The sequence below is a fragment of the Rhinatrema bivittatum genome, chromosome 1 (genome assembly GCF_901001135.1).
Source record: "Rhinatrema bivittatum chromosome 1, aRhiBiv1.1, whole genome shotgun sequence".
NCBI lineage: Eukaryota > Metazoa > Chordata > Amphibia > Gymnophiona > Rhinatrematidae > Rhinatrema > Rhinatrema bivittatum.
The window spans coordinates 5,549,052-5,612,814 of record NC_042615.1 but is presented as its reverse complement, the minus strand read 5'-3'; the positions used below and the strand labels follow the sequence as shown (position 1 = coordinate 5,612,814).

Below are 63,763 nucleotides of genomic sequence, written 5' to 3'. Positions count from 1 at the left end.
TAGGCCACCAGTAAAACCACTGGAGTGTGAAGAGCTTTCTAGACTGCCCTGGCGTGAACCCAACACATAACCCTCTAGTGTAATTGATGGGGGACCACAGTCTTCCCAGGTGTCACCGGAAAAGTGGCCGAAAGAAGGACCTCGGCGAGGTCAATTATGTGCCATGGAGTATCGGAAACATCCTCAGGAACGAAGGATCTGTAGAGAGCATCGGCACGGCAATTTTTGTTTACTGGTCAGTAGCGCAGCAAGAAATTAAAATGGACCCAATGGGCCTGGCAATGGTTTAGCTAGCCAATGTTTATTCTGGCCCGCTTTTCATTCTTTGGGACTCTTTAATATAAAAATAGTAGTAATTCGTTTTTTTGGCAAATTATTTTATATCTTCTTGTGGTCTGCAGCTTTTCTTATCTGCTCCTGCACATGAAGCAGTTTAATGGGTCTTGGAAACCCCCCACATTACGGTGCCTCTGAAAGGTGCTGGCCTATCTGATTAGCAATGGACACGTAGCTACTCTATATTAGGGATGTGAATCATTTTTTGACGATTTAAAATATCGTCCGATATATTTTAAATCGTCAAAAATCGTTAGGGCCACGATACAATACCAATTCCCCCGATTTATCGTCAAAAAATTGTAAATCGGGGGAAGGGGGAGGGCAGGAAAACCGACACCCTAAAACCCCCCCCCAAATGCCTTAAATTACCTGGGGGTCCAGCGGCGGTCCGGAACGGCCTCCTGCAATTGAATCGTGTTGTCTTCAGCCGGCGCCATTCTGCGCCGCCATTTTGCAAAATGGCGGCGGCCATAGACCAACACGATTCGACTGCAGGAGGTCGTTCCGGACCCCCGCTGGACTTTTGGCAAGTCTTGTGGGGGTCAGGAGGCTCCCCAAGCTGGCTAAAAGTCCCTGGGGGTCCAGCGGGGGTCCGGGAGCGATTTCCTGCCGCGAATCGTTTTCCGTACGGAAAATGGCGCCGGCAGGAGATCGACTGCAGGAGGTCGTTCAGTGGGGGTTCCGGACCGCCGCTGGACCCCCAGGTAATTTAAGGCATTTGGGGGGGGTTCGGGAGGGTGGGGGATTTAATTTAAAGGGTCGGGGTGGGTTTTAGGGGGTTTTAGTTTGCCGGTTCACGATTTTAACGATTTTCACGATAATCTAAACACCCAAACGGCGACGATACGATTCCCTCCCCCTCCCAGCTGAAATCGATCGTTAAGACGATCGAGGACACGATTCACATCTCTACTCTATATCTTCTTTTACATACAGGCACCTGTTCCCTACAGACATAGTAGCATAGTAACGATGGCAGAAAAGGACAAAATGGTCCTTCCAGTCTGCACAGCAAATTTTATGGCAGTAACTGCTGCCCAATGCACATTCCCACCAAGCCTTATGCTCAGGTTAGTGAAGGAGTAGCCTCGTGGTTAGAGCAGCAGGAAAACCAGCGTTCAGCTCCAGCTCTCTCTCCTTGTAATGTGAGTCATGTTAACCTCCATTGCCTCAGGTACAAACTTAGGGCAGGATTCATCATTCCTGGGGTGGTATGAGCATCCATTTGTTGGAAGCATGTCCTAGCCAATGTCCTAAGAACATAAGAAGTTGCCATACTGGTCCATCAAGCCCAGCATCCTGTTTCCAACAGAGACCAAACCAGGCTTCAAGTACCTGGCAAACACCCAAACACTAAGTAGATCCCATGCCAATAATAGCAGTGGCTATTCCCTAAGTCAACTTGATGGATAGCAGGTAATAGACTTCTCCTCCAAGAACTTATCCAAACCTTTTTTAAACCCAGCTACACTAACTGCACTAACCACATCCTCTGGCAACAAATTCCAGAGCTTAATTGTGCATTGAGTGAAAGAATTTTCTCAGATTTGTTTTAATTGTGCTACTTGCTAACTTCATGAGTGCCCCCTAGTTCTTCTATTATCCGAAAATCTTCTTTTGCCTACCAGATACTGTTTCCTATGTCTTGGCATTCTCTTGATTAGTGGTGCTCCTGTTGCATTGCCTTTGAGCAAGTAGATCGCATGTTCTTGGCACACAGCAAAATCTTTATCCATGCTGGCAGCTTAGATGCATAGCTCTTAATTTTATGATTTTAGCTTTCTTTCCAATGAACAATTTATTTTTAGCTTTAGAGCCCTCTTAAATGCTCTTCTTAGCGACCAGATATATTCGGTGTTGATCCCATGCTGCTTGAGTTATATTACTGTTTTGTGTTTTCTCATTTTCACGGAGAGGCCATGGCATCTATCCAGGACTCAATAGAGAGGGCCACCATTGGCTTCCAGGGATTGATCCAGCAAACACTTCACTGCATGTCGTGTGGCTCAGAAGGAAGGCCATCCAGCAAAAGCTTCATCAGGTGTCTGCCCGCCCCACCCCCCCTCTTACGAATCAGGGGTCCATGGCCGGGGGGTATGGCAGGTAATATTGTTACTAAGATAAGCAGAATGCAGGATTGTAATATCCTCCTCCATCTGCTTGTTTTGGGATAGACAGGCATTTGCATTTGGCTTCCTTTGCTCTGTACCCCTGCATCACTTATGCTTGACTGTCTGAGTTGCTGGTTATGGGGGATCCTCCCTCTCCCTGATGCTTTCTTGAGCAGGTCATCTAGGCATCTGTCACCTGCTGTGATTCACTGCTGCCAGGGGCACAGAAATACGTCTTGGCCTTCATTCATACATTGGCCCAGGCTAGGGCAAGGGTAGGATGTGGGCAGTTAACTTTTGGTCTGAACGTGTGGCAGTTGGGTCTTCAGCCATTGCACTATTCTGGTTTGCAGTTCAAGTGAGTTGCCCAGCTACATTTCCTATCCTATCTGGAATAAGCTTAGTGCGTATTCTCATGATTCTATATTAGCTGGGTATTCCGCTGGATGAGGCAGGGAAGCGTTAGCTGGTCAGGTGGGTTTCTTGGGGGTTAGCATTCTACCAGCACACATAGCATATTTTGTGACAGCCCATAGCAATAGTAGCTCTTGCATGCTGGATTTCTTTTCTCTTCTAGGAGGAGTTGCCTCTGCAAAGACTGGTGTTGTCCAAGTAGGATATTTCATCTAGTGTTCACGAAGTGGCATTATAGCTTGCACAGCATTGGAAAGATCCTGGGTAAGTAACCCTGAAATATTATACACTAGTATCACCCAGTATTCGCTAATACATAAGTTTTTGTTAGAGAAGTTATTTTGTTTGATTTTCTGACTCTTGCAACCTCACAATATACAATAGTTATTACATTTCTTATGGCAAGGTATCCAGATCAAATGCTAGGCAATTTAGGGCTATTCATCTATGTTCTTGAAATGAGCTTAGTGAAACCCTGGCAGCTGAGGTGATTCAGGACTACCATATTCCTATTTGATTATTACTGCATACAGTGCGTCCCACGTAATAAACCCCATATGTTTCGGGATGGAGGTCTCGATAGGCACATGGTGATATTCAGCATATTCCAGAAAGGAGGCAATCACATAGGTTGGTGATATATTGCAGTATCCTCCTGAGGATTGTTAGAGGGATGAGGCTACATCTGGAGCAGTATGCATTCTGGGTAAGATATTAAACAAGAGCATCAGGAGTTGTTAAAGTTCTAGGCAGCCTCAGTGGTTGAAAGATATGGCTGCATCTGGGCTGGTGAGGTGCCCAAGGCAAGTAAGGAGTCACTCCCGTGGGCTTGTGGCAAGGGGTTGACCATGACCCAGAGTGCATGGAATGCAGAATTCCTGAAAGCTGACTGGGTAGAGAATACCAAGTAGCATGGCATTTCTGATCCTATGTTGCATTGGTGGGTGTCAGCGAGATGAGTTGACTGTCAGGTCTTTGGCTTTGATGGCTGGGATTGGCCTGCACCTAACCCAAAGTTGTGTTGGCATGCTTAATGAGTGACACCTACTTTTTTATGGAGCAGGACTGCACTGCTGAGAACTTCGTCTGTAATCAGGATTGAATACAGGGTAACCTGAGGGTCAAGGCTTCAATGGCCCTGTGTCCCCTAATGGCGCTACCTCAAGTCCTGATAGTCCACTCACCTTGGGCTGTTTGCCTGCTTGAGTATGATAAATGCAGGCATTTATGACACTGGCAATATACTGTACCTGTAAAGGCTGATAAGCCAACCTTTGTAGTTTTTGAGAGAATTGTGCTGGTTTGGTGTTTTGGGGTTTATATTTCATGTTAGTTGAGAAATATTTCCTAACAATGTTCCTAGGTTGATCCCTGTGGAGTCTCATATCAATACCACTAGCCCTACAGATTCGTTCGCGTTGGAAAAATGTTAGATTCTCGTGCATTATTAATACCTTTCAGATATTTGAAAGTTAGTACCATACTTCTTCTGCCTCTCCTCCACATATTTAGCTCCTCCTGCCTCATCTCATCGGTCTTCTAGTTAGACCCCTCACTATTTTGTTCGGCTTTCCCTGGATCACTTCCTTTTAGAGCTGAGGTCTCCAGAAGTGAACACAGTACTCCAGCTGAGGCCTCACCAAGGACCTGTACATGAGCATTATCACCTCCTTTTTCCTTCTGATTATGCAGCCCTCTGGCCTTCGCCACTTCCTTGTCATATTGCTTCACTACCTTCAGATCAAGTGTGTCCACTGTTTGAAGGTATGGCTTCCAGAATTAGACAGAATATTCTTGGTGAGATGTCGGCAGTCTGCAGAGAGGCATTATTTTCTGCTGGTTATGCCTCTCTCTCTGCATCCCAGCATCCCTCTAGCTCTGGTCACAGTAATATAGTGACGGACCCAAAAAACAAAGCGGTAGCCGATCCAGTGAGCTGTGTAACAGTGACGACAATAGGAATCGGATGATAACAAGCCCTTTATTAAAATGCCCGACTCTGGCCGAGTTTCGCTCCCTTGCACAGAGCTGCCTCAGGGGCAATTCATTTTACCAGGACTTGATTTGATCAATGCGGAAAATATTGTATTGATTGTGCCTTTGGTGCCGATGTATTCTCAATCAAATAGACTTTCTCTAATCAGCATAATGTTGCTACGTAATAGCTGCTTTGAAGTCAAAACGTTCTGTACATGACAAATTTAAAATGACGAGCCGTATCTTAGCTATTACGTAGCAACATTATGCTGATTAGAGAGAGTCTATTCGATTGAGAACACATCAGCACCAAAGGCACAATCAATACAATATTTTCCGCATTGATCAAATCAAGTCCTGGTAAAATGAATTGCCCCTGAGGCAGCTCTGTGCAAGGGAGCGAAACTCGGCCAGAGTCGGGCATTTTAATAAAGGGCTTGTTATCATCCGATTCCTATTGTCGTCACTGTTACACAGTAATATAGTGACATAATAAATGAGAGCAGGAAAAGACCATCCTGCCCATTCAGTCTGCTAAGGATACTTCCAATCTCAGACCCTGACCGCCTACAAGACTTCTCCTTATCCAAGGCAGCCTTTTTGCCTTTCTTCCATATATTCCACTATCTTTGGTAGGAAAGCAGATACTCAGGATTTCTGATTTTTGGGTAAATCTGAAAAACCCCAATAAAACACTCCCAACGTGGAAACAGGGATTTTTGGTTCTAACTGAAGAAATGAATATCCGCCTGCTTTGTAAATGCTTCAGTGATGCCATCCGGCACAGGAGTAGCGTCCAGGTGACGTCATGGGAGCAGGACCCGCAGGGAGCACAGGCTCTGCTGGCTGAAGGAAGAGTGAGCTGGAGCTAGGAGCAGAGAAAGAGGAATGGAAATGGAAGGGAAGTGAGGAAAGTAGGGGATGATGGAGTGAAAGGCAAGGGCAGGAGAAGTTCGTATTTCCTTCACTGGTGAATCTTTATTAAGTTGTTTGAAGACAGTAAACAGTTGTTTGCATCATAACGACATGGAGGTCCATATTCAGTCACTATTTCGGAAAGCAAGGCTTGCCAGACAAACTTTAATGGTACATTCAGTACTGCAGCTGCCCCATTGAATATGTTCAACTATGGAAAACTTTATCGGGCTAACTTTAGATCAGCTCTATGGCACAATCAGACTTGGCTGGAATATTGGGGCCAGCGGGACAAGTTATCAAGGTAACATAACGCCTGCCTGCAATGTCCCTGGAACACCCCTAATTTATCTGGCTGCATTTTAGCAGGATAAGGTCCTAAATATTTATTTAGCTGGACAGCCAGTGAATAATCTGGCTCAATGCCTGTGACTATGTACCTCAGCATGTTAAATCTTATTACAACGAAAGCAGTATGGATTGGCAAGACCCCACTTCCAGCTCACTTGACAGGTTAGAGCAATTGATGGAGTTCCACTCATCTTTTATGACAAGATAAAGGATCTGTTTTTGGTTTTGTTTTTTTAATAGACTCTGCGTTGTCCTTACAGCCTCAGATGAAAGTGATTATCAAGGCAGCCTTTTTTTCAAATTGAGACTGGTGCATTTGTTGAGATACTTATTGGCTGCTGAGGACTTTTGCACGGTGTTACAAACATTTCTCTTAACTGTTGATTATTATAATTCCTTTTATATAAATTTGATCAAATGCTGCAGCTCACCTTACTGCTGCCTCTTCTGCTCATAGTCACACCAAGCCTGTTTTAAAGCAGCTGCATGGTCTACCTGTTGTGAACTGAATTAATTGTAAGATGCTTACATCCATTTTTAAGGGCAGATGATGAGAAGATCCATCCTGTTTGGCTGACCGCTCTTTAAGCTCTGCTGATAGACTTGTGCTCATTGTGTCATCTTTTAAAGAGAAATGTTTTCATTCTGCCCGTAATAGACCTCTCTCCATCGTGGAGCTTGTACTATAGAAAACTCTTTCACAGGAGCTGCGGGAGACGGAAGATTACAAGCTTCTCATCTTTTTTTTTGGATGGCCTTCTCTTAAAGTTTAATTTCTGTGTGTTTACAGACAGGACTGTATTCACTATCATTGTAGAAGTTTCATCTATTGGAATATGTATTATGCTTCGTTGTAAATCACTTAGAATAGATTTTGCTATTATTGGTGGTAGAGAAAGATTTAAATAAAATATGGGGGGGGGGGTGAGTGAAGGGGGAATGTAATGAGGAAGTGCAATGGGAGAGAACAGGAGACACATTCAGTCACACACACACACCTCCTGCCTCCCCTATCCCCTCATTAATACACACCTCCTGCCTCCCCTATCCCCCTCAATTAATACACACCTCCTGCCTCCCTCACCTCTTCAGCCTCACACACACACACCCCTGCCTCCCCTATCCCTATCCCCCTCATTAATACCACCTCCTGCCTCCCTCACTCTTCAGCCTCACACACACCACACCCTGCCTCCCCTATCCCTATCCCCCTCATTAATACACACCTCCTGCCTCCCTCACTCTTCAGCCTCACACACACACACCCTGCCTCCCCTATCCCTATCCCCCTCATTAATACACACCTCCTGCCTCCCCTATCCCTATCCCCCTCATTAATACACACCTCCTGCCTCCCTCACTCTTCAGCCTCACACACACACACCCTGCCTCCCCTACCCCTATCCCCCTCATTAATACACACCTCCTGCCTCCCCTATCCCCCTTCATTAATACACACCTCCTGCCTCCCCTATCCCTATCCCCCTCATTAATACACACCTCCTGCCTCCCCTATCCCTATCCCCCTCATTAATACACACCTCCTGCCTCCCTATCCCCCTCATTAATACACACCTCCTGCCTCCCCTATCCCCCTCATTAATACACACACCCTGCCTCCCTTATCCCTATCCCCCTCATTAATGCACACCTCCTGCCTCCCCTATCCCTATCCCCCTCATTAATACACACCTCCTGCCTCCCCTATCCCCCTCATTAATACACACCTCCTGCCTCCCCTATCCCCCTCATTAATACACACCTCCTGCCTCCCCTATCCCTATCCCCCTCATTAATACACACCTCCTGCCTCCCCTATCCCTATCCCCCTCATTAATACACACCTCCTGCCTCCCCCTATCCCTATCCCCCTCATTAATACACACCTCCTGCCTCCCCTATCCCTATCCCCCTCATTAATACACACCTCCTGCCTCCCCTATCCCTATCCCCCTCATTAATGCACACCTCCTGCCTCCCCTATCCCTATCCCCCTCATTAATGCACACCTCCTGCCTCCCCTATCCCTATCCCCCTCATTAATGCACACCTCCTGCCTCCCCTATCCCTATCCCCCTCATTAATGCACACCTCCTGCCTCCCCTATCCCTATCCCCCTCATTAATACACACCTCCTGCCTCCCCTATCCCTATCCCTATCCCCCTCATTAATGCACACCTCCTGCCTCCCTATCCCCCTCATTAATGCACCACCTCCTGCATGCCCCTATCCCATATCCCCCTCATTAATGCACACCTCCTGCCTCCCCTATCCCTATACCCCTCATTAATACACACCTCCTGCCTCCCCTATCCCTATCCCCCTCATTAATACACACCTCCTGCCTCCCCTATCCCTATCCCCCTCATTAATACACACCTCCTGCCTCCCCTATCCCTATCCCCCTCATTAATGCACACCTCTGCAGTGCAGGGTATGCTGAATAACTTCTACTGAAGAGAATGGCAGTAGTGACCCGAGGCACGGGGTACACCGCAGGGAATCCTCAATACAGTTCGTATTGTAGAAGTCAGTAGAGGTACTCACAAGAGATGGTTTCCAGAAGAGAGAGACCTGAGAGGCGGGTCAGGTAGCAGGTTCCCTCCGAGGAGCGAAGAGCCCCCAAGGAGCGGGTACTCAGAGTGCCAGATGCCAAGGCCAGAGTCAGGATCAGGAAGTCCTAGGAGGAAGCAGATTCAGCAATGAGGGAACTCCTTGCTGACTCATAGAGGGCAAGGGCCGGTCAGCTTAAGTACAACAGCGAATTGATGACATCAGGAGGGGACACCCCCAAGGTTCCTTCCATGACGCGTACAAAGGACGTCCTTGCACGCGCCTAAGTGATTCCGGATCCAAGATGGTGCTAACCCCCACCGACCTTTCCGGCACTCATGATGCCGGAAAGGTCGGCGGGGGTTAGCAGAGGCTGCCACTCTCCCCAGAATTGAATGCAGAGAAAAGAGGTGAGCATGAGTGGTTGCAGCCATCTGCGACCAGCTGGTGTAACACTTCCTTAACCATATCCTCCAGTAATGAATTCCAGACTTTAAATGTGTATTGAGTGAAAAATATTTTTTTCCGATTTGTTTTGAATGTGCTATTTTCTAGCTTCATGATGTGTCCCCTAGTCTTTGTATTTTTTGAAAGAATAAACAAATGATTCATGTTTACTCATTATGTTCCACTCATGATTTCATAGACCTCTATCATATCCCCCCTCAACCGTCTCTTCTCCAAGCTGAACAGCCCTAACCTCTTCAGCCTTTCCTCATAGGGGAGCTGTTCCATCCCCTTTATCATTTTGGTTGCCCTTCTCTGTACCTTCTCCATCGCAACTATATCTTTTTTGAGATGCGGCGACCAGAATTGTACACAGTATTCAAGGTGCGGTCTCACCATGGAGCGATACAGAGGCATTATGACATTTTCTGTTCTATTAACCATTCCCTTCCTAATAATTCCTAACATTCTGTTTGCTTTTTTGACTGCTGCAGCACACTGAGCCGATGATTTTAAAGCATTATGCACTATGACGCCTAGATCTTTTTCCTGGGTGGTAGCACCTAATATGGAACCTAACATTGTGTAACTACAGCAAGGGTTATTTTTCCCTATATGCATCACCTTGCACTTGTCCACATTAAATTTCATCTGCCATTTTGGATGCCTAATCATCTAGGCTTGCAAGGTCCTCCTGTAATGTATCACAATCTGCTTGTGATTTAACTACTCTGAATAATTGTGTGTTGTCTACAGGATTCTTCCAGAGTTTGCCTTTCCCATATTCTACGTACCCTGCAGATCCCAATATGGGAATGCAGAAATGTATGCTGCTAATTATGGCTGGACCTGTACTCCAGAAACTTGCAGAAATCTGTTTTTAATTTTGTTTCCTTCCAATCAGGATTCAGCAGACAGCACATGGCCCTTCTTCTGTAGCTGTCGGGCTGTGATTTACCTGAATGATTTTGACAGCTTTGCACCTGGCTTTTAATATACAATTAGCAGACTTTGAGAATGATTTCAGTATTTAAATCTTCAGCCAGTCTGTTAGATTGGAAAGCGCACGAAGGCAATCCTTAGAATTAGAATCAGAGCCACAATAACCTGCAGTGGGATCAGTTTGCACCAAGTCTGAGTGCAGAGTCCTGAGCAGACGCTTCTGCTGCTGGACAGCGATGGAGCCGATTACATGCTGTGTGGCACATTAAGAACTAGAAACCCAGAAATCAATGTCTCTCAAAAGAAAAACAGCAGGGACTCACTTTTCAAAAGTGAGCAAACCAAGCTCTCCAGGAGACGGCTGGGGTGAGCATTTATCCCATGCCATTCTGCAGGTATTGCTTGCTAAGAGGGCAAGCACTCAGCGCCTGTGCTTTTTGTGAAATTAGTAATTGCACATTCATCAAGAAATAAAGCATGTGAATGGCCATGACTGGTGCACAATTGCTCAATTACCAAAACATTTACTTTGCACGCCTGTGAAAAGAGTCTCAGTAGTGAGCTATACTGCAGAGTTTTCCAAATGCAGTCCAGCAAACCCTAGGCAGGCCCAATTTAAAGGTGAAACAAGATGTGCAAATTAACCTGGCTCTCTGAATGAATGTCTGAAGATAGCTAGATAAATACATAAATACATACATACATACATAGAAACATATACATAGATACATGCATAGATAGATAGATACATGCATAGATAGATACATGGATACCTACAAATATACATATATATAGATAGATACATGCATAGATAGATACATACGTAGATACCTATATATATATATATATATATATATATATATATATATATATATATATATATATATATATATATATATATATATATATGATAGATACATGCATAGATACATATATGGACAGATACATACATGCATAGATATATGAATATTTTATTTTGTTTATTTATTGAGTTTTTTTATACCGTCATTCGGTTTCGCCATCACAACGGTTTACAAAGTTTTGATGTTTAACAGAATTTCCAAAGATTCATGTGATTGTCAACATAAATATTGTATGCTTTATAAACGTAGATTGTATTTCAAACTATGCAGTTTCAGTTCTGTATGTATTACGTGCTTGCATTGGTTCCAAATGTTTGCATAGGGCCAGTAGGAGTGGAGTAGTATCTGAAAGAGATATATAGATACATGCATAGATAGATACATAGATAGATGCATACATGCACAGATACATACATACATGGATACATGCAAACATATATAGATACATACATACATTAATACATGGAAATATACATACATAGATAAAAACACACATAGATACATACAACGATATGGAGATAAATAGATACTGTGGTTATTTTGATCTGAGTCTCTGCAGAATAGAGGATTTAAAGCTTCAAGGCAGGATTTATTTAGGTGCAGGTTAATCTGTGTCTAGGGAACTACATTTCCCAGGATACCCTGGGGGCGCCCTGTAGGATGATGTCACAGGTGAACAACTGATCAGAGTGGAGCCAGCCCCTTGTAGCTCTAGGCTGATAGGTTCCATAGCATGGAAGGAGGGGACATGCCCAGCCCCGCCCATCTCCCATGGGGCAATTCTCAGAGGAAGAGAAGCCTGAGCCAGATGAACTTTTCAACTGTTGAGATATGTTTGAATTTATGGATGTGCAGGCACCACAAATAACTGCGCAGGCACTCGCTGCACCTGCGCAGGTACCTACCTCCACTTGAGGGGGGATCCAACCCCCTATTCCTCCATGTGTGTTAATCAAAGATGGGCTCGGATGGCTAAAATGCAGCAGTGCTAAGGAATTAAACCCAGTGTGTGTGTTAATTGAAACTCCATTTTGTTGTGTAAAAATGCAATTGTGTTCCTGCAAAAGCTAAGGAATGAAATCCTGGATGTTTGAGCCTAAGCTGGGCTGAGTAGCTGCAGCAAATCCATCCCCAATGTGCTTTAAAATGCTGGGTCTCAGACATTCTTACAGTATGATTTGTATGGTGAGAGCAAGGGCCTAGTAGCTAAGCATGGTCTTTGATTATAAGTCTGATGGATGGCGCAGAGCTTAATCGGGCTAAGGCTGTGCTTTGTAATATATAGAAGCAGAGTATCTGATACCTCTGGTGAAAGAGAAGCTCGTTATGAGGGGCTGAAGGGAAAATGTTATGAGAGAGTCTTCTAGAAAGTACCCTGCATGATTTATGTTTTGGGAAAATGGCTGATTTTGAAGTTCCTGGAATGATGCGATTAAAAGGTGTTTAAAACTAACTTGTGAGACTTACTGGGGCTGAAGGGAAGCAGAAAGCTATCCCACCGGTCCAGGCTCGGGGGAAGGCCTCACTTGTCCCTGCCTTTTCTTTGGAAGAAGGTCTCTGATACCCTGTAGGCCTCGGTTAGCTTCTATTTAGCCGTCATTCCAACTGAAGATCACAGCGGTTACATCATGACATAAATATTTATTTATTTGAAGAATTCTTTTATACCGATATTAGTAGGGACATCATATCGGTTTACATCATAACTAAAGAGAGGAAAATACAATGAACAGGTAGTGGGGAGAGGGCTCACATAGGAACGAGTAAACAGTAAAGATTAGAGCGGAACAAAATGAGGGCTGCTCAAAGGACGATTGAGAGCCGTTAAACAATAACATGAGAGAATGGCAATTGTGACCAAAACTTTGTACAAGGTTCAGTAAGTACTAATAGGGGAGGAGGCCAGGGGGGGGTTAAGGGGGTTATGGGGGGGAGGAAGGGTAAGCTTGTTTGAAAAGCCAGGTTTTAAGATTGGCCCTGAATTTAGAAGTGCAGGTCTCGAGCTGAAGGTTGGGGGGGTAATGAATTCCAGAGTGGGGTCCGGCAATGGAGAGAGCTCGGTCCCTCGTGGAGGTGAGGTGTGCCTTTTTTAGGGAAGGCACATGGAGGGTCCCATTGTTGGAGGCTCTGGTGGAATGGTTGGATCGTATTGGACGGAAGGGCTCATCAAGCCAATTTGAGCTGTGGGAGTGTATGGCTTTGTGGATCACAGTCGGGGTTTTGTAAAGGATGCGCGAAGGGATCGGGAGCCAGTGCAAGTTTTTCAGGATGGGGTGATGTGGTCGTGTTTACGGGTGTTAGAGATAGTTCTCGCTACAGCATTCTGAGAGGTTTTAAGGAGGAGTAGGGGAGACCTAGGAGGAGGGCATTGCAGTAGTCCATTTTTGTTGAGAGGGTGGCTTGAATGACGGTGCGGAAATCATCAGTGTGAAGTAAGGGTTTTAGTTTTTTATCACATTAAGTTTGAAAAAGCCTTCCTTTAGGAGTAGGTTGATGTGTTTTTTTAGGTTCAGTTGTTGGTCAATCTGAACCCCGATGTTTCTTGCACAGGGCTGTGTAAGAAAGGCGTTATAGGCAGGGTCATTTGCAAGTGCGGGTTTGGGGGGTGAGTGTTGTGAGATGAGGAGAAGTTCTGTTTTTGAGGTGTTTAAGGTGAGGTGCAGGTCGGTGAGGAGTGCGTTGATGGAGGCGAGGCAGTTTTTCCAGAAGTCAAGGGCATTGGTCAGGGAATCCTGGATGGGTATGATGATTTGCACGTCGTCTGCATATAGGTAGAATTTGAGGCAGAGATCTGATAGGAGTTGGCAGAGGGGAGTAAGATATATACTGAAGAGGGTGGAGGAGAGGGAGGAGCCCTGGGGAACTCCTTGAGAGAGAGCATAGTGGGTAGATTTGGCATTGCCTATTTTGACTGAGTATTTTCTATTAGCAAGATAGGATGTAAACCATTGGAGTGCAGTGCCAGAGAGGCTGATGCAGGCTAAGCGGGAGAGGAGGCAATTATAGCTTATAGTATCAAAGGCGGCGGAGATGTCCAAGAGGTCCAGGATGTAGGAGTGTCCTTGGTCCATGCCTCTGAGGAGGAAGTCAGAGAGGGAGAGCAGGAGGGTTTCTGTGTTGAGGAGTTTACGAAAGCCGAATTGGGAGGAGTGCAGTATCTTGTCTTCCAGATAGTCTGTTAGTTGGGTGTTAACCACTTTCTCCATGATTTTTGAAATGAAGGGAAGATTGGAGATGGGATGAAAGTTGGCTGGGTCCTTCAGGTCCAGAGAGGGTTTTTTAAGCAAGGCTTTGACAGCTGCATGTTTAAGAGGGTCAGGGACTATGCCAGAGGATAGGGAGCAGTTGATAATGTCAGCTAAAGGTTTAGCAATGGTGTCAAGTATAATAAGGAGGGCTTTGGTAGGAAGAGTGTCAGAGGGGTGGGTGGCCGGTTTGATCTTTTTGAGGATCAAAGCTATTTCAATGGAGGAGGTGAGGTCAAGGGAGTCGAGGGTAGCAGTAGTTAAGCATGGGCTCACGGGTGGGGGATGGGGTCGGGGGTAAATCTGAGGAGTATGTTGGCTATTTTGTTGTGAAAGTAGAGTGCCAGTTCTTTGCATTTACTACTTGCTTCATTGTCGGGGATGACTGGGGGGGGGGGGGGGTTGGCTTGGTGAGATTAGTGACGTAGGAGAAGAGGGCTTTAGGGTTATAGTTGTAATCATGAATTTTCTTGGTGGAGAAATCACATTTGGCATTAAGGGTGGTGGTTCTATAGCAGTGAAGAGCAGATTTGAAGGAAGAGGTTTTTTGGGGAGACAGGTCATTACGCCATGCTCTCTCCTTTTGTCTAAGATTGTTTTTCATATGTTTGAGGTCAGTCATGTACCACGGTTTCTGATTTTTGGCAGAGGGGTTCAACTCACGTGTGGTGATAGGGCATAATTTATTTGCAATGTCAAGTGTGATAGTGCTCCAAGACTTGATCACGGCCTCGGGATCAGTGCAATTAAGGTTGGGCAAGGAATCAGTGAGGGCTGCTATGAGCTCTTCACTAGGGCAGGCTTTTCTGAATGCAATAGAAGTATTGGAGGTGGGATGATTAAATAAGGGTGACCTGATGGAAAGAGAAGTTTTGATAATGGTGTGGTCTGACCAGAGGACAGGGGTACATGTGGGTGTATTAGGGGAGATGATGCAGGAGTTGATGAATAAAAGGTCAAGGGTGTGACCAGCTTTATGAGTGGGGGAGGAGATAATTTGTTTGTATCCCATGTCGTCTAGGGAATTGAGGAAGGCTTCGCAGGAGGAGGAGAGGGGAAGATACGTCAATGTGCAGATTAAAATCTCCTAAAATGATGGCGGGGGCTTCAATGTTGATGTTGTCTGTGATGAATTCAATCAGGGGGGATGGATTGTGTTCTAGGAGACTGGGAGGGGGAAGGAGGGGGAGGGGCATAGACCAGGCAGACCTGTAGTTCGTGTGATTTGTAGAGCCCGATCTCTAATCTGGGGTGGGGGGGGGGGGGGGGGGGTTGATGTTGACAGGTTTGAGCTTTATGTGCTTTTTAACTGCAAGGAGTAGACCTCCACCCCATTTATTAGGTCTCGGGGTGTTGAAGATATCATAGGTATGATTGGGGAGCTGATTGAGGAGGACTATGTCTGAGTCCTTGAGCCAGGTCTCTGTGATGGCGCAGACATTTGGCTTAGTCAGATAGGAGGTCATTGAGGATCATGGTTTTTTTGGGGAGAGATTGGGCATTGAAAAGAATTATAGATAAGGTAGTGAGTCCTATGAATTGAGTAAGTGGGGAGATGAGGATGGGGAGAAGCAACTTATGATGGGCGGGAAAGAAGTGAGGAGTGGGGCGGGGTGTTCAACGGGAGGGGTAGTGTATGTGGGAGATTGAGAAGCTTGCGTGGTTAGCCAAATATAATTGGTACCAATTACATTCACTTGATGGGTTCATATTTCATAAAATTTAGGCGAAAGACACATACACTGACTGAGGTGGCCAGGTGAATGAGAGGATGTGGTTAGTGCAGTTAGTGTAGCTGGGTTTTAAAAAGGTTTGGTTAAGTTCTTGGAGGAGAAGTTCATTAATGGCTATTAATCAAGTTTACTTAGGGAATAGCCACTGCTATTAATTGCATCAGTAGCATGGGATCTTCTTAGTGTTTGGGTAATTGCCAGGTTCTTGTGGCCTGGTTTGGCCTCTATTGGAAACAGGATGCTGGGCTTGTTGGACCCTTGGTCTGACCCAACATTGCAATTTCTTATGTTCTTATGATGAGAAGGGGTAGCAGGGGTGAGGGAGCAGTTATAACAAAAGGTGCTGGAGGGAGGAAGAGAAGGGAGTTTAGAGAAGATGTGTCTGATACATTTATTTGAGGTGGGCTGAAAAGAAAGAGGGGAAGAGTTTAGTTAAGTTCAAATTTCATTTGTCCATGTAGGAGCAAGTGATGATTTCAGAAGGTTAAGTTAGGTTTTAGGCATTTTGACATAACCACGTTTTGAGGTCCAGTCCTTGTTTTTGTATTTGAAAGGGTAAACAATCTTCCTTTATTTACCCATTCCACCCCACTCATGAATTCATAAACCTTTATTATGTGTCTTTTCCAAGCTGAAGAGCTCTCGCCTGCATAGCCTCTCATGGGAACGATGCTCCATGCCTTTTGTCATTTCTGTCATCCTCTGCTGCTCCTTTTCTAATTTTGCTGTGTCTTTCTTGAGATGAGGACACCACAACAGCTCACAGAACTCAAGGTGTGGTCACACCATGGATCAGTACATAGGCAATATGATATTTTCCATTTCATTCTCCATTCCTAATATGTTTTTTTGTTTTTTGACTGTTGCCACACTCTGAGCCAAGGATTTCCATTTATTGTTTACAGGGACTCCAAGATCATTTTCCTGGGTGATGACTCCCATATAGAATCATGTGTCTGTAGTTGGGATTATTTTTCCATGTGTGCATTATTTTGCACTTTTCCACATTAGATTTAATCTGCCATTCAGTTGTCAAGTCTCCTTGTCTCATAAGTTCCTTCTGCAGTTCCTTGACAAACTGAAGAGTAGTAAATCACCTGGACCAGATGGTATACACCCCAGGGTTCTGAAGGAACTAAAAAATGAAATTTAAGGCCTATTAGTAAAAAATTGTAACCTAACATTAAAATCATCCATTGTACCTGAAGACTAGAGGGTGGCTAATGTAACCCCAATATTTAAAAAGGGCTCCATGGGCGATCCAGGAAACTACAGACCAGTTAGCCTGACTTCAGTGCCAGGAAAAATAGTGGAAAGTGTTCCAAACATCAAAATCACAGAACATATAGAAAGACATGGTTTAATGGAACAAAGTCAGCATGGCTTTACCCAGGGCAAGTCTTGCCTCAGAAATCTGCTTCACTTTTTTGAAAGAGTTAATAAATATGTAGATAAAGGTGAACCGGTAGATGTAGTGTATTTGGATATTCAGAAGGTGTTTGACAAAGTTCCTCATGAGAGGCTTCTAGGAAAAAGTTAAAAATCATGGGATAGGTGGTGATGTCCTTTTGTGGATTACAAATTGGCTATAAGACAGGAAACAGAGAGGAAGATTAAATGGACAATTTTCTCAGTGAAAGGGAGTGGGCAGTGGAGTGCCTCAGGGATCTGTATTGGGACCCATACTTTTCAATATATTTATAAATGATCTGGAAAGAAATATGATGAGTGAGGTAATCAAATTTGCAGATGACACACAATTGTTCAGAGTAGTTTAATCACAAGCAGATTGTGATAAATTGAAGGAAGACTTTCTGAGACTGGAAAATTGGGCATCCAAATGGCAGATGAAATTTAATGTGGATAAGTGCAAGGTGATGCATATAGGGAAAAATAACCCATGCTATAGTTGCACAATGTTAGGTTCCATATTAGGAGCTACCACCCAAGAAAGAGATTTATTTATTTTATTTATTTATTTAAGGATTTATATACCGGAGGTTCCTGTATAATATACATATCACCCCGGCTTACAATGAACAGTAACTATCGCTTCAAGTTAGCGGTTTACAATGAACATAGTTCATTGTAAACCGCTAACTTGAGATCTAGGCTCGATCTCACTATGACACCTAGATCTCGCTAACTCGAGATCTAGGCGTCATAGTGGATAATACTTTAAAATCGTCTGTTCAGTGTGCTGTGGCAGTCAAAAAAGCAAACAGAATTTTGGGAATTATTAGGAAGGGAATGGTGAATAGGACGGAAAATGTCATAATGCCTCTGTAGCGCTCCATGGTGAGACCACACCTGGAATAATGTGTACAATTCTGGTCGCCGCATCTCAAAAAAGATATAATTGCGATGGAGAAGGTACAGAGAAGGGCAACCAAAATGATAAGGGGAATGGAACAGCTCCCCTATGAGGAAAGACTAAAGAGGTTAGGACTTTTCAGCTTGGAGAAGAGACAACTGAGGGGGGGATATGATAGAGGTGTTTAAAATCATGAGAGGTCTAGAACGGGTAGATGTGAATCGGTTATTTACGCTTTCGGATAGTAGAAAGACTAGGGGGTACTCCATGAAGTTAGCATGGGGCACATTTAAAACTAATCGGAGAAAGTTCTTTTTTACTCAACTCACAATTAAACTCTGGAATTTGTTGCCAGAGGATGTGGTTAGTGCAGTTAGTATAGCTGTGTTTAAAAAAGGATTGGATAAGTTCTTGGAGGAGAAGTCCATTACCTGCTATTAAGTTCACTTAGAGAATAGCCACTGCCATTAGCAATGGTTACATGGAATAGACTTAGTTTTTGGGTACTTGCCAGGTTCTTATGGCCTGGATTGGCCACTGTTGGAAACAGGATGCTGGGCTTGATGGACCCTTGGTCTGACCCAGTATGGCATGTTCTAATGTTCCTGCAATCCTCTGCTCTTTAACAACTTTAAATCATTTTGTGTTATCTGCACATTTGATCACCTCACTCATCGCTCCCTTTACCAGATCATTTATTAACATTAAAGAGCAGAATTTTCCCTCACCATATCTTTTATTCAACTTATAAACCCTGCCATCCCATTAAAGAAAATAGTCCTTCACCCCCTACATTCATACCATCCAAACACAAACATGCACACAATCATCTTATCCTATCCCCTCATTACCTGTAATTCATTTTGGTAAATTCCAAATTGGAGAATCACCCACCTCTGTAAGTCTAGTTCCATCATCAATCAGTAAGGAATCAGAAACGTTGCCAAGTAATTACATAATCCTCTGAAACGTTTTGTGTTAGGTAGCACAGACCGTACCTTTCCATTTGCTTGATAGTGACATCCGTTCACATCATACTAAGTAAGAGGGAGAATTTTCAGTGATCCATTCCATTAGCAACATTTGCGTGCCAGCAAAACATCTATTGTAATAAAACAATATTGCCCCTTAGTCATTTGAGGAAATACCGTCATCCGATCTCCTCATCTCCCAATAACAGAATGTTTTCCCTTAATGCTAATGTTACCAGAACGCATATAGGCAGAAAATTCTCTCTTGCAAAAGGACAGAATTTTTGTGACAAGTGAGAACCCACCTCTATTTTACATTTGTGATTTATCATCATTTTCTACCTGTGCCATTTTATGTAAGTGATTCCGATCTACTTGACAGTGTTAAAGTATTTTATATTGCATTTCTTTATAATTTACTGCAATTGGAAGTCTAGGAACCTCTCGGATTAATACACGAAGGGCCAGATTTTCAAAGGATTACGAGCGTAAATCCTCCTGTGCGTGCCGATCTCTCGCTCTCAGGCCATCGGCTGTACTAATAAAAATGGCACAGATGGCCCTTTGCCCTTACCATGTGACAGGGTATCCGTGCCATTGGCCGGCCCCTGTCACATGGTAGGAGCCTGTGAGGGAGTCAGTTGGACTATTAGATGATCAAGGGGTAAAAGGAGCACTTAGGGATGTCATAGCCATAGCAGAGAGACTAAACAAATTATTTGCTTCTGTATTCACTGAGGAAGATGTAAGAGAGATACCAATGCCAGAAATTATATTCAAAGGTGATGATTCATTGAAACTGAAACAAATCTCAGTGAACCTGTAAGATGCACTAGGGCAAATTGACAAACTAAAGAGTAGCAAATCACCTGGACCAGATGGTATACATCCCAGAGTGCTGAAAGAATTGCGAAATGAAATTGTGAACCTGCTATTAGTTTACAAATTTCCAACTATATCATCTATTGTACCTGAAGACTGAAGGGTTGCTAATGGAAGGCCAATTTTAAAAAGGGATCAAGAGGTAATCCAGGAAACTACAGACCAGTGAGTATGACGTCTGTGCCAGTCAAAATGGTAGAAATGCCAGGAAACCTGCTCTCTGGGTGCAATATACCAACTTAGATACCCATGTAAGTTATCATTAAATTTAATAATGATACCTACTAGTGATGTGAACCGGAATCGGAACCGATGGACGGCCGGCGCCATCTTTAAAAATGGCTCGGGCCATCCAGTGCTCCTACCATGTGACAGGGGCTGGCCAATGGCACGGATACCCTGTCACACGGAAAGGGCAAAGGGCCATCTGCGCCATTTTTATTAGTGGCAGCCGACGGCCCAAGAGCGGGAGATCGCTCCCGGGACCACCAGGTAATTTAAAACATTTTTTTTGGGGGGGGGGGGGTCGGGAGGGTGGAAGAAGCTAAGGGGAGATGTTTTAAAGGGTCGAGGTAGGTTTAGGGATGGTTTTTGTTTGCCGTTTTTCCCGCCCTCCCCCCAAACGATAAGAGAACCCCATGAACAATTTTGTGGGGTTTTCCAATCTGTTTCGGGGAGCCCCCGATTTCTGACTACTTTGAAAATATCATACGATATTTTCAGTCGTGAGAAATATGATTCACATCCCTAATACCTAAGAACATAAGAAAATGCCATACTGGGTCAGACCAAGGGTCCATCAAGCCCAGCATCCTGTTTCCAACAGTGGCCAATCCAGGCCATAAGAACCTGGCAAGTACCCAAAAACTAAGTCTATTCCATGTAACCATTGCTAATGTCTGTGGCTATTCTCTAAGTGAACTTAATAGCAGGTAATGGACTTCTCCTCCAAGAACTTATCCAATCCTTTTTTAAACACAGCTACACTAACTGCACTAACCACATTCTCTGGCAACAAATTCCAGAGTTAATTGTGCATTGAGTAAAAAAGAACTTTCTCAGATTAGTTTTAAATGTGCCCCATGCTAACTTCATGGAGTGCCCCCTAGTCTTTCTACTATCTGAAAGAGTAAATAACCGATTCACATCTACCCGTTCTAGACTTCTCATGATTTTAAACACCTCTATCATATCCCCCCTCAATCGTCTACATATTCCTTATTCCGGAACAACTTAAACTGTGGGTGAGCTCCCAGAGAAGGCTGCTGACTGTATCGTCACCGACCAAAAGTCCTATTACTTCGTGATGAATAAATGGGTAAATTGTAGCAGGCTAATGGCCTTTGCTTTTGTTTGTTATTCCTGGTTAATCATATTTTCCAGCAATGGTTCCCTATTTTCTGTTTCTCCTCCCTTCTTTCAGCATGATTTGGGGATTAAAGTTAATATATGGTTTCTATTGAACTATTTGTAATGTGTTTCTTTTTTCTGTACAAAGATGATATCCTTTGTAAGATGTTCAAAATGCAATAAAAGTAAAATTTAAAAAAATGTAGAAACTATCATAAAGAACAAAATTGCTGAACATATAGATAAGGATAGTTTAATGGGACAAAGCCAACAGATTTAGCCAAGGGAAGTTTTGCCTTACACATTTCCTTCATTTTTTTGAAGGAGTAAATAAACATGTGGATTAAGGTGAGCCGGCTGATATAATGGACTCTTAGGAAATTAGAAAGTTGTCCCTTAGGAAATTAGAAAGTTGTGAGATAGGTGGCAGTGTCCTATTGTGATTTGTCAATTAATTAAAAGATAGAAAACAGAGAGTAGGGTTAAATGGTAAATTTTCCCAATGGAAAAAGGTGAATAGTAGGGATGTGAATCGTTTTTTGACGATTTAAAATATCGTCCGATATATTTTAAATCGTCAAAAATCGTTAGGGCCACGATACAATACCAATTCCCCCGATTTATCGTTAAAAAATCGTAAATCGGGGGAAGGGGGAGGGCAGAAAAACCGGCACACTAGAACCCCCCTAAAACCCACCCCCGACCCTTTAAATTAAATCCCCCACCCTCCCGAACCCCCCCCCCAATGCTTTAAATTACCTGGGGATCCAGCGGTGGTCCAGAATGGCGGCGGTCCGGAACGGCCCCCTCAATTGAATCCTTTTTGTCTTCAGCCGGCGCCATTTTTCAAAATGGCCGCTGCAAAATGGCGGCGGCCATAGACAAAAACGATTCGACGCAGGAGGTCGTTCTGGACCCCCGCTGGACTTTTGGCAAGTCTTGTGGGGGTCAGGAGGCCCCCCCCAAGCTGGCCAAAAGTTTCTGGGAGTCCAGGAGGTCGTTCAGCGGGGGTTCACTGCCGCTGAACGACCTCCTGCAGTCGATCTCCTGCCGGCGCCATTTTCCATACGGAAAACGATTCGCGGCAAGAAATCGCTTTCTGAACCCCGCTGGACTCCCAGAAACTTTTGGCCAGCTTGGGGGGGCCTCCTGACCCCCACAAGACTTGCCAAAAGTCCAGCGGGGGTCCAGAACGACCTCCTGCGTCGAATCGTTTTTGTCTATGGCCGCCGCCATTTTGCGGCGGCCATTTTGAAAAATGGCGCCGGCTGAAGACAAAAGGATTCAATTGAGGGGGCCGTTCCGGACCGCTGCCGTTCTGGACCACCGCTGGATCCCCAGGTAATTTAAAGCATTTGGGGGGGGGTTCGGGAGGGTGGGGGATTTAATTTAAAGGGTCGGGGGTGGGTTTTAGGGGGTTTTAGTGTGTCTGCTCACGATTTTAACGATTTTCACGATAGTTTACACACCCAAACGGCAACAATACGATTCCCTCCCCCTCCCAGCCGAAATTGATCGTTAAGACGATCGAGGACACGATTCACATCTCTAGTGAATAGTGGAAAGCCACAGGGATCTGTTCTGGGACTGATGCCCTATGAGGAAACGCTAAAGAGGTTAGGACTTTTCAGCTTGGAGAAGAGATGGCTGAGGGGGGATATGATAGAGGTCTTTAAGATCGTGAGAGGTCTTGAACAAGTTAATGTAAATCAGTTATTTACTCTCTCAGATAATACAAGGACCAGGGGGCACTCCATGAAGTTAGCATATAGTACATTTAAAACAAACTGAAGAAAATTATTTTATACTCAGTGCATGGTTAAACTCTGGAATTAATTGTCAGAGGATGTGGTTAAAGATGTTAGTGTAACTGGGTTTAAACAAGTTTTGGATAATTTCCAAGAGGAATAATCCATAAACTGCTATTACAGTAATTAATAAGCAAGAACATAAGAAATTGCCATGCTGGGTCAGACCAAGGGTCCATCAAGCCCAGCATCCTGTTTCCAACAGAGGCCAAACCAAGTCACAAGTACCTGACTTGTGGTTTATTTAATGTTTGGGTACTTGTTTGTTTATTTAAAAACGTTTCTATACTGTCACTAAGTTAAATACCATCTAAACGGTTTACATGTAGGCATATAAATTAAGGTTGGTGAATGGTACTATCGTACATTCTAACAGGTGCCAAAAAGTTTGGTTACAATATATCATAATACAATAACAATCAATTTATTAGTAATGTAGTTCATGACCAATTGTACCTGTCAAGCACTATTTACAGGTAAAAAATCATATTCTCTGTGTTATATAATTACGTAGGTTGTGTGTGTTGGTGCTCTTCTGCTTTCCTGTATATTTTCTATTCTCCAGTCTCTTTATAAAATGCTTGTTTGTAAAGCCATGTTTTTAAACTTTTCTTATATGTTTTGAGATCTCTTTGTAGTCTGATCTCTAGAGGCATTGTGTTCCATAAAGCGGGTCCTGCTAAAGATAGGGCCCTTTCTCTCACTTGTGTTAGTCTCGCTGTCTTTACTGAGGGAATGGTTAAGAGAGCTTTGTTTGCCGATCGAAGGTTCCTGTGTGGGACGTGTACTCATAGTGTTGTGTTTAGCCAGTCCGATTTCTCATCATGTATTAGTTTATGTATGGGACATAGGGTTTTTTATTTAATTCTGTATTCGATGGGTAACCAATGCAATTCCACTAGAGTTTCAGTTATATGGTCCCTCCTCCTTTTTCCGGTTAGTATTCTAGCTGCTGTGTTTTGTAGTATATGAAGTGGCCTTAATGTTGTATTCGAGAGTCCTAGTAAAAGGGCATTACTGTAGTCCGTGCTTGAGAAAACTAGTGCCTGTAGAACTGTTCGGAAATCAGTTAGTGTTAGTAATGGTTTTAGTTTTCTGAGTACCATGAGTTTTCCATAGCCTTCTTTTACTTTTAGTGATATGTGTTCTTTTAGATTGATTTCTGGATCCATTACTATTCCAAGGTTTCGTACTTTTTCTGCTAGTTCAATTTTCTGGTTGTCTTTGAGGATTATTGGAGTTTGGATGATTTCCATATTTTTTCATTCTAAGTATAGAAATTCTGTTTTTTCAATATTGATCACAAGTTCCATTCGGTTTAGCAGTTTTATTATGTCTAGGTACATGTTACCTAAGGTTAATGTTTTCTCTAGTGTGTCCTCGATTGGTAGAATTAGTTGAATATCGTCTGCATAGATGTAATGTATGATTGCTAGACCTGCTAGCAGATGACATAAGGGTAACCTGGTGTGGCCACTGTTGGAAACAGGATGCTGGGCTTGATGGACCCTTGGTCTGACCCAGCATGGCATGTTCTTATGTTAAGTTATCTAGTGTCATCTCAAATGCCTGTGATAAATGTTTTTTGACACGTACCTTTTATCAAATGCACCATCATTTCCCCAGCTTTCTTACCATATTTATTAAGCTGAAATTTTGAGATAAAACAAACGATTTAACAAAGCCCTGGTAGCAGTTAAGGCTTTCCTATGATCCTCAGACATTGAAGATAAATGCACAGAAAATTAGATAAACATATTATCTCCATATGTGTTGTTTCTGCTTCTTAACCGCATGTGCCAGTATTTCTCCCCTCATCACAGCTTGCCCTCTTTCCCAGAATAACGAGGGAGTAATGCCTGGCATTTCATTAAATTGACAACATTCACTCCATTTATTTCTCAGCGAAGTACAGAGCTCATTATCTTTTGCCAAACCTGGACTCGTGTGACAAAATAAATTGGTATCTGTCTGCTCCCAAATTTTGAAATTAAGCCAACCGGAGCCTGGTCAGAGATAGCATCATTTCCTATATAAGAACTAATTATACTTGGAAACAACTACAATGTCATCAATCCTGATATAACTTTATATGTGGATTAAAACAAAAATTATAATCCTTCTCACCAAAATGCATTACTCTCCAAATATCTAATATTCTCATGAACCAGAACATAAGATATACCATATTGGGTCAGACCAAGGGACAAACAAGCTCAGTATCCTGTCTCCAACAGCAGCCAATCCAAGTCACAAGTACCTGGCAAGTACCCAAACATTAAATAGATCCCATGCTACTGATGCCAGCAACAAGCAGTGGCTATTCCTTATTGATTGATAGCATTTATGGTCTTTTCCTCCAGGAACTTATCCAAACCTTTTTTAAACCCAGCTACTCTAGTTACCTTAAACATACATCCCCTGGCAATGAATTCCAGAGCTTAATTGTGCATTGAGTGAAAGAATTTCTCCAATTTGTCTCAAATGTGCCCCATGCTAACTTCATGGAATGCCCCCTAGTCTTTCTATTATCCGAAAGAGTAAATAACCGATTCAAATCTACCCGTTCTAGACCTCTCATGATCTTAAAGACCTCTATCATATCCCCCCTCAGCCGTCTCTTCTCCAGGCTGAACAGCCCTAACCTCTTTAGCCTTTCCTCATAGGGGAGCTGTTCCATTCTCCTTATCATTTTGGTAGCCCTTCTCTGTACCTTCTCCATCGCAACTATATCTTTTTTGAGATGCAGCGACCAGAATTGTACACAGTATTCAAGGTGGGGTCTCTCCATGGAGCGATACAGAGGCATTATGACATTTTCCGTTTTATTCAACTTTCCCTTCCTAATAATTCCTAATATTCTGTTTGCTTTTTTGACTGCCGCAGCACACTGAGCCGACGATTTCAATGTGTTATCCACTATGACGCCTAGATCATTTTCCTGGGTGGCAGCTCCTAGTATGGAACCTAACATTGTATAAATACAGCAAGGGTTATTTTTCCCTATATGCATCACCTTGCACTTCTGCACATTAAATTTCATCTGTCATTTGGATGCCCAATCTTCCAGTCTTGCAAGGTCCTCCTGTAATGTATCACAATCTGAATAATTTATTACTCTATCAAATTTGCAGATACAAAATTATTCAATCTCACTCGTCTTATTCCTTTCCAGATCATTTATAAATATATTGAAAAGCACCGGTCCAAGTACAGATCCCTGAGGCACTCCACTGATTACTCTTTTCCACTGAGAATATTGACCATTTAATCCTACTCTCTGTTTCCTGTCTTTTAACCAGTTTGTAATCCACGAAAGGACATCGCCTCCTATCCCATGACTTTTTAGTTTTCTTAGAAGCCTCTCATGAGGAACTTTGTCAAACACCTTCTGAAAATCCAAAAACACTCCTTCCCGTTCCTTCTGTGAAAACCGCAAGACTTACCCAAGTGAGGGAGCGAGCTCTGTCTCTAGCCGGTCCCATATTATGGAACTCCATGCCCCTTGACCTTAGACTGCAGAGCAATCATAAACTTTTCAAAACACAGCTCAAAACCTGGCTTTACATACAAGCCTTCAAGAAAGAAAACTGATGCAGGCAATTAAGCAAGGATATGCGGCATAAAGCACCGAATGCCTAATTTAATGCTCCTCACTGAATTAGTTCAACCTTTAACTGTAGGCAACCTTCAGGACACATTGCTATGAAACACTCAATCCCCCAAATAAATACCTTTTTTGTTACCGAATACTAATGGCACCACCTATGTAATGTACGACCCATTTTTTATACAGGTGCCCCATTGTAAACCGTTATGATGGTGAATAACTTAATGACGGTATATAAAAACTCTTAAATAAATAAAATACTAGATATACTGCAAATACACTAGATTTCACCTTTATCCACATGTAAAAAGGAGCCAAATAACACCATTAAATCAGAGAACTAGATAGCTCCCAGTACTATTTTTTTTAGTGACATCATTAAAGGGTGAATTTTAAAACCCGCGTGTGGGCATCCAGGTGTGCGCAGTTCCCAGAGCACACATATGAGCACGCTGATTTTATACTGGCATGTACGTGTGCACGAGAGAGCCGACTCCTGCGCATAAGGTGGGGGATTTCGGTAGATGCGCACGGTGACGTGATAGGCCCTTTCACAGTACTCTCCCAGTTCACTCCAGTAAAGGAGTAGTGTGGGAGAGAATTTCCTAAAACCCCCTAGGTAACCTGCCTCCATTTTTCCTCTCTCTTCCCTGACCCCTAAAACCCCTCTATCTTTTTATTTTTTGTTTGTTTTTATACTTTCCCGCTCTGTTGTGCAGCAGCAGGTTGTGCCTGCCAATCCAATCCTGGTGCACGCTTCAGCGGAACAGCACCTAATGGTGCTGACCCAGTCCGCCCACGCCCCACCCATTCCCCGCCCCTTTTTTCAATGGCAGTTCTTTCGCATGTACCGGGAGATATGCGCATGGCCCCGCAGGCCTTTGAAAATCCCTGTGGCGTGCATGTGACCCGGCCACACGCTTATCTCCTGGTTTTCGCACGCGCCAGCTTTTTTTTTTTGTGTAAATATTTTTTATTAGTAACCAAAAACAGAAACATTAGCATAGGCAGCTTCAGAAACTTGAACATGACCATAATAGAAGCCCATAAGTTCACAGCAAGCATCCAGCTTAACCCCCGTAATCACATACTCACGGTAGATCGGGATGCAATAAGTAGCAAAGATTAACCTACTCAATGGGAACCACAAACATGTGAAGGCCACCATGATAACCAAAGGGCTCGACATTTAAGTGCCACTGCCATCCCGTTATTAATACCAAATACAGAAGAGCAGACAGCAAGAATATGGAATTTCCCTTCTATAAGTACATGGATTACTGTTAGCATAAATTTTATATTGTTATACCCTCGTCAGAACAAAACTAATGCTCCCCCCCCCTTACCCCCCCTCTTCACCCTACCCACTAAAGGCTTAGCAACATCAATGATAAGGTCCTAGCCAACCATTCCTCACCCTCCCCCCTTCCCAAACCATCAAGGGAATCACAAAACAGGAACATCTCAAAAAGTAGTACATTGTATAGCAATTAGTACAGTAAATAGTATAGTAAGTAGTATGTAATAGTATGTAGTATGCAATAGTATGTAGGATGTCAAGAGGTCGACCCACATCAGATGCCAATCTCTAGACAATCAGCAGGGTTAGTAGTAGATCATCAGGAATCAAGCTCTGTCCTTTACTCAGCCCAGTTCCCCTTAGGTAGAGTCAGGTTTTCCATGCAACTATGTCAGGTATATACTGTTCACGTAGTTGCCAAGGACGATAGTAATGATCTCGCTTCCGGTTGCAGAGAGCTCACATAGGCCTGCCACAGAGCAAGTGTCCTAATCCGGTGTTTTGCTGTTTTCTGTCGAGCCGTTAAGTACTCATAATGTAAAGTTTGTTGTATTTTCTGTGTCCAAATTGGCTTGTATTGGGGAGTCTGATTCATCCACTGGTTCAGTAAGGTATCCACTGCCATGAGACTGATTTTATGCAGAAACTGAATGTGATATGTCCCCATCTGACGTATCTTAGGCGGTACAATCCCGAACAGCCAGATCCTAGGGTCTACTGGGACTGACACTCCCCATATCTTCCATAGTAAATGATGTAAATGTTGCCACAGTTCTTGTACCAGGACACATGACCAGAAGCTATGGTAGTAATCTGGATTGTCCGCTCCACACTTTGAGCAGGCGCGATCAGATGTCAGACCCATGTGAAAGGCCGCCAGTTGAGGATAAAATGCCTGATGGTAGAATTTAAATTGTTTATCTCGAAGTGTAACATTCTCACATGTTGCAGATATACTTTGGAAGCATGCTTTAATATCGTCTGATAATATAGGTTCTAGCAACACTTTATTCCATTTATGGGTCACGTCAGTGAAAACTGGGGGGAACAGCAGTGATATGAGAGCTGAATAATATTGCGAGCAAGTCGAACGCTTTCCCATGGGTCCCTTGAGAAAGGTGATGAGACAAGTGGAGCGTAGAAAGGACTTATTGTCTTGCAACAATCCGTGAATAAAATGCCTCAATTGCAAATAACCATAAAAGTCCGCCCTTGGCAACTTATATTGAGATTGCAGCTCCTGAAAGCTGTAAACATAGGTCGGGTCCGCTTCGTAGTGTAACAATTGAATAATAGTTTTTAGTCCGAGACTTGCCCATTGGGTAAAAAGATGTTGCTCCATTCCTGGTGGGAAAATAGGATTACCCGTTATGGGTTGAAAAACAGTTCTCTCGGGAGACACTTGATGGAGTTTACAGGTAAAGTGCCACATCTTGCGTAGTGGGCGAATGATAACACTGGTCCTGAGAGAGGATGCTATGGATGTGAGAGGGCCTTGCAGCACAGCTCCTGGTGATAGTGGAGTTAACCATTGATGAACATGCCTCATGGGCGAACAAACTTCGGAGTCAAAAGTCCAATCCCGGATATGCCGTAACAAACTTGCATAATTATATATCCTCAGATTAGGGCAATTCAGACCTCCCGCAGTTTTGGGCCGCATCAGGACCTTCAGCGGGATCCGTGCTCGTTTTCCAGACCATAAATAACGGGTAAACGCTCTATTGATTTCCATAACATCTTGAGTTTTTAGCCAAATGGGTAACATACTAAACAGGTACAGCCATTTCGAAATTTCCATCATCTTTAATAATAGTATTTTCCCTGATAAAGAAAGTGGTAACAATTGCCATGTTTGTAATTTTAGTAAAAGTTTCTTTTTTAGAAGTAAAACATTTTGAGCGTAAATATCCTTAGGATGCGCTGGTATATGGATGCCCAAATATTTAAGAGAGCCGGAAACCCATTTTAAAGGGAATTGGCCTGGCCAGTTGGATTGTAAAGTCCCTAGGACATCTAAGGCTTCAGACTTTTCAACATTTATCTTTAACCCAGCAAACCTCCCAAAGGCCTGCTGGATTTGGAGTATAAACGGCAGAGCCGAAAAAGGGTTAGTTAAGTACACTAACATGTCATTTGCAAAAGCAGCCACAACAAAAGTAGCATCCCCTACCCGTTGTCCCTGCAGCTCCTGTGCTTGGGCTAACTTACGAAGCAGCGGATCTAAGGATAGGATATATAAGATAGGGGACAAAGGGCAGCCTTGTCTTACTCCTCTCTGAATCTGAACCTCCCGAGAAGTAGTCATTCGCCACTATATAAGATCTGGGATCACTGTAGAGTATCGAGATAGCTTTAATCACTAAGTCAGGAAAGCCATATCGCTTCATTACGGAGAACATATAGTCCCATGACACACGGTCAAAAGCCTTCTCCGAATCGAAGCCTACGACCATCGCTTGATGTTGCAGCCGATGGGAGGCTTCCAATGCTGTAATTAAACGGAAAACATGCGCCCCTGCACTCCTACCACTCACGAACCCCGCCTGATAGGGCGAAATCAGGGTGGGTAAGACAGCCCCCAGTCGTATTGCTAATATTCTCGCATAGATCTTTAAGTCCGAGTTTAACAGTGAAATTGGTCTATAGGACGCTGCTTGCAGGGGATCTTTCCCCGGTTTGGGAAGGACCGTGATGTAGGCATCATTGAAAGTAGATGGGAATCCTGTCCCCTGCCATGCATGGTTGAAATATAAAGCAAGTTTGTCAATGATTCCGGTGTTCAGCATCTTATAGTACTCCAGAGGGAATCCATCGGGACCAGGCGACTTATTGCACTTGCCTGTTTTTAGCACCCCAGATATTTCCCCCGGTGAAATAGGCCTGGTCAGTAACTCTTTTTGAGATGCTGTGATGGAAGGTAATTGTATGTCGGTGAAGAAGTTGTCCTCCTCTTTTTGGCCACCCTCTCTATCTTCCCGGTAGAGGGAGTCATAAAATTTACGAAGAGTTTCCAAAATATCCTCAGTCTTTGTCACATACTCTCCTCCATTTGTTTGTAACCCCGTTATGTAAGGTTTTCGCCGTTTGGCAGCCACCAGTTTAGCCAGTAACTTGCTCGATTTATTGCCGAAGCGAAAGAAATAATGATCAGACGCCTGGAGGGACCTCTGTGCTCGTAAATGTAAATGTGCGTTCAGTGAGTGGACACAGGCCCAGTATGCTGTCGTATGTACGGCGGAGGGGTGCTCTACTAATTGCCGTTTAGCACGTTGTAATTGGGATTCCAGCAGGAGTATGTTTTTATTAAGTTGTTTACTTTTCTTAACGGTATATGCAATTATCTCACCTCTCATTACAACTTTTCCCGTTTCCCAGAATAAAGCCGGGTCATTCAGATGTTGTTGGTTGTTATCTTGGAATTCCTCCCATTTATTGCGTAGATATTGTTGAAATTCCACATCCTGCATGAGATGACTGGGAAGGCGCCAAGGTCTTTTGTTCCCCCCAGGCCGCACCGGAGAAGCCCAATAGTCCACCCAGATAGGGGCATGGTCAGCTACCACTATAGCCCCAATGTCTGCTGTTTCCACCCGGGAGAATAGGTGCTCGGCTAACAGTATGTAGTCAATTCGAGAGAGAGTATTATGTGCCCGGGATACATGAGTATAGTCTCTCGCAGTTGGATTCAGAATGCGCCAAGGATCCACAAGGCCCAGATATTTGCTAAGCTGCGCTACCCCAGAGAGCTTACTAGCTCGATAGCCTTTTGGGAGCTGAGATTTGTCCATATGAATGTCGGAGACGCTGTTCATATCTCCCACCACCAGGAGGTCTCCCAGAGCATTGGCTAGTAATGTGGAAATAATTTTGTCAAAAAATTTTTTATCAGGCACATTCGGGGCATAGATATTGCATAAAGTCAGTTGTTTACCCGCTAATGTACCTTGAACAATAAGATAACACCCGTCTGGGTCATGTAACTCATTCGTAACCATGAAGGGTGTGTTTTTATGAACCAAAATCGCAACCCCTCCCTTTCTGCCCACCGCAGGAGAATAGTAACAGTCTGAGACCCAGTCCCTGCGTAATTTGACGCTTTCCTTGTCTGTAAGATGCGTTTCCTGTAAACATGCGATGTTAACTTTTAACCTCTTTAAATGTTGAAGGATTTTTTTTCGTTTGATGGGTGTACCTAACCCATCAACATTCCAGGAAATAATACGGTATTTACCCATGTTGGTCCCAATATATTACCGCATCAAAGTTTAATCCGGTATACTGACAGCAATGGAGTACAGGCTCCCAGCCTAGCCTGCCTCCTCGTTCACAAATCCGCTTCCTCCAAACAATTTGGTCTAACCTCTTGACAGAATCCGCATTCACTTGATGTCCTCCCTTCATGATTCCCCTAAGCCCCATCCCGAACCCTATCCCCCAAACCCAGTACAAAACCTATACCCTATGCACTTCTCCCAACGGAGATCTCGCCGTCCGGAGAGCGCGAGGTCACGTATTAGAGCGTTCCCACCCCATAACCAACATCAAACACTTAAAGGAAAAAAGCACGGGAAACAGTATAAGTTGCAGCTGTATATGGTTAGTGCTGTAATGACTTGCCGTATCCCATGTAAAACAGATCCGCGGGCAAACTCCGCAACTGAAAGCAAGTTCCCTTACAACTTTGCACATATGGTAGTAACATATTTGTGAGCGTTGTCTGGGTTCTCAAAAGATTTACTACTCCCCTCATACCAAATTTTTAAGATAGCCGGGAACAGGACCGCAAATTTGATTTGGTGTTCAGCCAATTTTGCACAGACATGGGAAAAAGCCCGCCGCTGTTGTGAGACCCGAGCCGAAAAATCCTGTGTGATTCGAATCTTAAAGCCCTGATATATTTTTATTTATTTATTTATTTATTTAAGGTTTTTATATACCGGCAATCATGAGCACATATCTTGCTGGTTTACATGAAACGGGAGTGCATTAAATACATCAACTAGAACTGTGGTGATCGAAGGAGCAGTTACAAATAACAAGGGTAGCAGAACTTGGATAAGAAGGAAGAGATAGGAAAGAATAAACGGTTGAACGGTATACAAATAAATTAAATGCTATGTAAAAATGGCATGATTAATGGCTGAATATTTGAAGTCCTTGGTTTGTATCTATGACGTGATATTAGATTGTGTCTGGGAAAGCTTGCTTGAATAACCAAGTCTTAAGTCCTTTCCTGAAAGTTAAGAGGCAAGGTTCCAGTCTGAGATCTGTGGGAATGGAATTCCACAGAGAAGGGCCAGCAGTGGAGGTGGCACGATCTCTTAGAGTGATGTGTTTGGTCATTTTCGCAGGAGGAACTTTGAGGGCGCCTCGGTAGACATTTCTGGTAGGTCTTGTCGAGTTGTATACTTGGAGGGGGATTTGTAGATCGAGGGAGATGCGTTGATGAATAGTTTTGAAGATGACACAAATGGCTTTGTACATGATACGGAAGTGGACGGGTAGCCAATGTAACTCTTTCAGAATGGGGGATATGTGGTCTCTCTTTCTTGCGCCTGTTAGTAATCGAGCTGCTGAATTTTGAACCATCTGTAGTGGTTTGGAGTAGGAAGAGGGCAGACCTAGCAATAGGGAATTGCAGTAGTCTAATTTTGCAAAAATGACTGCTTGGATGATCGTTCTGAAGTCTTGGGCATGGAAAAGAGGTCTTATCCTCTTCAGAACCTGGAGTTTATAGAAGCAGTCTTTGGTTGTTTTGTTGATATGGGCCTTGAAGTTTAGCCGGTTGTCTATTATCACTCCTAAGTCTCGAACTTGTGTGGTAGGTAGGTTGGTGGGAAGAGTAGTGGAGATGTTGGTTTCCGGAGAAATGAGAAGGATTTCTGTCTTAGAAGAGTTTAAGATGAGGTGTAGGTTGTTTAGTAGTTGTTTGATTTTCAGGTGGCATGATTCCCAGTAGTCAAGAGTTTCAGAATATGTATCTTTGATGGGGATGATGATTTGGATATCGTCTGCATAAAGGAAGTACTTTAGATTGAGGTTGGTGAGAAGTTGGCAGAGAGGAAGAAGATAGATGTTAAATAGGGTCGGAGATAATGAAGAACCTTGAGGGACTCCTATGACAGAGTCAAATCTAGAGGATTCCTTGTTTTGGATTTTAACTTTGTAACCTCTGTTATTGAGAGAGGTTTTGAACCAGGATAGGACGGTGCCGCTGATTCCTATAGACGAGAGTTGGTTTAGGAGGATGGCGTGGTTGACCGTGTCGAACGCTGCTGAGAGGTCTAACAAGATCAATAGGAATGAGTTTCCTTTGTCAAGGCCCATTAAGATATAATCTGTCAACGAGGAGAGGAGGGATTCTGTGCCTCGATTTTTTCTGAAGCCGTGTTGTGGGGTGAAGAGAAGATTGTTGTCTTCGATGAAATCTGAGAGTTGAGAGTTCACTAGTTTTTCCATGATCTTGGCGATGAATGGGAGGTTAGCTATGGGGCGGAAGTTGTTGGGTTCCTTCGGGTCAAGGTTAGGTTTCTTTAAGAGCGGTGAGATTGAGGCCATTTTGAGGTCATCAGGGCAGATTCCTTGGGCTAGAGAGCAGTTGATGATATTTGTCAAAGATGTAGCTATTGTGTCTGGAATAGATAGAAGTAATTTGGAGGGGATGTGGTCTGCAGGATGAGATGAAGGTTTCATTTTTCTCAGGATGGCTTGTATCTCAGTGGAGGCTACAGGTTCAAAGGTGTTTAAGCTGGCATTTTTGTGTGCAGGTTGTTGATATGTCTGGAGGGCTGCTGTGTCGGGAGGCAGTTGTGTTAGGAGATTGGAAATTTTATTTTGGAAAAACTGAGCGAGTTCTTCGGCTTTGGACTGAGCCATATTGCCGGGGATTTCTCGCGGTATGGTTTGAGTGAGGCTGGAGACATAGGCGAAGAGGGCTTTAGCGTCAAAGACCAGGTTGTGAACCTTGGATGCGTAAAAATCTTTTTTTGATTTTGAGGTGAGGGATTTGTACTGGTAAAGTGTGGATTTGTATGATGAGATGGTGGTGTCGCAAGGGGTTTTACGCCAGGTCGCTTCTTTTTTTCTTAAAGTTTGTTTAAGTTTTCTGAGTTCGTTGGTGAACCAAGGTTGTCTGTTGGCTGCATTGGTGTGAGATTTTTTTGTAATTGAAGGACAGAGCTTGTTGGCTATATTTTCTGTTATGTTGTTCCATGAACGAATGGCAGTGTTAGGGTCGGATAAGTCTAATAGGGGGAGCTGGGAGACTAATTGGGTGTTGAGGTCTTCTGGAGAACATCGCTTTTTGTAATGGAATGAAGGTGAGGGGATGTTAGGAGTGTTGGTTTCTTCCAGTGCGAAAGAGGTGGAAATAAGAGAGTGGTCTGACCAAGGGACCTTTTTGTTCTTTAAGTTGTACGTGTTTGTAATCCCTTTGTTGAAGAAAATCAAGTCCAGGGTGTGACCCGCTTTGTGTGTGGGTTCATTGACTATTTGTTGGAATCCCATGGCAGATAGGGCTGTGAGGAGGGTTATACAGCTGTTGGATGGTGAGGGGTTGTCAATATGTAGATTGAAGTCTCCTAAGATGATTGCTGGAGAATCCAGGTTGATGAGCAAGGTGGAGATTTCCAGGATAGGGGAGACATTGGATTCTAGGAACCCTGGGGGGGCGTAGACAAGAAGGATTTGAAGATGTTGTGAGGTGAAGAAGCCGACTTCCAGTTTTGAGTTAGAGCTGAATGGATGTTGGGAGAAGTTCAGACTTTTTTTGGTAGCCAAAAGGATTCCACCTCCTCTTTTTTTCAGTCTCGGGAGTGAGAAGACGTCATAGGTATGTGTAGGTAGTTGGTTTATTAACGCTGTATCTGAGGGCTTGAGCCATGTTTCAGTTACTCCACAAATATCTGGCTTGGCGTCGTTGAGATAATCATTAAAGATTAGGGATTTTTTTGTTAGGGATTGTGCATTGAAGAGTGAGAGTGAGAAGAGGGAGAGGCCTAAAAGCTGTGTGATTGGAGTAATCGAGATGGAGGTGAGGGTTTTTAAGTTCTTGAGGAGGGCTCGTCTTGCAGATAATCTTTTAGGTGGGAGGCGGTGTTGTAATGTTGGTATTGGGAGTACTAGAGACATTGTGAATGGTTAGCTGGCTGGTGCCGTGGATAGGCGGATGACTGATGGCTGGTGCCGAGGATAGGCGGATGACTGATGGCTGGAGCCGTGGATAGGCGGATGACTGATGGCTGGTGCCGTGGATAGGCGGAAGACTGATGGGAGGAAAGGCTGGGATTAGGAAGAAATAATTAATTGGTTAGGGCTCTGGATGAGCGTAGAATGGTTGTTTGCAGTGAGGGTGTTTGCTGAATGCTTGCGGGATGGTTGATAGCTGAATGCTTGCAGGATGGTAGTTTGCTCAAGATGGTTGTTTGCTCAGGATGGTTGTTTGCTGAATGCTTGCAGGATGGTTGTTTGCTGAGCATTTGTTGGACGCTTGCAGGATGGTTGTTTGCTCAAGATGGTTGTTTGCTCAGGATGGTTGTTTGCTCAGGATGGTTGTTTGCTCAGGATGGTTGTTTGCTGAATGCTTGCAGGATGGTTGTTTGCTGAGCATTTGTTGGACGCTTGCAGGATGGTTGTTTGCTCAAGATGGTTGTTTGCTGAATGCTAGCAGGATGGTTGTTTGCTCAAGAAGGTTGTTTGCTCAAGATGGTTGTTTGCTGAATGCTTGCAGGATGGTTGTTTGCTGAGCATTTGTTGGACGCTTGCAGGATGGTTGTTTGCTCAAGATGGTTGTTTGCTGAATGCTAGCAGGATGGTTGTTTGCTCAAGAAGGTTGTTTGCTGAATGCTAGCAGGATGGTTGTTTGCTCAAGATGGTCTTGCGAGAAGCATTCCATAATTGCTGACGATGGGCATAGTTCAAAATTTTCGCTATAGCTATACGGGGTCTCGAGTCTGTCTCTTTGCGGGACCCTACTCTATGGGCCCTCTCTATTATAAGCCGTTCTTTCAGCTCTGGCACCCCCACTGCATCAGGCAGCCATGTTTCTAGGAATGTTTCCAAGCCAGACTGGTCTACAGCTTCGGGTAACCCCAGAAAACGCAAATTGGATCTCCGTGCTCTGTTTTCTAAGTCCTCTAGTTTGCTTTGTACCTCTTTCATAGTCTTTTCCTGCGTTTCTAGTTTCCCGGCATAAGCCGTCACGTCATCTTCTAGTACCGAAATTCGGCCCTCCGCATGTTCGATTCGGGGACTCATTTCGGTAAGCGCTTCTCTCACCTCATTGAGCTTATCTGAAATGCCGGCTAATTTTTCATCCAGCGCCGCTGTTATAATTTCTTTAAACGCCGCTGCTGTAACTGCGCCCAAAGGGAGATTATCGCCATCGCCTACCGCCGCCATTTTGTTCTCCGCCGCTGTTTTCGCCTTTTCTTTATCTTTACGAGTGCTTTTTGCAGCCATAGTCCCCGGCGAGCGATTCATGAACTTAACTATCGACATATGCCAGTAGGATCTGTGCCGAAAATCCTGTATAATCGTTCGAGGGTTTAGTTCGCCGGCAGTTGTTGGCTATGGGGTTGGGAGCCGAAGCCAAACACGTCTGCCTCAGCTCATCCCCCCACGTGACCTCCACGCGCCAGCTTTTAAAAACCGAGGCTTGTAGGGCGAATGAGGAGGAAGGAAAGCAGCCGCTAACACCTCTCACTGAATCCGGGGGAAAGATTTTACCTTGATGGTCAGCTGAGCGACTGCAGCATCGGAGGGTGAGGCAGGAGGCGGGACCGTAAGCAGCCTTATCGGTCGCTGTGCGGCGGGGCGCCGCAGAACCGGCATGCCGCTGAAGCCGCGCGCGCTAAAGGGGCGCGCGGGGACAGCAGGCTTTGCCGGGCTTCGCCGGATTCGCCGGACTTTGCTGTTGGATTGAAGTAAGACTGTTTCCTATCCTCCTTATTTGGGGTCATCTAGTTTTGAAAAATTCTAGTTTTTGAGGTGAAGTTTTTGTTTTTCTTGAAGGCATTTTGGGGCTAAGAAATATGCCTCCAAAACGGAAGGGGAGGGTGAGAGTGTTCCCTGCCCTCCCTTTGTCATCTTTCCAGCAACAAGAAATTACGAACTTCATGACCTCTCCTCTCCTATACCGCGTATTAAAGGTACTGAGGACTCTGGCGTGCCGGGAGGTCAGGGAGGGCCTCCCGTGCCTGCAGAGGAGGCATCCTTAAGCCCCAACATCGGGCTACCACCAGAGCAAAGGTTATGGGAAGGTTCTCCTGAGGTTGGAGACACTACGGCTGACTCCCTAATTTTAGTAGGGGAGCCAGAGGGAAAGTCTCAGGAAAATCTTTTAGGTAGGTTAGAAGATGTTCACCCTACCAATAGTTTACCAGGTATTCCATCCCGTCCTGCTCTAGTAACGATGGACACATTGTGGGACATGATGGCAGGCACAATGACAAGTATTAAGAAACTGGAAGGGAAAGTTGATTTATTATATGAGAAAAATCAATAACTACACAAACAGATTAAAGACTCTAATGACAGGATTAAGTATTTCGAAATCTAAGAAAAGAAATCTCTGGAATTCAAGGCAGCAGTGGTTAAAGACAATGAAGTAATGTCTAGAAGGTTAGAGTCATTAGAAAATAATACCAAGCGTCTCAATTTAAGAATTTTGAATTTTCCCATAGTTCTTGGGGAAGAACCTTTAATTACTTTAAAGAAATTCTTAGTTGAAATTCTTGGATTTACTTCTGAAAATTCACCAACTATTAATAATTATTTCCTCCCTAGATCAAAAAATGAGAATGATAGAACAGATATGTTTCAAGGGGATTTAACACATTTTTTGGAGAATTCCTCAGCTAATATAATTAGCTGGGGAACATTATTGGTGAATTTCTATACTAGCCTTGACATTAATTTAGTTATGAAAAGGTTTTTTAATAGATACCCAATAATCTTCTCTGGTAAACAAATAAAAATGTTTCCAGATCTGGCAATTGCAACTCAACGGCGGAAAGCTTTTTTAGCTCACCGCCAAGAAGTTCTAGCAAGGGGTTTTTCATTTGTACTGCGTTTTCCCTGTAAATGCATGATAAAGAGGCAGGAAAACATGTACATTTTTTTCATCCCAGACCAGTTAAAAAGTTACTTAGAACAAATGAGAGTACCTTCCTCAACCCCTGTGTCCAGTTAGACATTAGAAATGGTACCGTATATGTTTAAGCTAGAAGTTCTATAAGGAAAGTATTTGTTCTCTTTGTGTTTCTCCCATTATCTAGGAAACTAAATATCCCTCCATTTTGATTGATATGTTGATGGTAAAGACTAATTTAAATAGATAAATGGATATGTCAATGTTTAATTGGTGTATTTCAGTTCTATACCATTATATTTTCATATGCAATAATTTGTTTTATTGTATTAATTTGGAAATTGAGAAATAAAGAATAAAAAAAACCCCAAAAAACCCGAGGCTTAGGAGCTTGGATAACCCTAGATATGATAGTAAGCATCAGCTGAAAGCGGTAAGACAGACAGGAGCTGGTCATCAAAGACAGGAATTGCTCTTCCAGTTCTTTCCATTCATGGCCTATTAAGTACAGGTAAGTTACTAATAATTATCAGAACAGCTAATGAGTGATTGGAAAAGGATGAGGCGAATGATATGTTTTTCACTGCAACATTAGTAAACTAGTCAATAGCTAGAAGATAAACCACGTGTGTGAATGTTAGTCATTAGTTCTGTGTCTTTAGCAACACTCCATACTATAGAGACTATTTCATTGCTATAGAAAATAAAAGCATCAATCCTCAACCAGAGAAACTATTATTAATTAGAAAGAAATACAATTATATGAATACTTATCTAACGAGCCTAATTCTGACAGCAGAATTGTGATGAATTCTCTTGACTGAGGTCAGTTCATGATTATTTAATATCTGAAAAAGAGTAAAAAAATGACTAGAATTACGATAGATTGTGGTGTCTGATTTTTCATTATTAGCATTTAAAGTAAGTTGTTTGAAGTGTGATAGAAATAAAAATACTTGTTATCGTCTATACTGTTGAAGTTATTTTGATAATATTTTATGGTAAGCTGTATTTCTGTGTACTTAGCACCTAACTCTCGCTGCCATGACTACACAAGACGTCTTCACACAGGAATTGGCTTACATATGCCTGTATTATAGAAATCTGATGACAGAAAACAACTGCACAGCCTATTTAGTCTACCATTCACCTAGTAACATAATACTGTTAGAAGAAAAACTCCCAATGGTCCATCCACTCTGCCAGTGAGCTTCCTATGACAGCAATTGCCGCTCCTTGCAGGATACCCCAAGTGTCCGCCAAGGGCAGTAACTGCCACTCCGTGCAGATTACTCCCATGCCTTATGTTAAGGACAGTAATACAAGAAAAACCAAACATCTGTCAAACCCATAACAAAATTACTGCACATTTTTACATGGTGAGCAGCCTTCCAGATTATTCTGGCAATGCTTTGGAGTTGGCCATTGAAGCTTTATCCCCAATGTCAGCCTATCAGTCTTCCAACTGTAAAAGTTGGGGCCCAGCATTGGCTGTCTTCATAATCCAATACCCCTTTTCCCCCAGCCTGCTGTCAAAGTGGAGAGCGATGTGCAGTTGTCTCAAAATTATCAAGGCTAATTGGTTAAGGGCCGTAATTCCCCATGCCTTCTGGGTAAGGGTATTAACTGCCGATCCGTGCAGGCTAGCCCCATGCACTCTTTTCTTCATTATCATCCTCAAGCTTTTAGGGATCCACAATGTTTATCCCTTGCCCTTGTGAATTCATTTACTGTTGTCATCCTCACCACCTCTTCTGGAAGGGCATCATCTCTGTAAAAAAATATTTCCTTATGTTGGTTCTGAGTCTTCACCCCCTGTATTTTCACTTCATAAGCCCTAGTTCTACAATTTCCTTTCCAAAGAAAAAGGTTCAAACTTTGTGCATCATTAAATCTTTTCAGGTAGACAAACTTTACTTTCTGTCCTTTCTAAAATGTTGCTTACAAAGATATTGAATGAGCTCGTCCCAAAATTGAGTCTTGTGGCACTCCGCTTAACACCATTTTCTCTTCAGAGCAGGTTCCATTTACTAATTACACGCTGTCTCCTATCAGTCATTCAGTTTGTAATCCACTCAACCACAGCAACACCCACTCCCAAGGTTCTCATTTTATTCACAAGCCTCCAATGCAGGTGCAGATCCAAAGCTTTGGATCTGAAATCCAAGTAAACCACATCAACTGCTCTTCCTTGATCCAATTCTCTAGTTATGCAATCAAAAATTTCAATCAAATTTGTCTCACAGAACCTTCCACTGGTGAATCCACGCTGCCCCAGGTCCAGCAGCTGAACCGACTGTAGATAGTTCACTCTCCTTTCCTTCAGCAGAGCCTCCATTACGTTTCCCACCACCGAGGTGAGGCTAACCAGCCTGTAGTTTCCAGCCTCCTGTCTGCTCCCACTCTTCTCCAGTCCTGTGGCACCACTGCCGTTTCCAGGGATCTGTTGAACGAGTCTTTCAGGGGACCCGCCAGCACATCTCTGAGCTCCCTCGGTATCCTGGGATGAACCTCGTCAGGCCCCAGGCCTTGTCCACTTTCAGTTTAACTCATTGTGTTCTGTAAATGGACTTTCATCTTCCCCATCCCCATCTACAGTTTTGTCAACCAGCAGTGGTCCTTGTCCAGGGTCTTCTTCAGTAAACACTTAACTAAAGGATTTTTTGTTTAATATTTCTGCCATTTCTTCATTTCTCTCCACACAGTGCTCCTCATCACCTTTCAATCTCACTATTACACTTCTGACCTCCCTTCTTTATCTGATGTATCTGAAAAAATGTTTTTTCTCCTCTCTTTACCTCTTTGGCAATCCTTTCTTCTGCCTGACCTTTCACTTTCCTGATTTCTTTCTTCATCTCCCTCATTTTTACCAGATATTCTTCCCTGTGTTTCTCTTTTTGGGATCCTTTGCGCTTCTTGAACATTGTTCTTTTTGCCTTTATTATATCAGCCACCTCCTTTGATAACCAGATCAGTTTCCTTTCCTCTTACTTTTCTTTAATTTTCTAATAGAATAAAATGTTCTCTTCAGAACAGAACTACAGAAAACACTTCAACTCTTTTCTTTTCATAGATAAAATTCAGTTTCCATGGAGGGATATGGTCCACAGCAAAGTCAAGATCTCTTTAGATTTCAGAAGAAGGATGAAGAGTGTGGATAGGTTTCTTTTATTCCTGACAGGGTGACTGGTCAATCCAGGAGTGAGAAGAAGCAAGAGGCCAAAAGACAGCTATGATGAGGGTCCAACACATCCAAGATGTCCTGATCTGAGTACTCAGCTGCTTATACTCAAATCCAGAGCTCTACTTTACATTAGTAACGTTAAGAAATGAGAACACGTGTGATTTATCATAAAAGATAAGAAAAGAAGATTTTATGGAAGAGTCAGAACTTACAGAGAGAAAATTCTGCCAAGTATTCCGAAGTGTCAGTGGGTGAGGTTATCTGATACACTGTGGTATATCCCAAGACTCCTGGAAAATGGAGGGTAAAGGTTTAATGTTCAAAGGGTCAGTGGGTGAGATTATCTGGTACTGTGCTCCATCATATCCTGAGGTTCCTGGATGATTAGGGATAAAGGGTTAATAGTTAATAATGTGTAAAGGGTCTGTGGGTGAGATTATCTGATACTGTGCTCCATCATATCCTGAAGTTCCTGGATGATTAGGGATAAAGGGTTAATGTGTAAAGGGTCTGTGGGTGAGATTATCTGATACTGTGCTCCATCATATCCTGAGGTTCCTGGATGATTAGGGATAAAGGGTTAATAGTTAATAATGTGTAAAGGGTCTGTGGGTGAGATTATCTGGTACTGTGCTCCGTCATATCCTGAGGTTCCTGGAAGGTGGAGAGTGCTCTGTATGCCGCTGGCACTACCAGTAATTCGGGCTCATCTGTGCTGATAATCTTTTCGAGTGCTTGCTCTCTATTACAGCCGCCAGTGGTAGAGACAGCAAGTTAGCAACTCCCAGCATGATTTGTACCATGCAAGTGCCAGTAAGGGCCAGATTCATAAGAAAAACCTTAGTGAGCCTTGCTTTGTCTGTGACCTGGCTCGGGATAGCCAGCCTATGTCCCGAGTATGGGCTTCGATGCTGCTATGGTTTTATCAATTGAGTCTTCTAATCATGCACCTCAAAGAATTGCAGGCAAGACCAAAAATACAATTACTCATTCAAGAAACAAACTGTGGCTGCAAGTGATACTGTTATTAGTCTAATGATCATTTAATAATGCAAGCTCCCTGGGGTTACAACTCTAGTCCTAGTTCTGCCACTGACTCGTCTTAATCTTGCAAAAAGCACCCTCTCTCCATTTGCCTCAATTAAAAACCTACAGTTACCACCAACACTCTTTACATGGCTACAGGAACACAGATTGATAGCTCTAGCATCTCTCTTCTCTGCCCATCCCTCCTGTGGGCCTCACATCCTTAGTAACAGAATAGCACAGTAAACGGTGGCAGCTAAAGACCAAAATATTCTATCTATTCTTCTCGGCAAGGATTTTAGCCTTGTAAGTGCCGCTCCCTGCAGGATCCTCTGGTCTTGTCTTGGGCATTCTTGTTTTTATTGTAATCTAGGCCAAGCATTTTAAAAAGTGAAGATATGTGCATAGTGAAACCCACCTCCCAAGGGAGACCGTTAAAGAGCATGCTACCATTTAAGTGAACTGCAACACAGAAAAAAAGAGGACAATGCAGTTCTGTAACACGAGCCTCCAGCCCAGGAAACCCAGAATGAGATTGAAAAGTTTGCCAGAACCCTTACTGTGAAGGTGCTTAAATGGATAAATGAGTCAATGACTCAGGTAGGGGATTTGCATGTCACAGTCCCTGGACTACTGTTAGTAACTTACAGTGAAATTTCACTTTAAATCAAAGGATAGCAAAATCCTAAATTACAGAACTATGACTGGAAAAGTCTTACGTTTGGAGAATTCTGAATGAGAGAGGGATTTATGAGAGAAGTGTACTGAAAAAACAGTCCTAGGAAGCAAACTGATTCTCACCCTGACTAACAAGGAGAGTCAAACCCTTGGGTACCCAGTTCTCAGACAACCCATAAAAAAGGCCAGGCAGGATGGAAAGATGTGCACACATTATCTTTCCATGGTCCTGCCTGGATCTTGGCTTTTGGCTTAGAGAAGGTGACCCATCCTGGCTGGGTAACAGCAAATGACTGGCCATGAGCTTAACAGAGCTAAAATCAGTGAAAGCTGAGACTGTGGAGGGCCTGAATCACTGCACAATAAACAAGCCAAGAGTCTATTGGAGCTGTAAACCCAAGCTAGGGAAAACCCTCCTACCAAGGGAATAGAACTAAGGACAGCGGCAGCTCCATAGGTAGAGGGGTCCCCCAGGAGGATGGGGGCACCACAGCAGCAGATTGGGAGGTGACACTGAGTCCCTCATGAGCAAGGGGACCCCAGTGGCAGATCAAGAAATCCACTAGGAGGGTGTGGACCCCCAGCAGCAGACTGAGTGGTCCCCTAGGAGGAAGGGGACCCCATAAACATATGGAGTGGTCCCTCAGGGGGGTTGATCCTAGTGGTAGATCAAACAGTACCCCAGGAAGAAGGAGACCCCAGCAGCAGGTCCAGAGGTGCAGTTTGGTTTCCCAGGAGGTCGTGGTCCAAAGCAGCATGCCAGGAGGCAGAGTTGGGTCCCCCAGGAGAGTGTGTACCCAGCGACTGACTGGCAGGTGGAGTCAGGTCCCCCTGAGGTCATGGACTGCAGCATTCGCATGGAACTATGAGCGGAAGCTGCACCAAGGAAATGGCAGCAGCTTAGATAGAACGGACCCCTCAGGCCAGCACTGCCCACCAGCCCAGTTGAATATTTTCACATTGGTGAGACTCGAGAAAAAGGGGGAGGATAATAATAACACTTGTTTAAGTGAGAACTCAAGAGGTCCTGTTATTCCTATATGGTGGCACATTGAGGGGCCAAGAACCCCGAATTGCCAGATATTAAATGTTCTTGCTACCTTGTAGACTTGCATATAGTTGTGTGACCTTAGACTATTAACTACGAGTAGATATGTATACTGATTGCTATCTTATTAGCAATGTACATAGGCATTTAGAAATGTATATACCTATATAGTCTAATAAACCTGTATGTATTTGTACAAACTGCCAGCCTTGTCACAGTCCCATTTTTGTCCTGGGGTGAAGGGAGGGAAATCCCACCCTCTAACACTTTCTCCCCCAGGTGGAGGCACCAGGCACGAAAAATTTGAGGACCAATGGAGTCTGCCCCGGGGGTCTCCTGTCCTGCGAGGCCAGTCCCAGACCCAGAATTCCCTGCGAGGAAAGCGGTCAAGGGGGCGTTACAATAGGTTGCTCCCTGATCTACCCCCGTCTGCTAAACTGATAATATATCCATGGACCACGATGTCACCAGAAAGTAAAACATGGCAGCACAGAGGGAGAGTGCTCCCCAGATCTGCCTCCCTTCCAGGGGCTATGGGCACCATCACCAAGGTCCTGCCTTGCAAATCCCTACAGAAGCCCTAAAAACAGAAAAAAAAACATATTGTGGCTTGGTTGGGACAGCAGAGAAAATCCATCAGCTTTGAATTTATTTGCCCACCTATTTTGCTAAATATAAATTCCAGATCACACCTCTAATTTCACAGACAGCAGCTGCAGCCGTGGGAAGGGATGTCGACTCCGGCAGCACCATGGTAACTGGTGGAGTTATTTAATCAGATAAATAATCATTGAGAGGTGGGGTCTGATGGACCCAAGGTAAAGCCATGCATGTGTCAGGGTCGGAGGTCACTGTAGCAGGTGCACAGGATGTGAATGTCTGGAGCTGGACACGCAGCCTCTCACTCAAGGTGAAGCCGTGCATGCGTCAGGGTCAGGGGTCACTGTAGCAGGTGCACAGGATGTGAATGTCTGGAGCTGGACACGCAGCCTCTCAAGGTAAAGCCGTCCATGCGTCAGGGTCAGGGGTCACTGTAGCAGGTGCACAGGATGTGAATGTCTGGAGCTGGACACGCAGCCTCTCACTCAAGGTAAAGCCGTCCATGCGTCAGGGTCGGGGGTCACTGCAGCAGGTGCACAGGATGTGAATGTCTGGAGCTGGACACGCAGCCTCTCACTCAAGGTAAAGCCGTGCATGCGTCAGGGTCAGGGGTCACTGTAGGAAGTGCACAGGATGTGAATGTCTGGAGCTGGACACGCAGCCTCTCACTTAACCATTCTCCCACTTCTGAATCCTCATTTTACTTAGCAAAGTCATAAGAAAACTGCAGCACTACCTCTGCACACAAAGCTTTGCTGGATTCTTGAATTTATATTCATGGGGCATCAGATCTCACCCAGAGCTTTGTGTCTGTGTGGTGTTTTTTCTTTGGTACAATTTCTTCTGCTTCCTGGAGTTACAGGTAATGACTTCCTTGTGTAACAGCTTCTTTGCAGGTTCGTCTGTCTCTTGTTGACCCCTCTCCCAATCCTGTCATTGACCAGGTGGTGCCAAAGGGTTCTGGAAAGAGCCTGGCACTGCAGCAATGGGTGAGAGCCAGCTCAGCTCCCTACCTTCCTCTTTAATCCTCCTCCAAAGCCTCTCTAAGGATGTATCTGCGCCTGCCTTCTCCTGTGGTGCCCGCTGACTTTCCTGGATTCCCTCTCGGTGGTTCTGTGGGAAGGACACATTCCCGGTAGAAGATCTGGTTGCTATCCTCCCCTCCCCTAATCTGCAGTCAGGAGGAGAACCACCCACAGCACTGCGCCTGCCCCGTTACCATTTCTTACTTAACTTGAAAGAAGACAGACGATTCCCAGAAGAGGAAGGGACCTTCAAATCCCAGTCCAATTCTGTGAGAAATAGCAATGTAATTCTAGGAATGGGTGGTTCTCTCACCCAGGCTTCCATTCACACGGGTCTTTATACCAGTGGTTCTCAACCTTTTATTGTCTGGGACACACCTGACAGATGGTTCTCACATGCGTGACATACTGAACATGTGACCATCACGGGCCTAAATGTAAACATGCACTCTGCATCCTCAGGAATCCCCATAACCCCCAGCAATGAGTGCAGAGCAGATCTAGGGCATTTCCCGTACAACTCAGTAAAAGCAAAACAAACTCCCTTTACTACCAGGCACAATAGCCCTCCTTATGAAAAGACAGTAATTTACAGTAATGCATATCCTATTGAGAAACCACAACAAATAAGATTGATACAAATGCCTACATGCTAGTAAAATACCTCACCTCGGTGACACATGGAACTGACCTTCACCAAGTACAGAAAAGCCACAAATTATAAATATGGAGACAGAAACGAACAGAAAACAAAAAGAGCCACTCTGCATGCAGTGCAAACCTGGAGAAATGGAAAGAGAAATATAGCACCTAACAGACACTCAGGATCTGCAATAATGCACAGAAACTAACCTGCACAAAGTTACACCTGTAGTATGGCACACACTCATCAGTAACAACTCTATCTAAGAAATACAACTATTAAACCAGGCCCTAAATACTAATACATTTCCTATTGGGAAAACAGAATAAGCCAACTGCTATAGAGCCCACACAGAAATAATTGTAAAGCTACACTAAAAATGTTACAAAACAGCTGCTGAACAGAATAACATCCAACAATTAAAAACTCATAAAAATTATTAAAACATGTCCAAATATCAATAAAATATTTCAAAACAGCAGACATCTCATAATACCCAATAATTAAAATGGCAGTCAATCAAGAAAAACAAATTTAAAAAGCCACCTTTACTTACCCTCTCCAGCAACTCTCCTACTCCTTTCCCTTGCAGGTCAATAGCACTCAACAGAAGCAGCAAGGGCTGCTGAAGCTCTGTCCTCACTGTCCTCTTCCTTAGCGCCCACAACCAGTCACTCACAACACATACATACACACACACACACACACACACACACACACACACACACACACACACACACACACACACATATATACCCTGTTAGACCCCCACGACCAGTCTCGGTCTCTTTCATCTTCCTAAACAGTCTCTCTCACACACAGAAACACATCACCTCTCTGACCAGTCTCTCTCTTAATCACACACAAGCTCTCACCCAAGCATCCATTCACACCATCTCTCACCCTGGCACACATTCATACCCACACACACAAGCTCTCACCCATTCACACCCACAGACACAAGCTCTCACCCATGCATCCATTCACACACAGACACACAAGCTCTCACACAGGCACCCACTCACAACCACAAACACAAACTCTCACGCAGGCACCCATTCATAAGAACATAAGAAATTGCCATGCTGGGTCAGACCTGGGTCTGAGTGAGTTCCCGGACCCCACCGCTGGACCACCAGGGAGTTTTGGTAAGTCTTGGGGGGGTCAGGAGGGTGGGGGGTTGTAGTTAATTTAGTAGTAACTTATTTACAGATTGACAACTTATTGAATTCTCCATACTTCCGCATGAAACGGAATTGACCCCCCACGAATACGGATCACGTACGCAACGAAAACGTTTTGCCTGCACATCCCTAGTTTGGAGGACCTTGCTGTAGGCTGGGCAAATTGGTAGACAAACTGGTGAAAACTGTCATGTCCTGGATGCGCGGCTGTTATAAAATTCCCTCACTTCCATGGCTCAAAGCTGACATTACGCAGTTGGGCATGCACACTTTTAAAATTAGAAGCACATATACACATGCCAGGGCTATTTTATAACTTGCATGTGTATTAGTTAATTTTAAAAACATAAGAACATAAGAAATTTCCATGCTGGGTCAGACCAAGGGTCCATCAAGCCCAGCATCCTGTTTCCAACAGAGGCCAAACCCGGCCACAAGAACCTGGCAATTACCCAAACGCCAAGAAGATCCCATGCTACTGATGCAATTAATAGCAGTGGCTATTCCCTAAGTAAAGTTGATTAATAGCAGTTAATGGACTTCTTCTCCAAGAACTTGTCCAATCCTTTTTTAAACACAGCCACACTAACTGCACTAACCACATCCTCTGGCAATAAATTCCAGAGCTTTATTGTGCGTTGAGTGAAAAAGAACTTTCTCCGATTAGTCTTAAATGTGCTACTTGCTAACTTCATGGAATGCCCCCTAGTCCTTCTATTATCCGAAAGAGTAAATAACCAATTTTATTTGATGTATTTTCTTACATAAATCATAGAGATGTACAATAAAAAGTAAAATTACAATCTTAAATAGAAATAATAATAAAAAAATTGCCGTGTATCTGGCTAGGCTCCTAAGAACATGTAGTGTATCTGTGCGCCTGTTGGAAAGTTACTACCCCTAGATGCGGACCTGTTCTTCTCTTTGGAAACCTCTACCCAAGGAGTGCCCTCTGGCCCCTGAGCTCTTGCACGTAGGGAGTTTGGTCCAGGTGTGTCATTCAGCTTCATGCTGTTTGTGTTTCTTCTTCAATCTCTTCCCTGACCAGACTAGCAAGGAGATGTTCACCAAGTTAATTTATTTGAATAAAGGGGCATTATAATTTTTGTCCAATTGTAATTGTTAATTTACTTTTATTAGAAGCATTTGGGATTTTGCTTTTGCTTAAGACTTATTTCTTCGGTTCTGTAATATGCTAACAGTTTTTTAACATACTGTAATGGTGCTTGTATAAGGCCTTATTTGTAACTCAGCTTGGACAATTTGGAAAGCTTGGGGGAAAAATCTGAGATCTTGTTCCCGAATGGCCAGCAGAAGGGGTCAGAGGCTGGCCAAAGACCAGCTGGACCTTCTAACATAATAATATGGTAAAGGAGGGCAGAGAGAGACCAGTCTGCCCAGTACAGGCTCACCCAGTTTATGCATACATTGTTATTGTTTGGGATAGTTGTGGGTGGATCCTTGGGCCAGTGGCAGATGACCACGACCCCGGGGGAAGATCCCAAGAGGGACCACCAGTCAGGCTCAGAGTTTGGAGACAGACACACACTAGTTCTTTTATTAAACAGTATACTGAACCACCAGAGGTAGCAGTAGTGAGCTGGAAGCACCCGGCTGGGCTGTAGTCCCTCAGATACTGGAACAGCGAGTAGGCAGGGGATGCAGAGATCAGGAATAGAACCTTGATGGTAACACTCATACAATAGTCTCTTGAAGCAGCCCAAGACCTGGAATGAAGTAGGCCCTCGAGGAGTGAGTACCTGGTTCCAGGGAAAGTTCTGAGAGAAGGATGGTAACTCACTGGTGTTGTAGGCAGCGATGACTTCCTGGCAGAAGTGGTATTCAGAAGCAGGTCCGAGAACATGGGCCCTCGAGGAGCAAGTACCAGTTCCAGACTGCGACCTGAAAGGCAAAAGAGAACGAGGCCCCGAGGAGCAGATACCCCTGGTAAGTCCGACGAGGCAGAGTAGCTAGGAGCGTAAGAAACCTTTCCTTGTTAACTCGCTTGCTAACTAATTCAGAGACCTTAAATATCCGGTGCAGATGACTTCATCTCAGGGAACGCCCCTGAGGTTCGCGCCACTGCTGGTACTTGAGTCGGGGCTACGCCGAGCGCGTGCCCTTAGGCTTCTGGGAAATATGGCGGAGTGCAGCATCTTTCCGGTCCGGGGACGCTGGAGGGGGGCGGCAAGATGACACCGCGGCAGCCAAACATCCAACAAGCAAAGAGGGAGTCACCACAGAGGTAAGGTGGGCAGGGTGGAGATATCGGGCAGCGACGGTCGCATCAGTACCCCCCTTTAAAGGGTGATTTCCTCTTCGGGTACCAGGCTTGGGTTTTGAAGAATGCGTGATGTGGAACTGACGAAGCATCTCTTTGTCCTGGATATTGGTCTGAGGCTCCCAAGAGTTTTCTTCGGGGCCAAAACCTTCCCAGTTCAGAAGGTATTCAAAAGTATTGCCTCTTTTACGAACATCCAGAATCTCTTTGACTTAGAATTCAAAGTCGTCTTCTGCATTGATGACAGGTGGGTCTTGAGATTTGGAAGAGAATTCGCTGAGAATGAGCAGTTTCAGAAGTGAAACGTGGAAAGCATTATGGATGTGGAGACCAGTTGGTAGCTTCAGACGGTAGGTGATTTTGCCAATACCTTGAAGGACTGGGAATGGTCCCATGTAGTGAGGAGCAAACCAAGAGGAGGGTAGTTTAAGTCTGAGGTGCTTGGTTGACAACCAGACCTTGTCTCCTGGCTTGAAGACTGGAGCATGCGAATGGTGCACATCGTAGTACTTCTTAGCACGGTCACTCGCTTTGATTAGCATGTCCTTTGTCTGAACCCACAGTTCAGACAAAGGATTAGATGTTCCAAATGATTATCGGTATATAAAAACACTAAATAAATAAATCATCAGCAGTGGATTGTGCTGCTGGGGACGTCACTGAGAGCTTCAGTGGAAGTGGTGGTGTTGGGGAACGTCCATAAACCACTTCAAATGGTGACAGTCCAGTAGATGTTGCTGGATGAGAGTTGATGGCGAATTCAGCCCAGTTATTCTGTCGGGACGTGACATAGGCTTGAATAAACTGCTTCATCGTATGAGTCATCCGTTCCGTCTGGCCATTTGACTGCGGATGGTAGGCTGAAGTGTAATCCAGAGTAATATCGAATAACTTGCACAAGGCCTTCCAAAACCATGCCATGAATTGGGACCCACGGTCAGATACGATGTGTGAAGGTAGGCCGTGGAGGCGGAATATGTGCATTATGAAGAGTTTTGCAAGCTCCAAGGCTGAGAGTATGCCAGGGAGCACCACGAAGTGTGCCATCTTGCTAAATTGATCCACAGTCACCCAGATGGTGTTCATTCCTCTGGAAGTAGGTAAATTGACTACAAAGTCAGTAGCAATGTGCAACCAGGGCCGATCCTGAACTGGCAATGTTTGCATCTGACCCCACGGTTGTCCAGAAGCAGATTTGTTCTTAGCACAATTGGTGCAGGATGCCACGTAGGAATAGGTATCTTTTTTGATAGTAGGCCACCAATTCAGCTCCTGTATCTTGAGCAGGCATTGATCAGGATGGCCAGCCAGCTTGGAATCGTGCGCCCAAAAGATCACTTTCTTCCTCAGTTTCTTTGGAACGATAGTTTTTCCAGTGGGCACAGACTGTGTGGATGCCAAAAGGATTTTCTTTGGGTCAATTATGTGCTGTGGTTCATTAGGCACATCCTCTGAATAGAAAGAGTGTGTCAGAGCATCTGCTCTGGTGTTTCGATCTCCAGGGCGAAACTTGAGCACAAAATCGAAACAATTAAAGAATAATGACCATCTGGCCTGTCTGTAATTCAAACGTTGTGCATGGCAGAGATTCTCTAGGTTTTTATGATCCGTGAATACGGTTATTTGATGTTGAGCACCTTCGAGCCAAGGCCGCCATTCCTTGAATGCAAGATTTATTGCCAAGAGCTCTTTATCGCCGATCCCATAGTTTTTCTCGGCTGGAGAGAATCTTTGTGAGAAGAATGAACAGGGACATAAGGCTTTCGAGTCTCCAGGTTGGCTCAACCCAGCCCCTACCCCCACATCTGAAGCATCAACTTCTACTATGAAGGGCTTGTTGGGGTCTGGATGCCGCAAGTATGGTTCTGTGGAGAAAGAAGTCTTCAATTTCTTGAATGCAGAAATGGCCTCCGCTGACCATTTTGAAGCATTGGCACCCTTGCGAGTCATCGCAGTCAAGGGAATGGTTAAAGAAGAATAATTCTTTATAAAGCTTCGATAGTAATTGGTGAACCCCAGGAATCTCCTTAAAGCCTTCAGGCTGGTAGGTTGAGACCAATTCTTGATACTTTCAAGTTTGTGAGGGTCCATTTGGAAGCCTTCCTTTGACACTATGTAGCCTAGAAAAGGCACACATTTAGAGAGTTTGGTGTACAGCCAGTGTTCGCAGAGACGGTGGAGTACTTGCTTAACTTCTGCAATGTGGGTGTCCAAGTCCTGGGAGAAGATGAGTATATCGTCCAGGTAGACCACAACGTTCTTGTACAGCAGATTCTGCAAGATGTCATTCATCATATTTTGAAAAATGGTGGGTGCATTGCAAAACCTGAACAGCATTACAAGATACTCGAGTGGCCGTCTCATGTATTGAAGGCTGTTTTCCATTCATCGCTGCTTTGAATGCGAATGAGGTTGTAGGCCCCCTTCAGGTCAAGCTTTGAAAATATCTTGGCCCCTTGCAGCCTGTCAAACAGCTCCGAGATTAACAGCAAGGGGTAACGGTCTTTGATCATGATTTCATTTAGACCTCGGTAATTGATACATGGACGTAGGGTACCATCCTTCTTCCACACAAAGAAAAAGTCTGTGCCGGCCGGCGACTTTGATGGTCGGATAAAGCCCTTCTGGAGATTTTCTTCAATGTATTCCGACATTGCTTTATTCTCAAGAGCTGAGAGAGGGTTCATCCTACCCTTCGGTGGCTCAGTGTTGTGCTTCAGTATTATGGCCTATGTGGAGGAAGAATATCAGCCACTTCTTTGGAGAATACATCCTCGAAGGATGTGTATTGGGGCAGCAGCCCTGGCATCACTGGAGTTGTAGGCATGCACATGATAGGCAAGATCTCCTGAAGACACTTCCCATGACATTCTGGGCCCCAGCGGGAGAGATCCAAGGATGCCCAGTCAAATTGGGGTTGGTGCAATTGTAACCAGGGTAACCCCAGGACGATAGGGTGCATGGCCTTTTCCAGTACAAAGAAGGAGAGCGATTTCGTATGGAGAGCTCCAGTGCGGAGAGCAACTGGTACGGTTTGGCAAGTCACGTCACCCGGTAAGGGCTCTCCATGAATGGAGGATAACAGTAGTGGATCTTTCAAGTTGATGAGGGGAATCCTCAAGTATTCCACTAGACGTCTGAGAATGAAGTTGTCTCCTGCCCCTGAGTCCACTAGGGCAGGAGTTTGAACCATGACCGGTCTGTAGGTCAAGGAGACTGGGAAAGAGAGAGTGGAGGAGAGGGCACAGTATGGCCTAAGAACAGTCCTCCTGCAGGACTTAGGCCCTTCCATTTTCTGGACGAATGGAGCATGTAAAGACATCACGGCCGGGTTGAACACAGTACATGCAAAGGCTGCGCTTCTTCCAAAGTCTTCTTTCTTTGGAAGTCAAACATCCATGACCAAGTTGCATCGGTTTATCTTTATCAGCTGCAATGATTACTGGAACCATCCGAGGTGCAGATGCAGCACTAGCCTGTTTCAACCCAGGTAACACCTTAGGTCGGAGTTCCTTCACCTTGTCCCGGAGCCGGTGATCAATCCGAGTTGCCAAGGCTACAAATACGTCCAGCGAGTCTGGTGTTTCGCGAGCAGCCAGCTCGTCCTTTAAACGGGTACCAGGCCTCTGCAAAAGAGAGTCTTGAGACAATTGGGGTCCCAGCAGAGTTCTGCTGCAAGAGTTTTTAACTCTATGGCAAATTCAGCCAAAGATCTGTTGCCTTGCTTCAATTCAACCAAAGCAGAACCAGCTACAGAAGTTCGAACAGGGTCTTCGAAAACAAATTTAAACAAGTCCATAAATCCTTCTATGTCCTGCAAGACAGGGTCCTTGCGTTCCCTCAAGGTAGATGCCCAAGACAAAGCCCTACCATCCAAGTTTGAAAGGATGTAAGTAGTCCTGGAGAGAGCCGTAGGAAACAACGATGGCTGTAAGGCAAAATGCATGCAGCACTGGTTTAAAAAGTCCCGGGTCTTCTGGATTTCTCCGGAAAAGCGGATTGGAACCGCCATAGGTACAGCAGTCTTTAAAGTTACCTCATGTAACTGACCTTCATGGTTGGAAGCTGTGCCTTGAACCTTCTGTGTGCGTAGCTGATGAAACGCTGAAGTAAGTTTCTCCAAGGCGTCTTGCTGCTCCACAATGCGCTGGGCCAGGCTCGGTATGACCTGCAAGGGATTGAGTTTTGCCGGATCTGTTATTGTTTGGGATAGTTGTGGGTGGATCCTTGGGCCGGTGGCAGATGACCACATCCCCGGGGGAAGATCCCGATAGGGACCACCTGTCAGGCTCAGAGTTGGGAGACAGACACACATTAGTTCTTTTATTAAACAGTATATGGAACCACATATACTGGCAGTAGTGGCAGTAGTGAGCTGGAAGAGCCCGGCTGGGCTGTAGTCCCTCAGATACTGGAACAGTGATCCTGGATAACTGAGCTGTAGAGAAACTGAATATAGTGAGTAGGCAGGGTAAGCAGAGTTCAGGAACAGTACCTTGATGGTAACACTCACACAATAGTCTCTTGACGTAGCCCAGGAGCTGGCATGGATTAGGCCCTCTGAGCGAGTTCCTGGTTCCAGGGAAAGCTCTGAGAGAGAGAGAGAGTAACTCACTAGTGTTGTAGGCAGCGATGACTTCCTGGCAGAAGTGGTATTCAGAAGCAGGTCTGAGAACGTGGGTCCTCGAGGAGCGAGTACCGGTTCCAGACTGTGACCTGAAAAGCAAGAGAGAGAGCGAGGCCCCCGAGGAGCGGGTACCCCTGGTAAAGTCCGAGGAGGCAGAGTAGCTGGGAGCGTAGGAAACCTTTCCTTGCTAACTCGATTAGTTAGCGAATTCAGAGACCTTAAATATCTGGTGCGGATGACATCATCTCAGGGGGACGCCCCTGAGGTTCGCGCCACTGCTGGTACTTCAGTCGGGGCCGCGCCACACGTGCGCCCTTAGGCTTCTGGGAAACATGGCGGAGTGCAGCATCTTTCCAGTCCGGGGTCGCTGGAGGGGGGCGGCAAGATGACGCCGCGGCAGCCAAACATCCAACAAGCAAAGAGGGAGTCGCCACAGAGGTAAGGCGGGCGGAGTGGAGACGTCGGCAGCGACGGTCACAACAGATACACACACAAAATCCCTGTCCCTTTTCCTCTCAAACCTTTTCCCAGCCCTGCCCCGAGCCTGCCCGACATCTGACCAAGTCACGACCTGCCCTCTTCTGCTAATTGGCTATTTCAGTCCCTGACATCTCACAAAATCACCACCCTGAAGCAATCTAAACTTTTCTGTCTGGTCTGAGGCCTTTCCTGCATCATTTCACACGTTCTTAGTGATATAAATCATTGCATAAAGACATCATTTTCTCTTCTCTAAACTAATGCAGAAAATGAATTTGTTGGCTGGTAAACGATGTGTGGGCAGTGTGATTCTGCAAACAGGTAATAAATGAATAATGATCTATTTCTGAAGCACTTTTGCTTATGTAGCAGCTGTTCCCCCTTTCTGATAAAATGATTTTTCAAATCGTAAATGTTTCTTGCACATTCTCTCTCATCTAGCACAGAACAGGCTGCCCTGGCAGCTACGTCCCAGAATGAGCAGGAAGGTACTGAATGGCACATCTGGGGTTCAGAGCAAACGCTCGTTCACGTCCTGGAGTCAGAGGAAGCTGAGGAGCAGGCAAGGTGGAGCAGGAGGAGACATTGCATCCTGACACAGCCACGCTCCCCCCCTCCCCCCCTGTGACTGATGGGTGCTGCTGACACCGCCCCCTGGGCCTCAGCTAGTGGTACAAAGTTTATTGAAGATTTTCAAAGCAAACTTCTCTACATATGTTTGCTTTGAACACTTGCGGGTAAATGGCCAGCTCCACAGATTCTTCAGAGGGCATCACCTGTGCGTGCGCACACACACACGCACACGCATTTACATCACACGGCCTACACGTGAATGCTGGCTCCACCCCCAGATCGTCTTTCATTTCATTTATTATTTATATACCGCACAAACCAAGCTTGCAAAGAAGAGCAAAGCAGTTCACAGAAAAAACAAATACAAATACATCATTTACAACATAAAAATACAATTTAAAATGTAAAACCTGCCCTTAACAATTCATTTTTCATTCAACCATCCTCAAGTAGAACTGCAAGGCTGACATCTATATGCCTGAAGCCCGTTGTTGCCTACACTTCCCAGCTATTTCTTTTTCAGATTTTTTTCTCATTACTTAAAAGGCCACGTTTTCACTTTCTGCCTGAAAACCAAGTAATCATTTTCTTGATGAACCCCCTTAGGTCTGGAATTCTGCCCCAAACACCAAGAACATTCTCCTGCGATTCCTCACCTTACCTACTTCTATCCACCATGGTATTGCAGCAAGTTTGTATCTCCTGACCTGAGCTTCTGGCTCAAGTAATCTGCTCCCCTACCTTTCATTGCTTGAAAACCAACATCATATATAGAAATGTCGGCAGAAGAAGACCAAACGGCCCATCCAGTCTGCCCAGCAAGCTTGCACACTTATTTTTTTCTCATACTTATCTGTTACTCTTGGCCCTTCTGTCTTTAGTTAACACCTTGTCACATTGCTTCGCCATTTTTAGATTGTTAGAACTTCAAACGGCCCCTGAAAACTACACCCTTTACAAATCCTACCAAAACTCACCCTTAAAGCCCTGATCTGAGCTGACAAAGACTTTGCTCCTGCCGGCTCAGCATTCCTGCATTGTCAGCAGCTCCAGGATACCAGGACATTCAAGTAGAATCCCAAACTGCGAGGGCATGAATAGATGTTAACATTGTCCGATTCCATTTAATAGTCCAGCATCAGACCATTACGTCGCTCATACCTTTGAGAACTGCTGTAACCTCATGGTACACATACACAGAAACTTGACCCGTGCCTTGGCAAGATTAGTCCCTGAAAAATAACTAACATTATCCTCCCTGGAGGGAGCTGAGTTCCCTCTAAAGCAGCGTGTTGATAAAGAGCAATTGTTGCTTTCTCCCATTCTCCAAGGAGTGACGTAAACTGGCACAGGAGCATGCTGATATACACAGCAGCCAAAATATAAAAACTTCACTAGGGACCATTTTAATATCACGTAACTGATTACCATTGGTTACAATAGCATACTTAGAATCTCTAGTCACACATTCACTGATGACTTTGTGATTTTTAAAGATGGCGCCGGCCATCCAGTGCTCCCTCCACGTGACAGGGGCCGGCCAATGGCACGGACACCCTGTCACATGGTAAGGGCAAAGGCCATCGGCGCCATTTTGATTAGTGGCAGCCGACGGCCCGGGAGCGGGAGATCGCTCCCGGGACCCCCACTGGACCACCAGGTACCTGTAAAAAGTTTTTTGAGGGGTCAGGAGGGTGGGGGAAGCTAAGGGATTAGTTTTAAAGGGTCGGGGTGGGTTTAGGGGTTATTTTTGTGTGCCGTTTTTCCCGCCCTCCCCCAAAACGATAAGAGAACCCCCACGAACAATATAGTGGGGTTTTCCTATCATTTTGGGGGAGCCCCCGATTTCTGACGATTTTGAAAATATCGATGATATTTTTAATCATCCGAAGCCTGATTCACATCCCTAATAGACATTGCATTTTCCATCCCTCCACCTACCCACACATCCACCCATCCACTTATCCAATCATCCATCTATCCACCTATCCAGCAAGCCATCCACCCACCTTGTCATCAATCTACCTACCTATCAACCACCCAACTATCCATCCATCTACCTACCTATCCACCTACCCACCCATCCACTTACCTATCCACCTACCCACACATCCACTTATCAATCCATCCATCTATCCGCCTATCCATCCACCCACCTTGTCATCAATCTACCTACCTATCAACCTACCCACCCATCCAGCCATCTATCCATCTTCAAATATTTCTTCTAACTTTTGACAGGAAGGGAGGATAACTTTCAAACAACTACATGCAATGGCATATATGCTTGTATATGGCCACACGTAGATCAACACTAGCATTTTATAACCTACACTTATCAGGTTAGCGTGTATTATAAAATACATGTATATTTAACCCATATGTGCATATGTAAGCTTGCACATGAATGCATACAATGCATTGAAACAATGTATATCAGTGCATTGAATGCGCATATTTTATACAACTGTTTTAAAAATATAAGCTCATATATTTTATTGCATGAAATAAAGTAGGACTTACATAAGGTGGGATTTGCATGAGTAAGTTGGTGTATTTTAAAAAATGTGAGTGAAATTACCAGTTTTACCAGTGGAAGACAGGGAACAATATATGCAAAAGCTAAGCTAATAGAAGCTAGTAAAGAACTCACGAATGCATAAATTCAAATGGAAGAAAAAATAGAAAATTTGGTAAACCAGGGGAATAAAACTTGTTTTAGATATGTTTGTTATGGCCGCCAGCCATGGTGTCCCGCAACCGGGGCTGGGCTGCACTGTCATGGCTGCCGGCCGCGGTGGTCCGCGACTGGGGCCAAGTACCTGTCCTCAAAGTCTCTGGGGCTCTTACGGGAGTGGGCTGCTCCTCAGACTTTGCCTTGGGATTGAGGCTCTTGAGGGAGTTTGCCTGTGCTCCGTGTTCCTGGTTCCATTCTCCGTCCTGCTCCTGCTTCCGATTGGACTCTTCCTTAGCTTTTGACCTTCAGACTGGCTGTGGTGATTCCTTGGTTTGCTCCTGGACTGGCTTCAGACCTTTCTCCTGACTTGCTTCTGGACCGGCTTACAACCCTTCTCTGGACTTCAACCCTGGGACCGGCTCTTGACTATTCTTCGAAATGATGGGAATCAAACCCAAGTGTCTGAAGGGCCACCAAGCCAATCCTGTTTCCCATCCTTGCTTTAAAAATGACAGCCAGACTTAGAGCAATTATAATAGAAATCCAAGATCCTCGTTCATGCAGGCCAGGCACCTCTAAATCCCTTAAAGAGGTTAAATCTTCAAAATTAGAATCTTTCAGTGATGTGGCAATCAACAGGAGCAGCTCTTTTCATTACGTACACGTTTGTCAAGAGAAAGCAGACTACCAAACACCCTGAAATCTTAAACGGTGCATGGCACAAACTATTTAATGAAGATATTTGAGGAGATAATCTTTAGCAAAGCATCAGTTCATCTATTAAAGATGATTTACTTCGAGAAGTGCATATTTCACCCTCCAGAGGCTTTACATTAGCTTTTATTAAATCAGACATTAGAAAGAATGCAAAATTAAACCAGTGACACTTCTGCATTATCTTTGGGTTGTGTGGCGATCTAGGGAATATCTGCTCATTTTCTCTAATAAATATCACCTTAATATTCCACTCTCGAGTACAGCGGCTCTACTGGGAATCTGGCCAGATTCATTGCATCTGTCAAAGGACGAAGAATTGGCAATTCTCTAAGTAAGACATGCATCTTACTCAAGAGAAGGAAGATTAACCACCCAATTTGAATTTATGGAAGATTAAACTACTTGAGATTATGGACATGGAAGGGATGACGCTTTCACTGACTTATTTTTTAAGTAATGAGTTTCCCAGAGAAGGAGCAGAAAATAATTTAAACATTTGGCATGGCCTGATAAGTGGGCATTGCTTCATCTGATAAATTCATCAAGCTGCATGGAGGATTTCGTCTGGTGCATTGTTTGCACGTTGCAGTGACTCTGTTTTTGATTTCCAGGTGAGGTGACAGTGGATGCCTCCTTCATATATACCCCGATATCTCAAATGTTTAAGTAATGCGCAAGAAGCCAACCTTTTGCACAGGAAAGAATGTTCTAGAACACGAGGTCGCTGTGTGCGGTTCCAGAGGGGAGGCTCAAGAGCAACAGCAGACACTACACTGTCACTGCCAGGGTGATGGAAGAGGAGAAACTGCAGCAAGAGCACCCAGGCCAGAAGCAGGGACAGTACGGACCAGCACCAGAACCTCATCCATCTCCCTGAGCCTGGATTATTTTCCATAACCTGTACCCCTGCCGGACTTGTTTTGTAATATTTTCTTCCTCTTTTTGTTGTAAAATTGTCCTGCTAATAAAGTAATCTGAATGTGGATGCATGGAAGGCACTCCCGGCAGCGGCTGTGAAGACAAAAGCGGTAAGAACATGTTTTAAAGCCTGAGACAAGAACAGAGAGGCAAGCCAGAGATGAATTAGGCTGCGGCATTGCCCCAGTAGTGAAGCTGGGCAGACTGGGTGGCCTAATGTCCTTGTCTGCTGTCACATCCCAGCACAAGGAGGTTGCAGAGCCCTCGTCATCATCATCATCATCATTTTTACTTATGTAACCCCTGGGCTGATTTTCCCAAATAAAGGCCCCAGGAACCTAAAAACTTCCCAAGCTGTTACTTTATCTGAGAGTCCAGGATCAGGGGTAATAATTCTTCTCTAGGCCCTGTCCAGAGCCTTTAGTAAAACCCAAGTCAAGGTTTATGTAAACAGCACTAATGATCACAGCAGCAGCAATCACTCTGGGTGGCACCATAACTTGTACTGATGAATGGTGAAACTGATAAAGATTCTTTAGTTGTTTCAATAAATGATGTTACAAATGTAGGGCATCAGTTACTAAGGCTGTTCTCCCATTCTGCTTAGTAAGTGAGGATCTTATTTCTTTCACTAGATTTGTAACTTTTCTTCTCTTAAATAAATTTATAATGATGGTTCAGTTCCATTCCAATTAATAAATCCAATTCCTCTTTCATTTCAATCAATTTTATAGAAACATAGAAATGACGGCAGAAGAAGACCAAACGACCCATCCAGTCTGCCCAGCAAGCTTCACACATTTTTTCTCTCATACTTATCTGTTTCTCTTAGCTCTTGGTTCTATTTCCCTTCCACCCCCACCATTAATGTAGAGAGCAGTGATGGAGCTGCATCCAAGTGAAATATCAAGCTTGATTAGTTAGGGGTAGTAGGGGAAGTAACCACCGCAACAAGCAAGCTACACCCATGCTTATTTGTTTTACCCAGACTATGTTATTCAGCCCTTATTGGTTGTTTTTCTTCTCCCCTGCCGTTGAAGCAGAGAGCTATGCTGGATATGCGTGTAGTATCAGTTTTTCTTCTCCCCTGCCGTTGAAGCAGAGAGCTATGCTGGATATGCGTGAAGTATCAGTTTTTCTTCTCCCCTGCCGTTGAAGCAGAGAACTATGCTGAATATGCATTGAAAGTGAAGTATCAGGCTTATTTGATTTGGGGTAGTAACCGCCGTAACAAGCCAGCTACTCCCCTCTTTGTGAGTGTGAATCCTTTTTTCCACATTTCCTCTTGCTGTTGAAGCTTAGAGCGATGTTGGAGTCACAGTAAGCATGTGTATGTTTATTTAATAAGGGTATTGACTCCAGGCAGTAGCCATCATTCTGGCGAGTCACCCACTCTTCATTGGCAGCCTCTTGACTTTATGGATCCACAGTGTTTATCCCACGCCCCTTTGAAGTCCTTCACAGTTCTGGTCTTCACCACTTCCTTCGGAAGGGCATTCCAGGCATCCACCACCCTCTCCATGAAGAAATACTTCCTGACATTGGTTCTGAGTCTTCCTCCCTGGAGCTTCAAATCGTGACCCCTGGTTCTGCTGATTTTTTTCTTACGGAAAAGGTTTGTCGTTGTCTTTGGATCATTAAAACCTTTCAAGTATCTGAAAGTCTGTATCATATCACCTCTGCTCCTCCTTTCCTCCAGGGTGTACATATTTAGATTCTTCAATCTCTCCTCATAAGTCATTTGATGAAGACCTTCCACCTTTTTGGTCGCCCTTCTCTGTACCGCCTCCATCTTGTCTCTGTCTCTTCGGAGATACGGTCTCCAGAACTGAACACAATACTCCAGGTGAGGTCTCACCAAGGACCTGTACAAGGGGATAATCACTTCCCTTTTCTTACTCGATATTCCTCTCTCTATGCAGCCCAGCATTCTTCTGGCTTTAGCTATCGCCTTGTCACATTGTTTTGCCGACTTCAGATCATTAGACACCATCACCCCAAGGTCTCTCTCCTGCTCCGTGCACATCAGCCTTTCTCCCCCCATCGAATACAGTTCATTCAGATTTCCACTCCCCATATGCATGACTTTGCACTTCTTGGCATTGAATGTCAGCTGCCATATCTTCGACCACTCTTCCATCTTCCTTAAATCCCGTCTCATTCTCTCCACTCCTTCCGGCGTGTCCACTCTGTTGCAGATCTTAGTGTCATCCGCAAAGATGATTTTTAGAGTTGTTTGTAAGCTTCCTCTCTAACAACCCTCTTAGGCTGGTCTGAGAGACCATGTAGGGATATACCTAATCTGGCTAAGGGGTAAAAGATTTAAACACAAGTATTTATTTATTTATTTATTTATTTACTTACTTTATTTATTTAAACGTTTTTATAGACCGGTATTGGTCGAAACATCATATCGGTCTACATAGAAGTAAAACAGTGGAAATACATTAAACAGGGAGTAAAGAACTTGGGGGGAGGTATAACTTGTACAGAATTAGAGGAAATAAGGCAGATACAATATATACACATGTACAGTATATTATACAAGGGTACAGTAATATTTATGTATGCGGGGATTGACTAGAGGGGAATATGTGGTACAGAAAGTAGGTGGGCGATCTACAGCATCTTCTACTGAACGCTGTAGACCACCAGCAGCCAGTGAAGAGTTTTCAGTACCTGTGAAATGTCCCCACTATAATCCAAACTGCTTTGGTCAATTTTCCCCACTATAATCCAAACTGCTTTGGTCAATTTTCTCAGTGGAAAAGGGTAAACAGTGGAGTGCCTCAGGGATCTGTACTTGGACCGGTGCTTTTCAATATATATATCAATGATCTGGAAAGGAATACGATGAGTGACGTTATCAAATTTGCAGATGATA

General features: G+C 44.3%; 1 long non-coding RNA gene across 1 annotated transcript; it reads left to right on the top strand.

The window, feature by feature from the left end:
- The first annotated feature begins 3,023 nt into the window (after positions 1–3,023).
- LOC115075611 lies at positions 3,024–43,873 on the top strand. Its single transcript, XR_003852611.1, has 2 exons — positions 3,024–3,128; positions 42,292–43,873. It is a non-coding gene; the product is annotated as an uncharacterized LOC115075611 (long non-coding RNA).
- The last annotated feature ends 19,890 nt before the right edge of the window (positions 43,874–63,763 follow it).